Source organism: Electrona antarctica, assembly GCF_951216825.1.
Source record: "Electrona antarctica genome assembly, chromosome: 3".
Lineage (NCBI taxonomy): Eukaryota > Metazoa > Chordata > Actinopteri > Myctophiformes > Myctophidae > Electrona > Electrona antarctica.
Genome location: NC_136808.1, coordinates 5,257,597 through 5,326,709, shown reverse-complemented (window position 1 = coordinate 5,326,709; position 69,113 = coordinate 5,257,597). Strand labels below are relative to the sequence as shown.

At 43.3% G+C, this 69,113-nt stretch overlaps 4 protein-coding genes across 5 annotated transcripts; all 4 read left to right on the top strand.

Annotated features, from left to right (window-relative positions):
• Positions 1-9,062: 9,062 nt before the first annotated feature.
• On the top strand, positions 9,063-15,350 carry LOC306920630 (uncharacterized protein; the record flags this gene model as incomplete). Its single annotated transcript, XM_079497439.1, has 6 exons — positions 9,063-10,673; positions 10,794-11,039; positions 11,160-11,342; positions 13,852-14,097; positions 14,218-14,870; positions 14,927-15,350. 6 exons carry the CDS (start codon positions 9,063-9,065, stop codon positions 15,348-15,350), a joined length of 3,363 nt encoding a protein of 1,120 aa, XP_079353565.1.
• A 4,707-nt stretch (positions 15,351-20,057) lies between these two features.
• LOC306920499 (HAUS augmin-like complex subunit 8) lies at positions 20,058-25,339 on the top strand. 2 transcript variants are annotated; one of them, XM_079497292.1, is made up of 10 exons: positions 20,058-20,187; positions 20,370-20,425; positions 20,881-20,945; positions 21,738-21,933; positions 22,613-22,717; positions 22,892-22,995; positions 23,266-23,424; positions 23,933-24,074; positions 24,785-24,923; positions 25,154-25,339. In XM_079497292.1, the coding sequence occupies exons 1-10, from the start codon at positions 20,126-20,128 to the stop codon at positions 25,275-25,277; spliced, it is 1,152 nt and encodes a 383-aa protein (XP_079353418.1). In that variant the 5' UTR covers positions 20,058-20,125; the 3' UTR covers positions 25,278-25,339. The 2 variants fall into 2 exon arrangements, with proteins under 2 accessions (XP_079353418.1, XP_079353419.1); XM_079497293.1 differs by having other exon boundaries at positions 20,370-20,429; positions 20,885-20,945.
• A 15,648-nt stretch (positions 25,340-40,987) lies between these two features.
• Positions 40,988-43,882, top strand: LOC306920706 (E3 ubiquitin-protein ligase TRIM39-like). Its single transcript, XM_079497539.1, has 2 exons — positions 40,988-41,115; positions 42,176-43,882. The coding sequence occupies exon 2, from the start codon at positions 42,178-42,180 to the stop codon at positions 43,678-43,680; it is 1,503 nt and encodes a 500-aa protein (XP_079353665.1). The 5' UTR covers positions 40,988-41,115; positions 42,176-42,177; the 3' UTR covers positions 43,681-43,882.
• A 4,563-nt stretch (positions 43,883-48,445) lies between these two features.
• On the top strand, positions 48,446-56,979 carry LOC306920629 (E3 ubiquitin-protein ligase TRIM39-like). The gene is made up of 2 exons (XM_079497438.1): positions 48,446-48,999; positions 55,152-56,979. Exons 1-2 carry the CDS (start codon positions 48,468-48,470, stop codon positions 56,750-56,752), a joined length of 2,133 nt encoding a protein of 710 aa, XP_079353564.1. The 5' UTR covers positions 48,446-48,467; the 3' UTR covers positions 56,753-56,979.
• Positions 56,980-69,113: the final 12,134 nt, after the last annotated feature.

Below are 69,113 nucleotides of genomic sequence, written 5' to 3'. Positions count from 1 at the left end.
TTTTCCATCCACCGTCGAGGAAACGTACAACAGAAATCGTCTTGTATAATTGGCTAAGGCCAAAGCTGGTGCACCTAACAGTCGTAATTTTAGAGTCTCAAATGCTAAAAGTGTGTCATCTGTCCATGTAATGTTGGCCCGTATTTCTGACCCCCCTGCTTCCTTGATCAGGGCCCTGAGTGGACCTGTCAACTCAGTGTAATTCTCCACCCACGCTGCTGAATACTGGGTCAAACCTAAAAATTGCATCATGTGCTGAACGGTAATAGGTTTAGGTACACGGCGAATAGCCTCAATGTGGGCGTCAGAAATGCTATGGACACCATGAGATATCTTGTGACCAAGGTACACCACGGTCTCCCTGCAATACTGAAGCTTTTTCTCCGAGACCTTATGACCCCTAGCTGCTAACTCTTGTAACAAAAGTACAGAATGTTCGTGACATGAAATTTCAGATTTACTAAAGATCATTAAATCATCTACATAGTGGAGGACTGTACTGTCCACGAGTTGACCAATATCAGCCAAATCATCCTTCAATATTTTGTTAAAAATATGCGGACTGTGTCTATAGCCCATCGGTAAACGTGTGTACACATAATTCTCGTCTTCATAGGTAAATCCAAATAAACCCTGGCTATCTTCCTCTAAGAGACAGCTAAAGAAAGCCCCGGTGAGGTCTAACACCGTGAAATAGGTAGCCCATGGCGGAATTTCTGATAATAAAGTGTGGGGATCTGGTACATCAGCTGAATAATCGACCACTACCTCATTAATAGCCCGGAGGTCGTGAACAAGTCGGTAAGAGTCGTCTGGTTTCTTTATAGGAAGCAATGGCATATTACTGATAGGGTGCTTTGTCTTTCGCAGCACCCCAGCCTGCAACAGACCCTCAATCCGAGGCTTGATCCCTTTCACAGCCGCTGGCAAAAGCCTATACTGGGGCTTCCATGGGGGCCTGGCACCAGGCCTCAGTCGGACCGACACAGGTTGAGCGGACTTGACTAGCCCAATGTCAGTGCTACTTGTGGACCACAGAGTCTTGGGTACTCGGCGGAACATGTCATCTGCAAGGGTCATGTCTGGGCCTATGACACACATGGGATCAGCTCTCATAGACACAGTTTGGGGACAACACATACCTTGTGCGGAAATCATGATCTTAAGAAAGTGATTGTCTGTGCTCCGCCAGATAGCTGGGTTTTCTTTTGTCGTTACAAAGGTGGCTGCTTGTGATTCAGCCATCATTGTCCCAATATGCTTCTGCTGAAAATGTCCAGCCACTCTCAATGTCACATGTGGCACGCTGTCTGTCACTTTAAAGTTCTTCGATAGGTATTCTTGTGTGTCAATTTTCATAGCCGCACCCTGAGGACCCAATATAATGCAACTGGAGCTTGAGTTGTACCTCTTTGGGTTGTGTGGCCATCCATCCGACAGAATCCGCGTCATTGGCACATTTGAAGTACTGCATTGTGCAGTGTGGGGGGGCCGTAGGCGTCCTTGCACCGGGCATATTTGCATCAATGAACTTGCTCCATTGCTGGGCTGGCCTCATAAAATCGTCTTGTAAATCTCCAAGCCAGTAAATCACAGGCTGTTTTTGTCCCACAAACAGAGGGAGCTGGAAGCCTCCAGTCTCCGGTACCTGAATTAAACACCCATCTGGTGTACACTTAATGGTGCAGTTGAGTTTGCACAAAGCATCACGTCCCAGCAGGCCTATTGGTGTGTTAGCCGACACGAGCACAGGAAGCTCAGCTCGTTGGGCCTTGTACTGAATTGTCACTGGTTTGGAATAAGTTGTCCTTGTCCCTCAAATCCCACTGTCCTGACGAAATGTCCAGACATGGAAAGATGTTTTGCATCCGCAGGTCGGACACAAGTGAAGGCCGCTCCACTGTCAGCCATTAGATTCACATGTTTGCCGTCGATCCTCACCCAAATCGTGGGGTCTTCTCCCGGCCCACACGAGGTCGACAGCTCAACACATCTTTCCGTGGAATTCTCCGGGCACCTCTATAGTCCATGAGGCTGTGGACCCCTGAAAGAATTAGCAGGGCCACGTGCATCCTGCGACTGCCACTGGGGCGGCTGTGACATTCTTGAATCCTGTGACTGCTGTTGTTGTCGGTACTGTGTGTTCTGCTGCTGTTGAGGTGCGTTCCGCTGCTGCTGCTGAGGTGCGTTCTGCTGAGGTGCGTTCTGCTGCTGCTGCTGTTGGCGAGGGGAAGAACACTCCCTCGAAAAGTGGTCCATGCCACCACAGTTATAGCAGCCGGTATAGTTCGGCGGCCCTTGACCATACCAATCTCTCGGTCCGACTGACCTGGGCTGCGCAGACACATCTCGTGGCTTCTCCTGGGGCCTCCCTGACACAAGAGTCAACTGCTTGTCGGCCTTCATCATTGACTCTTGTATCGCATACGTCTGACGGGCCACCTGCCGCAGCACCTCCTCGTCCTTGTCTTGTTTGCCACCTTTCCTCTCCCGGTAAAGTTCCACAGCGTGAGCGACATGATCTGTGTAGGTTTCCAAAGGCAGGGTCAAAAGAGAGACCACTTCTTCCAATCTAGTCTGCACGGACCGAGGCAAACCCTTCATAACTTTTCCCCTAACAAGAGTCCTCTCGAAGCCTGGATTGGTGGCATCGTTCCCGGTCACATCCATCCACGTCTGGTGCACACGGGTCACATATGAGCGCGGATTCTCGTTTTCAGCCAAAGAGTCAATTAAAATCTTGTCAGGATTGAGGTCTGTGGGGTAAACCTCCCTTAGTGCTCGGTCCAGGAACGCCTTGTGAGCTGCGTATAAATCGGCGTCTCCCACAGAGGTGTTGACATAAGCCACCATCCCGGCACGCGTCAGGATTCCATTCAGCATCTGCATTCCGACGAGGTGTGCCAATAGTTTCTTCATGTCTCCTACGGCCAGCTGAGAACCCACCGTGAGCACGTCAAGTTTGGCCAACCATGGGTACGCCCCCTCCTGTAGTGGCGGCAATTTAGCAACTACATCTGTCATGTCGACCGCAGACCAAGGCCTGTAGTCAAGATTTTGTCCCCGGACAACCACAGGTAGGATCTTAACTGGCGTCATCAACTTCAACACGTCTTCCTCCTCCTCCTCCTCCTCCTCCTCTTCTTCTCCAGGCAGGGATGTCCGTGACGTGGTGCTGACATGGCTGCCAGAGCGCACCCTGAGTGGAGGTGAAGCCGCTCGCTGGGCTGTCTTGGATCTCGTCACAGCCCCAGGCACGTCGATGCGCTCCACCAGTCTTTCCTCGGGCCTGTCCAACCGAAGACGGTGGTCCTCCTTCCGCAACCTCCCCTTCTCCTGGATCACCTGCCAGCGCTCAGCGACACTCGGGGCGTCCTCCGCGTCCTGCCTTGAAGCCGACTCGGTCACCTTAGCCTCATAGACTCGTGTCCCTTCTCGAGCACGCTCCCGATCCATTTCCTCCCGTTGGCTCTCGCACTCGTGAATGCGCTTGCACAGTTTCTCCTCTTCTCGTGACATCACATCCAGACTGGCCATCATACTCCGAGACACGCCCTCATTGTCTCTGTACATCTTCAAGTCACTGCACAGACGCGTCTTGCGTGCCCTGAGTTCGTTCAAAGTCTTACGAGCATCCCCCAAAGCCAGGGCAAGTCCATGTTCGTCAGTGTCTGGGGCGCCAAAATCCGTGCTGCCAGAGACCGATGCACTTGAGTCATCTGAATCAGAGGTCTGCCGTGCCTGCCGTGTAGAAAGAGACAGCCGGTCTTGGTCCTTCTTCTCCCGACCTGCATCTCTCCCCTCCTGCTCCGCCCTTGCAAAAATGGCTCTGATGCGAGGATCATATCCTCCCCCCACATGGGGCACAGAGTCAGACTTAGCCTTCTGGACCAGCCGACTGGAAGCAGAGCGTCCCGTGACAGACATCGTCCTATCCCTGTCACGGCGCACATCAATGTCTTGTCTGGAAGGAGTATCCGGAGACAGGTGTATCCGCGTGTTAGCAGTCCCACTTTCTGTAATGTCGCCATAGTCTGAGAGAACTTGATATGTGCCATCAGACAGCATCACAGGCATGTGAGGATAAATTCGTGATGACGTGAGGTCGGGAGCGGGAGCCACCTGTGTGGACTGCACAGAATCTGATTCAATGGGGGGTGATGCGAGGATTGGTGACATAATGCTAGACAAGTGTGAAAAAGGGGCCTCACAGATTTCCTTAAATTTGTCATAAGTCAGAGAAGGGGCCACAGAAGTCTGTTTCACTTTAAGAGCCGTCGTCAGTGTCTGTCCTTCAGTCAGAAATAAACCCAACACCTTCCCCTCCCTCACGCGCTTTGCTGATCTATTTACACCTTGCTTGCCCATATGTTGATCTGTCCTGTAATGTTGCACCAGACCCTGTATAACCTTAATCATTGCTACATCAAAAGTTCCCTGCACCGGCCAAAGTTCCCCCGGCCACCTAATATTCCACTTTTTAGAAAGCTTTGCAATATTTTGACAAGACGGATTTTTCTGTTGTACAATTTCCACAGGCGTTTTAACAGCATTTACTCCAGCCATAGCTACGTATTCAGTGGTACCAGCAAAAATGACAAATGAAAGACTTGATGTGTGACTTTAAAATTAATCAATTGTACTCTTTGTCCAAATTACCTAACAGTGATGCGTGTAATCAATAAATTTGCGACTCCCTATGGAGCTTAAATGACTATACACTAGCAGGATTCATGTACAGATCCAGCCAATTGTCAGCCCTCCAAAGGACACTTTTATCAGTAACCCAAAGCCAAATATGCAGTGTAAACCCACCAGTATAGGTAGGGGAAAAATGTGTTTGGTTTGCAAATACAAATGTGTGACTGTAAGTAGCACTAAATGTATGTTTTACATGCACCCTCTAAGCGTGCACGTTAGAAAAATATACTATTCCAACACTATAGGGTATTGCAGATACAAACACGAACTTAAGTGGAGTCTAATAAAAATAATAATATATGCAAGGAAAATCAAACTTATTCAATACACGTAGATCCCAAAGAATCCACGACTTTACCAAGGTATCCTTACAAAATCACAATACTTCTACTTGAACCATACAACTATACTAAAGCATGAACCAAAAAGTCCCTATCTAACTCGTTTATCAAAGTATGGGGAAGAAAATGGTTAAACAAGACTTCAAGGGGGGAAAAAAAAGAAACTGGGATGAAAGTTAAACAGGGCAAAATAAATGATTACTTGGGAAGGAAACAGGCAAAAAGGGTTAAACAACCTAACAGGGAATATACAATCAAACAATACACATTTAAAGGAAGGAAAAATTCATACAATTCAACAATCAATCAATGACAAAACACAAGTGAAAAGGGAGAAAGCATCCAAACTGTAGAGCATTGCCATAGGAGAGAGAGAAAGAGAGAGAAAAGAGAGAGAGAGAGAGTACGTGGCCCACCAGAGAATCCCAGAAAATAAGAAATTCAGAATAGAAGCATTCTGTTCAGTGGCCAGCAGAGGGAGACAATCAGACTGAGAAACCTAACACCCACACCCACGTGCACGGCTATCTTTGTATTTATTTACTTATGTCCTCCTTACAAATTTAACTGGGCCCTAAATACAAGTCACATATACAGTAAGAAAGTCCTCAGTTTGAATCCCTTAAGAGACCCAAAACACAAGAGACTAAAAAAAGTAGTGACGGCTATCAAGCACATTAAATTTGGAACTTCTTATAGTTTCTCAGTCTGTGGTCCACACCCTCCGGCAAAGTTATAGAACAGATTAAATCAGAAGAAACACCGAACCTTTGTTGAGTATAGCCCTAAGCGATGAGACCAGGATCTCCTGACGCACCACCCCACCTTTTGAAAGAAACAAAAAGACAAAACCATCCTTGAAACATTGCAAAACCAACATTGTATCCCACGCACCCAAGTATAATTATATGAAAACTGCCAATGTGGAAATCACACAACTGAACGACATATAGCATACACTCAAATGTAATGTCACAAACAGTAGCAAATTTCAACCAAGGACTTTAAGAACCCCAGCTGCGAAATTAAAATAGTGACAGAAAGACTTGACTATATCTATACGTCGCTCACTTAAGAAAAATCCACGTCGACACATGACCGCCCAAAAACTACAGTACTACACCAAAGTACAATACATTGCAACAACAAAACATACATACCTGATACCTACCATACATCATGACAAAAAAATAAAAATAAAACAGCCACCTTGTCAACAGCTGATGTCTGCGTTGTGAATTTGCAATGCAACAAAAATGAGCCAAAAGTCCCCACCCCCACAGAAAACAAAACACGCAGCCCCCCCCGGAACCAGCCGGAAACAACCACGCATACCATTAGGTGTACATCCCAAGGCGTCATGTTTACATAGGAATAAGATCCCCCAGTCACCCAATCCCCCCACAAACGCACACACCAACCATTTGCTCACCACCCTACCAAAAAACAAACAAAAAAAAACATACCACTCACACACACTTTCATACTAGCTCCCAAGAACGAATCAAACAGACAACAAAACTTCACCAAATGGAGAACCATTCGGCATTCAATCACAGCTATCAATGACTTAAACTATGCAACAATTGCCGTGGCTTTTAACTTACTTTTGCAGACTATCTTTTCTTTTTTTTTCCTTGACTAAAAATGAAGGTTTTAACAATCCAAATCAACCTATCTAATTTTACGAAGGATACATGAAATGCCCTAAACATGAACCGTTACAACGAGAACTGTATTCTTATAAAAAAAATTTTTTAGCATCTACATTACTTTAAGACTAATTCAAAATAGGATACACAGGTACAAAGAAAATGAATGGAACTATGCTAATTAATGTATTTATAATTAAACCGAATTAAACTAAAACTTACCAAATGACAGGATTCAAATGATTAAGTAATGTATTTATAATTAAACTGAATCAAACTAAAACTTACTAAATGGTTTGTTAATAAATGCTACAGGGTCTTACTTAGAGGAATGTACGTTTAACAAGTTATCTTAGCCATATTTGCATTCTACCAATGATTATACTATACATTATTTGACTGCTAAATTGAGATGCAGGTTTAAGTTGGGACTGCTAATCTGGAGTCTGGGAGCCAACACCTTCAAAAATTCCCAGGGAAGTACCTGTGGGCAGGCTTTGTTCTAAGCTCTTTGAGGCTCGGGTGAGGTGTTGAAGACACTTAGCATTCTTTTGTCTCAAGAAACCTTTTGAGGGACAATTTGTTTACCATGTGTTACTAAGATCCAACTAAGACCCAGCCAAAGTTATTTTAGCTGTGTCCTGGGGGGGTTCTTTAAACAAAGGGTCAGCTTAATTTAGACTAGGTCAAAAAGATATTGGCCATTCTCAACTGTGCTGAGAAATTTACAGCTTACCACCCACTGTTCTGTACCCCATATAGTTATATGACTTTTGAGATTACACAAACCCCAACTTAAAACTGCCTGTTAGTTACAATTCCTTACTGTAAATCAAGAGAGCAAACAGAATCAATGAATAAACGCCAACATATCTTGCAAGTCAAACATAGCACATACACGCCCACTCACACTGTATCATGCACACACTATCGCCCAACTCAAACCACGCACACACAATACACCAATCCTTTTGAAAATGTAAAGTTTTAGAGAATATAAACCCTCGTATTGAGAATAAAATACAACACAAACCACCAACAATTTGCCAAACCCCCACCCCAACCTTTCACCATTTAACAACCACCCAGTCAACCTTCCCGCCCAAAATTTCCCAATCAAAGAGACAGCCAAAATGGCCGCACACAAAGAAGAAAAAGAAAATGGCGCCTGACAGACAAACAAAGGAACAAACTTATTTTTTTTTCTTTACCAACTACAAACTTAACCACCAAACCAAATCTTAACGTGAAAACATACCTCTAAAAATGCACTCAATGCACGAAAAACCCTCCCTCACAAAGGAAAAATATTAACAGTGTAACCAAATGGAGTCACACCGTACTCCCAGTATCACAGTTACTACGCCACTCCCAATTACAGGGTGGGAGACCCGAAAGGTAAGTGTTCAGTTGAGTGAACAATGGTGAATAATGATGGTCGGTTGCTCATGTACATAGAACTTTATTTAGAAAAGTACACAGTATTGGCCTTTAATCAAAACACATTTCCAAATGTCACCAATATAGATTGCAAAAGGCTTAATTAGTCAGATCATAACTTGGGTAAATAGCTGTACTGAGATGTCTTATTTGATTAGTTCCATACACACAGGTAACACTGCAAATGAGCAAATCGAAGCCACTCAGAGCCAAAGGTAATAGGCATTAAACGCTTTAAACACAGCAAAGATCACTGCAAAACAATATCAAAAGGCTAAAAGCCATAAACACAGCAAAAGGGGCAGTAATCAAGCGCCAGTCTGCAGCATAACCATTAACCAAGTATATGTCTGTCTTTGATGCCTATTAAAGCAAGTTTGGTAAAGACGACAATTAAGGACTCGTTTAAAGCCACATGGGCTATTTCAGGTACAGTATAAAAGAATAAAAATGTAGCAGCATAGAATTTAAAACCAAAATAAAAGGTAAAAAAGAACAGCGGTTCAACAGTACACGATCCCTGTTAACAGGTGTCAGGGCATCCCAGGTTGTTTGAACAGTGTTTGCTCGTTCAGCACACCATGATCTCTAGACTCATGTCACACACACTAGCAGCCTCTCGTTCCAGCTCGTGTGTGTACCACGCACACACACACACTCTAGCAGGGCTCTCGTTCACAGCGTCTTTGTTTCTAGCAGCCTGTATACCAACATGCATACAATGACAGCTGTCCGCTCTAAGTCGGAGCTCCACCAACGTCTCGACGCTGTAAGTGAACACAAACTTGACGCGACGCCAGAACGTTTGAACCGACGCCGGAAGTGGGCAACCTGGGCAATACACAGCTTCACCCTATGCCTGACTAGCTACGTAATATGCTGAGCTGAGGGGGTGGTGCTAACGAAACACAGGCAGTGTCAGTCCCCTATGCTCAGGGTGAAGATGTCCCGGAGGAGATCACAATCTCAAAAGGAGAACCGGGAGCGTGCCGTCAACAGCCGCAGGCAGCTTGACCAGGTCCCTGAGCTGGACTCTACACTGGAGGCCTCCATCATGGCAGTCAACATCTCCAATGTTAAGGAGACCGCGCCACGGGTTGGACAGTCTGCTAAAGACTTGGCTGTCGCACAACGACTGGAGATGCTTAAAAAATGGAAGGAGACTAAGAGCTTAATAAAGGAGAAGGAGACGAGGGAGAAGGAACGTAAGGGGGTCTTTAAGCTTATTTTTCACCCCACAGACTCATTCTCCCGACAGCTTCCAGTTGCCAAACCCTGTGAGGCAGCGGTGAAAGTGCCACAGACCCGTGGCACACGTTTAACAAAGCTGGACCAGCAGCCAAACAAGCCTGTAGTGGGAAGAATGACCAGGAGCCGCACAGCTCTTGTCCAGCCACAGCCAGCCCAAGCTACAACCAGCGCCAAAGTTGTCCAACCATCTGTACAATCTGCCAGAGCCAAAGTCCAACCAGCTGCTACCAGGGGCAATGCTGTCCCTAGAGCAGGGCCAGTGGCTGGTGCAGCAACCGTCTCAAACGTGGACAAGCCTGCTGGAGGTAGGACAACAAGAGGCAATGCTAAGCCTGTAGCAACCTCTACTGGCAGAGGCAAGAACAAAGTGGTTGATGAGACTGTGGTGGTTGACGAGACTGTGGTGGTTGACGAGACTGCAGCTGTGGTTGTCAAGACTGTGGTGGTTGACGAGACTGCAGCTGTGAAGCAGGGTGCAGAATCAACTCGCCGTGAGGAGGAAGCTGAGTTGGTGGCGGAATCTGACACCCTTGCTCCCAGGCCTGCCACTGAGGGTACCTCCTCCTTTGCCCCTAAAGGGTTTGTGTTTGAGACCCCTGCTGGCCTCTCCACATTCAAATTCGAGCCGCTTACTCCACGCTCTGTGGAGACCTTCCTCAGACCCAGCTCAATGTTGAACATCCCACCTGTTCCCCTCTTGGAGGCTGAGACGAGTGGACCGTCTCCTCCTAAATCCCCACACCGCTCCCCTCAGGCTCCAACCAGCCCCCAGGAGCCCCAACATGACGTGCCATACTTCAGGTCACAGGTCACCACTGAAACGGCCAAGTTGACCACCCTCAGTCAGCTCTGGGATGTGAAAGTGGACGATGACTCCATCCCTGAAGAGATGAGGGATCGTATGCGCACAACAGTGGGCCAGGCCAGGTTGCTCATGAAGGAGCGTTTTGGCCAATTTCTGGGGCTTGTCGATGACTGTGAGCTTGGACGAGGGGAGCAGCCCACCAGCTGCAATGACCTGCAGGGTTTCTGGGATTTCCAGGTTGAAGATGTATTTCGGAAGTTTGAGGAGGAGGAGTTTGAGGAGGCTGAAGCAAGATGCTGGGTGGAGGAAAATAAACCTGCACCGCGTCGGTGGAAGATTGCCAAGAAACCACCTCCCGCTGCTGCTGCTGCTCCGAAGGGCGTAGGCACGAATGCCGAGGCCAAGTCACGCCTGGCTGCTGTTAAGGCAGCAATGAAGGCCAAGCAGCAGGCTGCAGAGGTGGAGAAGGCCAGGCCAGGCCAGGCCAGGTTGCTCATGAAGTAGCATTTTGGCCAATTTCTGGGGCTTGTCGATGACTGTGAGCTTGGACGAGGGGAGCAGCCCACCAGCTGCAATGACCTGCAGGGTTTCTGGGATTTCCAGGTTGAAGATGTATTTCGGAAGTTTGAGGAGGAGGAGTTTGAGGAGGCTGAAGCAAGATGCTGGGTGGAGGAAAATAAACCTGCACCGCGTCGGTGGAAGATTGCCAAGAAACCACCTCCCGCTGCTGCTGCTGCTCCGAAGGGCGTAGGCACGAATGCCGAGGCCAAGTCACGCCTGGCTGCTGTTAAGGCAGCAATGAAGGCCAAGCAGCAGGCTGCAGAGGTGGAGAAGGCCAGGCCAGGCCAGGCCAGGTTGCTCATGAAGTAGCGTTTTGGCCAATTTCTGGGGCTTGTCGATGACTGTGAGCTTGGACGAGGGGAGCAGCCCACCAGCTGCAATGACCTGCAGGGTTTCTGGGATTTCCAGGTTGAAGATGTATTTCGGAAGTTTGAGGAGGAGGAGTTTGAGGAGGCTGAAGCAAGATGCTGGGTGGAGGAAAATAAACCTGCACCGCGTCGGTGGAAGATTGCCAAGAAACCACCTCCCGCTGCTGCTGCTGCTCCGAAGGGCGTAGGCACGAATGCCGAGGCCAAGTCACGCCTGGCTGCTGTTAACCCTTAGAAGATGAAAGACGCCAATTGGCGTCTTCATCAGAATTCCGTAAATGATCAATGACGCCAATTGGCGTCTTCACAGTTTTTGATGAATCTAAACATATTAATATGCTCCGAAGCGCTGTTTAAATTCCTGAGCTTATATTCCAACTACATTACCCAGAAAACCCGTGTCACGTGACACACGTGTACGTGTTGCCATTGGAAGCTGGTCCCACCCCCTGTAAACAGTGGGGGCAGAGGGAGTCTTCATAGTTATCATTGTTTTGCCTGTTTGCCGTCTCGCCCGAGCGATTTTCTAGCAGAAAAAGTTGAAAGCAGTACTATTTATTTGAGCGAGTTTTGTGGTAGTAGTATTGATCCATACGCGTCCCAGTCGCCTTCTCCAGGCGGAGTAGCCCTGGTCCAGTGCTTACAGCGAGACTCGCTGCTCCCTCCCTCCTTTTTTCATTGTCTCCCCATCGTCGTCCGATGAGCTATACCGGGAAACCATTGAAGAAGACGATCAACCCGGAATGTTTTGAGGTAATCTTATTGTAGAAAATGCCCTTCTATAGTGATCAGAAATCATAAGATGATCGCTACAAATAGATGCTTGGATAATTACTACTACTAGTCAGATCATGACGCCAGAATGACTCACCACGATGGCCCCCAGCCATTAGCCAGCACCCAAGGTGCTGGCTAATGGTGTTGGTCGGTGCATTGGTGCTGGCTAAGGGCTGGAGGGGGGGTTGGTGTCGATCGGTTGGTTTGTGCAGTACAAATGTATCGTAGCAGGCATGCACGCATGGCAGTACAAGTATTTTATATTGTAGCGTGCCTTATAGGCGATCTGATCTTTAGAGTAATGTTCGCTCCTTTTATTTACTGTCTACAAAGACGGAGAACAAACATGCATCGTTTACTGAAGCAACGCGTGGTTATGATGACGTTGCTACAAGGATCGGAGGGGGGACGGGGAGTGAAGCTAACAGTAGCGTATTATATAAGATCTGTATGACGTTTCATTGACGTCTGAGCTTGCATGATAATTGCATTCATTGTATATTGTATACAATCATGATTGTACATTGTTTAGTGTGTCTCCGTGTGATGATGATGATGACGATGATGTCAGATAGCCTACGTCCCCCCCCCCCCCCAACTGGCTATTGGCCGGGCTGACTACAGCTAAATGTTTATTTTTTATATATTTAGAACTGGCATCAGATGAGGAGGAGGATGATGATGATGATGATGATGATGAAGACGAAGAGTCAAGACTGCGATGGAGTTCTCCGACACTGAACCGGATGCATTCATTCATTTCAGTTGTTGTTTTTTTTAAATTTAGCCTACACACACACACACCGTCAAGAACAACTGGAATGCAGTGGTTTGGGGACACTGGGGAGTTTGGGGACAACTGTTTTGTATGTAGGCCTATTTATTTTCTGTAATATTTATTATAATTGTATTATGTTAGTCATAAAAAATAAAAGACAAGCTTTTACAATGAGTTAGACCTGTCATGGCTATTTTGTTCACTAGTCTGAGGTTTATGGTTTGACTAAGCGAGTTTCAACTGTGATTTACTCTGTAACGGTAGATGGTAAGAACCCAATTTTTTTGTTATAATACAGTATACATTCAAGTCTATATTTTGATACATATCATGGGCACAAAGTCATATCAAAACAATGTCCTTGGATGAGTTTTTTATCAAAACTGTTTCTTCACAACAGGTTTTTGAGATACATGCATGAATAGACACGGTACTGGTAAGACTATGTAAACATGGTATATATCAAAATGTGCGTTAGAATGTCTAATTTTACCCCAAAAAAGAATTGAGTTTATATGATGTTCCATTTCAGAGCTAGGGGGACTTTTAGCTGGATAGGTCAGATTGATCATGACTGACCATGCTATTTATAGATGGCAAAATATCTACAGTGGTACATGTGAGAAACTTTTTATTTTATTTTAATTGAACTAGACAACTCACCCTTTAAAATGAGATATTGCATGGCTATGTACGCCCAGCAGAAAAAAAGTTATTTAGAAAATAAAACTTCAACCGGTCATAACTTTTTTTGTTGTCCTAGAAACACTACCCAGTGTAAATGCAGGCTCTTTTAAATGGCTTCCAACACCACAACTAAACATTTTATCAACTCAGTTCATTTTTTTCCTGGAAGCAGACAAGCCAAGCTTTCTCTGAAGGTCTTTCGTTGTCACACATTCACAGCAGAGAATTTTCAATAAATCATTCAAAAACGCCATTCTGCCATAGAGAAGTCTAAAAACTATATAGAAATCCATGAAACTCTCAAAGAGTTAAGGCAGCAATGAAGGCCAAGCAGCAGGCTGCAGAGGTGGAGAAGGCCAGGCCAGGCCAGGCCAGGTTGCTCATGAAGTAGCATTTTGGCCAATTTCTGGGGCTTGTCGATGACTGTGAGCTTGGACGAGGGGAGCAGCCCACCAGCTGCAATGACCTGCAGGGTTTCTGGGATTTCCAGGTTGAAGATGTATTTCGGAAGTTTGAGGAGGAGGAGTTTGAGGAGGCTGAAGCAAGATGCTGGGTGGAGGAAAATAAACCTGCACCGCGTCGGTGGAAGATTGCCAAGAAACCACCTCCCGCTGCTGCTGCTGCTCCGAAGGGCGTAGGCACGAATGCCGAGGCCAAGTCACGCCTGGCTGCTGTTAAGGCAGCAATGAAGGCCAAGCAGCAGGCTGCAGAGGTGGAGAAGGCCAGGCCAGGCCAGGCCAGGTTGCTCATGAAGTAGCGTTTTGGCCAATTTCTGGGGCTTGTCGATGACTGTGAGCTTGGACGAGGGGAGCAGCCCACCAGCTGCAATGACCTGCAGGGTTTCTGGGATTTCCAGGTTGAAGATGTATTTCGGAAGTTTGAGGAGGAGGAGTTTGAGGAGGCTGAAGCAAGATGCTGGGTGGAGGAAAATAAACCTGCACCGCGTCGGTGGAAGATTGCCAAGAAACCACCTCCCGCTGCTGCTGCTGCTGCTCCGAAGGGCGTAGGCACGAATGCCGAGGCCAAGTCACGCCTGGCTGCTGTTAAGGCAGCAATGAAGGCCAAGCAGCAGGCTGCAGAGGTGGAGAAGGCTGCCCAGGCTGCTGTCACAGAAGACACCCCCAGCATCAATGTGTCTGAAGCCCCAACAGTTACCCAGGCCACAGACACTGTAGTCTTTAATGGCGGTTTCTTTAAGGTGGAAAGCCCAGCCAAGACAGGATCGCTGAGTTGCCTGAGTACTGCCAAGACGCCTCTGGCTTCTTCTCCCTGTGGTAGAGTGACCCGCCAATCCATTGCCATGTCCAACCTCTCCCCTCTCAACTACTCCTCCCCTGATCACCGTAGTCGCACTCCTGCCCGCCACGCTCTCGCCCTGCCTCAGACCCCCTGCACTCTGTCTGAACAATCTCCAGTTACTGAAGCTGCCAGCAGTTTGGAATCTGCTTCTCGTCCCGTGCAAGATGGAGAAGAGGAGCCAGAGATCGGCAGCCAGCCACTCTCACCAAGGCTTTCCCCTGCTCCATGCATGCCCACTTCTCCCTCCAGCCAGTCTCCTGAAGCAGACCTGAGCTTCACTGTGTCTCCCTGCCCTGTTGTGCCATCTACACCCCGGCCCATGAAAATTACACTCCAGACAGCTCAGTTGTTGAGGATGGTCCTGGCTTGGATATGGCGAGATACTTGCAACCATCAGATGATGATCGATACAGCCTGTCGGCGAGGAACTTTGATGCCATGGAAACGTCTCTACCTGTGGATGTAGAAATGGAGAGTCCTATCGCTCTGCGTGGGGATGAGCGAACGCAGGAGGATGCCGCTATGCCTCCCACAGATTTGGACCAGGTATTGCCACCCCAGTTACCACTGGCTGCCATTGAGGCCCAAAATGCTGAATCAGACCTCCTCCTGTTCACCCCCAACCTGAAGGACCGGATCAGGCAAAGTGTCTGCCCAAGTGACCTGATGGCCTTTACACCGCCTAACTAATGGAGATTCTTATTTTTTTAACCTGCTTATGTGTATGTGGTTTTTGTTAATAAATAAATCTTTGTAATATAAACACATTATGAGAACTCACATTTTACACATTATAAAAAGACTTAATGCTGTCGCAATACAGACGCTAAGCCTACCTCTAGACTCATGTCACACACACTAGCAGCCTCTCGTTCCAGCTCGTGTGTGTACCACGCACACACACACACTCTAGCAGGGCTCTCGTTCACAGCGTCTACCAACGAGATAAGCATTGACATAAATAACTGGGGCACCATTTCTTAGATTCAACGGGTTGTTTGTGCTATCGCCGTACGAGGCAAGCCTACCTTTGTTTCTAGCAGCCTGTATACCAACATGCATACAATGACAGCTGTCCGCTCTAAGTCGGAGCTCCACCAACGTCTAACAAGAGAAGAGGTAAACGTAAGTAAGAGGTTGTTTACATAAGTCAACCTAGAAACTAGACAGCACTATATTAATTAAAACTACGGCTTACCTCGACGCTGTAAGTGAACACAAACTTGACGCGACGCCAGAACGTTTGAACCGACGCCGGAAGTGGGCAACCTGGGCAATACACAGCTTCACCCTATGCCTGACTAGCTACGTAATATGCTGAGCTGAGGGGGTGGTGCTAACGAAACACAGGCAGTGTCAGTCACACTGATTACAACAGTAACCATCTCACACCCTTATCCCCGCCTCTCTGTAAAATCAGAGAAATAGTCGCTCCTGAACCAAACCATAACATTTCTCAGCTACAGAAACGCCATTTTGACAGACTTTGCACCAGGACAAATCCAAACAGAATTTCATAGAATTAAAATGCAGATATCAAACGTCCCTTTAGCGCGCCGTCGACAGGTGAATCTACAACAAAGGCTGACAAACCAATCAGCCGAGTCTGCAACAAAACCCGTCGCTCACAGGCGCATCTGCCCAAACCAACCAACCCGCAAACCCAGGTTTCCCACCCTGAGACCCCCTTTTTAGACGAAAAAAAAAAAAAACTTCAGTAAAAATGTTTCACCCAGTACTTTACGTGCAAACACCCATATAAATAATCATGACCCACCGTTTTAACAGCACATCTCCGGCCGCCACCACCAGGGTAATCACAAACCAAATTCGCGGCTTTTTAACAAGGTAAAAGACACTACTCACCGTAATTAGACCGTGCGTAGAAAATAGCAAAAATAACAAAAACAAACAGTTGTCCCGCTCAGTTAAAAACGACCCCTTCTTGTGTCAAACAAAGCATCGAATCTATGAAGGCGAACAATCAATGATTAATTAACCCTACCATTAAATTCCTCGCCGCAGAAAACAAAAACAAAATGAAACGCCTCATCCCATTTCATTCCCATCCATAACTCACGACGCTTTACGGTAGCCGGCATACGCGCTTACGGCAAGCAAGCCACCGTAAAGAGAAAACACGCACACAAAGAAGAAAATGTGCGAGCAAAGACCTGAAATGTGAACAAAGAAAACTACCAAATACCGGACTTCCTGAACAGTCCCACGGAAAAACAATACTACTGCACGAGCAGGGATAAAAGACATCCCACTCGGATCGTTTATAACGGCCTGAAGCAAAAAACCCCGCAAACGCCAGCCCATTGTTCCCAGAATGCACGCATAGTACGGAAACAGATCCCCAGTTCTTTTCGATAAAAAAGCACATCGCCATTGGTAATCAAAAAATAACTTACCCAGGGCTGCCAAGTTTCAGAAAATGCCAAGAGTGAGACCTTAGTGTCTTAATGCGTTCGACGGCGGAAAACAATTGGCCTTTTTTAATGTCGATTTGGCCTCCCACCCTAGAGTGGTGCAACTCCGTGTGGGGGCCCCCGGGGGGGGGGGGGGGGGGGGGGGGGTTCAGACCCACAGGATAGAGCCCAGGGTGCCGGGCCGGTTCCTGTCGTCCCTGCCGTCCCGTGTCCGAAACGGTAGAGAAATGACAGAGTTACCATGTGGGGGGCCCACTACTGTACTGTACTGTACTGTACTGGCACACCCGAAATCATCATATATACAGTTAATATGTGCATGTGTGTTTGGTTGCGCACAGGTGGTGAAAAACAACCACGCTGTTTTCGTGCTCAGACCCAGCCAGCCAGCCAGCCAGCAAGCCACACACATAGTGCTCAGACCCAGCCAGCCAGCCAGCAAGCCACACACATAGTGCTCAGACCCAGCCAGCCAGCAATCCACACACATAGTGCTCAGACCCAGCCAGCCACACACATAGCTCCGTAAGGGAGTGGTTGCACCACTCAAAAAATCTTCAAAAAACTGAAGAGGCTACTGGGGATTGGAGAACCTGATTTGGACATGATCTGATGCAGGACAATGTCACTATGACAGAAAGAGAAGATGGGTCTGGCCACATTCATTCACCCCATAATCTCAGTGGAAATTGGGGAATATGTTGTGAAATAAAAAGTCAGAAAACTGGAATTTGGGAAAATGCCTTATTTTTAATTTCCCCATGCCCACACATCTGTGGTCTCTCTCTCTCTCTCTCTCTCTCTCTCTCTCTCCCTCTCTGAACAGAACTATAACGACAAGTTGCGATGCGGCCCCTCCCCCTTCACACACACACACACACACACACAACTTTGTCCCTATAATGTGCGTAGGCTACTGGCACCGTTCCTCATATCACGCAAGAGACGCCACACACCAGTATAGAAGAGAGATAGTCACTTGTGACTTACTCACTTAATGTTGTAACTTGTGGAGGCTATATTGTCTTCCATGAAAAATATTTCGAAGCGATGTTAAACTCTGCATGGCTCATTTCCATGCGTCACAGTCAGGGACCCTGCTGACGATTTGGTGGTCCACTGCCTGGTTACCCTTCTACTGCATATAACAGTGCTGCATGATCTCCTGCAGATCGGCTATTTTTGCCGTTTGTGAGGACGCACACATGGGTGCGCGTTATTACGCGGCGGAGCCGCGGAGAAAATTGTTATTATGTGAGCCGGCTTGGCTTTTTTGGCACATTTTATGCCCCCCCTCGGCATGCGTATTGTGCGTGCGTGAGAAATGAGAGGTGTGGCGTGGTGCGTGGTAAAAGGTCAAATTGCGTGACTCTCACTCTCAAAGCGTGAGACTTGGCAGCCCTGGTCTTATTATTGGCAATGTAAACTATGTATTCTCATGCCAATAATAAAGCACCTCCAGCTCACAGATGGTGGAAGTGAACGGAACACTGTCCCCCCCCCCCCTCCCAGTGAGCTGTGGCGTTCCACAAGGAAGCATATACTAGGGCCTCTACTGTTCCTAATATATGTAAACGACATGACTTCAGCTTGTGACTGCAACTTGTTCCTGTTCGCAGATGACTCAGCACTGCTGGTCTCGGACAGGGACAAACTGCAGGTTGAAAATGCCCTCAGCTCTGAACTCGGTAGAATCTGCACCTGGCTCGCTGATAACAAACTATCTTTACACCTGGGAAAAACTGAATCCATTCTCTTTGGCTCTATTAGTAATCTCAGCAAGGCAAATGGCTTCTTGGTTAGAGTGGGTGACAATGTTATCACACGTAAAGATGAAATTACCTACCTAGGTTCCATCCTGGAGGCTAATCTTTCCGGTGATAAAATGGCCACCAACGTAATCAAAAAAGTCAACCATAGAACAAGATTCCTCTACAGGATCTCCTCACAAACAACAAAAACACCTTGAAGACCTTAACAGGAGCCCTTGTACAGGGTTTCTTTGACTATGCATGCACCTCCTGGTACCACAGCACCTCAAAGGCCCTTAAAACCAGGCTCCAGACTTCCCAAAACAAACTGGTCAGGCTCCTACTTGATCTAGCCCCCCCGAACCCACCTCACCCCTGCCCACTTCGACAGGCTGGAATGGCTTAGGGTCGACGACAGAGTACAGCATCTTGCAATGGGTCTGGTCCACAAGATTCGATACACCACCAAGATACCCATGTACCTGTCTAGATACTTCCTTAATGTTAACGAAGTCCACACCCACAACACCAGAGGGAGTGCAACGAACCATGTACAACCCAGATTCGGCACAAACAAGGGACTAAATTCTTTTCGCTCCTATGCCACCAAAATGTGGAACGCCCTACCAACTGTCATTAAGACATGCGAATCCCTTGACTCCTTCAAAACCGCTCTCAAAGGGCACCTACGGATGGCTGCAATTCGAAACTGGCCCCCGTAAAATCTGAATCCCCCCCCGCCCCCCCCTTTTTTCCCCTCACTGTATATATTTCTTTTCCCTTTTTACCTCCTTTATGATGAATTCCTGTTCTGTCTATAGAAGTGTCTATTTGTACGTCTCTAAATGTTTCGATGATTTGAACATGGTGGACCCTATTGGAAACAAGTGTAATGCTTAATTGGGTCGTCCACTCACAGTTAACAGCCTTTGTATTGAGTTTGTGCTTGAAATGTACTGTAATTCTGCAAACTGTTAATAAATTCTTCAATCAATCAATCAAAACTAGGTGGCGGCATCCCTAAATAATCACGTTGGTCGCTCAACGCTGATTGGTCAGTGGGGTGGACCCGCACAGCTGCAGTTAGATTTAAAAGCTGATTCTCATTTTCTAAACAACACATTGTCAACATAACGGCGGACGATACAGCAGAGAAGCAAGTATACTAGCGTATTTTAACAGCAACAGTTGGCAGCATCGGTTGCATGATGAATCATAGACTGTAGAAAGTTTCCACCGGTGCTTTATTCGGTGACGCACAGGCGGCTATCTTCGAATCATGGCGTCCAGGAGAACAACTATGGGTCCGAGTACGCTTAAAACGTCCACAGAAAATAAAAGGTAACATCTGATCGTTTTCTGGCCGGGAATGTAAAATGCATTATCGGTCAGCTGTTTTGGGTAATGTTTAGGAGCGCGCGGCCGCGCGCGTCCAAATATAGGGCATACTGGCTTAGCATAAGTTAGTTTTAGCGTTCCGGTTGTTGATGAACTAACTGGCCACGAATTGCTTTTAATTTCAGTTCCAAAAGTGCGAGCTCCAAAGATGACGGTGCTGTTGCAAAGAAGAAAAACAAAGGCCAGTAAAACGAGTAAAATGAGCCCACACGCCACACTGTTAACGAAAAGTAAAATGCAGAAGTTGATACATGATTCTTTGGCTAAATATGAAATTAGCATTTTCCATATCGACTTACCTACTTACATCAAACTTTCTGTTTCAGCAGTATCCCTTCATTCACTTTCACGAAGCTATAAATATGGGGAACACAATAGCCTAACATTTAGACTCTACGAGAGTCTAAATCTTAGGCTAGGAAGTAGGAACACAATACTATGCTATCTTTTTAGTCTAGGATTTGGATGGCATTTATTTCGTCATTGTATATCGGCACCTAGCCCCACATGTGCCCTCTCCCTACGCTGGGCACATATGGGGCTAATCGGCACCCAGAGTTCTTGTAGTGGATTATAATTTGGAAATGTGGACTGTTTTGGGCATATCTCTAATAATGTAACTTTCTATCTCTTCAGCCAGTGGAACAATTGTGAAGTCTCGGTATTTACAACCTGTTGAGAAGACGGGAAGTCTGTCAAAGGTAATACATGAAACTTTATTATGAATTAAAGAAAATGTAAAAAGAACCACCCTACTGATAAACAATTAAACAAGCATTAAACAATGAACATGTAAAATAGGTTTCAAGTAGCTGCAATTTGCAACAATATTTTTTTTTGAATCTAGAGTTGCAATACTCTCCATTGACAGCCCATTGATCAAATTGAAATTTCCGATCTGCTTGTATTAAACAACTCGCCAACATTGCAGCTCTAGGGCAATCTTGAATGATCCTCTTTCATTCTGCAAAGCGTTTGTTTCATAAAAATTCCACCATAGTGATGTTATGAGCTACTGTACTTTCTGTCAAGAAATTCCATGCAGGTGATATGTTTGTGTTGGCGTTTGGAAGCGCTCGTTTTCATTAAAATGACGTCTTCTGCCTCCTGCATTATGTGTAAATACGGGTGAATTGCAGGGCCATTCAGTGACTTTGATGAGCACTTCCAAACTCCAACACTTAGAAAATTAATCGTTTGCACGGAATTTGTTGACAGAAAGTAGCTCATAACATGTCTACGGTGGATTTTTATGTGAAACAAATGCTTTACAGATTGAAAGAAGATAATTCAAGCTTGCCCTACAGCTCCAATGTTGGTGAGTTTAACGTCTAATACAAGCAGATCAGAAATTTCAATTTGATCAATGGGCTGTCAATGGAGGGTATTGCAATTCTAGATTCAACCCATTATAAAACAAGAGTTGCAAATTGCGGCTAGGTTTCAAGACCTCTATAAAAAATGTTGATTGTGAGTCCTTTAACTGTTTACAGAGTAACTCGGCCAATGAGTCTGTTGTTGTACCACCAAGACCCTCCTCACCTAAACCTGTCTTTGCCAAACCAAGACCTTCCTCACCTAAACCTGGCTTTGCCAAACCAAGACCCTCCTCGCCTAAACCTGGGTGTTCCAACCCGAAGGTGGGTACACCGCCAAGACGGTCCATGGCCCCCCAGGCTTTTCCAACCCGTAAGTATTTCCTGTGCTGGAAATGTAGAGCTTTCCAGAATATTCTGGGGTGGAACATGCACACAAACATTTATGAAAAAGTTCTAATCATATTTCTTTGTAGACATGTATAATTTTATATTGTATACATGGTTATGACATTTTTACCTTATGGCTTTAATGCATTTTCACATGTTTTGCAGTGATGTATTAAATGTAAAAATCCATTTATTACACTGTCATCTGGCTGACGTATTGTATCTATATTGTATTTCTTCTTTACTCTGGCAGTCTATTGTCTAAAAAGCTGTGGCTACTTTTATGTGGTAAAGAGGGTTAAAGAGACATTTACATGTTTACCTTCATCTTCAGTATTTCTCCTACAGTAGAATGCTGTAATGATAAAAAAGGGAATTTTCCTGTTTGCTTACCTCACAGCAAAGGTGATTGTAACTATAATTAGGACTGGCATTTTGGCCTTTTTATCCCCCTAAACCTTTGCCAAACAATCATTTTCCTTCATTTTCAATGGAAACACAGCTCCTAAAATGACTGCATGAGCACTCTCAGAGGGACTCCCTGGAGCGTCCATTTGATTCGAAAAAAGTTGATTTCTTGCATCCCCCTAATCTACACATTGTTTTGCAAGACATGTAGTTTGAGTTGAGCTATAATTGACCACTGTACTGTTTGCCCTCAGCGATGTCAAATCGAGAATCTTATTTTGTGAGTGCAAGTATGCTGCAGTCCACATTCACTGAAGGAGGACACCACCGCCCTGATTACGACTTGTCTGTGATTAATGGTAACTCATTCAAAGTGATCAAAACATCAATGTGTATTGTCTACAAACTATGTGCCTGTGTTCTCTAGTCTAGTTGCTACTTATCCTGTCCTTTGTCTGTAATTATGCATGCGTTAAAAAAAAATTGTACTAGTAATAATTGCATGTAAAATACTTGGTGTGTGTGCGCTTCAGAGAACACTGTAATACAGAATGTTCTGGAAGCTGAGAAAAACCCAGAGAACGATAAGGACGACATCGAGCAGAACACGTTCCTGTTGGCTTACCTCACAGCAAAGGTGATATACCGTAACTATAATTAGTACTGGTGACTCATAATAAAATGCTACTGACACATTTTGAATGCATGTTGGTTGTTAAACTAGACCTTGTAGTAATGTACATTTTTAAGTGATACCAAAAAGTCATTTGAATGTGTTTTGTTGTTGTTTTTTTTCATTGGCTGTCACAGTTGGAGTTAATTGCTTTGTCAATGGATTGAAGTCAATGAACATTACCTGGCATTACCTTCATGGTTAATGTCTATTTCTGTGCTCTTTGGGCTCCAGATGGGGCACAATAATGCAAAGCTGAGGGCAGAGATGGATGCACGGCTCCGGGAGGAGATGGAAGAAGATGACCGTCTACGTCAGGAGGTCCAGGAGATGAAGAGGCAGTACCTCCAGATGGAGAAGGAGAGAATGCTGAATGAGCTGCTGGATATCCAGGTTACTCTAATCAAATAAAGGTTTAGAATGCTCTGCATTCATATAGGATAGAAAAAGTCCACACACTGCTGGGGTCATGCTCCCATAAAGCTCCGAACTCCAATACTCAAAAGTTCCATCATCCTTTACTTGTGTCGTTGCCTTGCATGTTAGTCTCTGTATAAAGCATTCTTTATAGATGGTACATTGGCACTCATGTACAACAAACTACAGGATTGTGTAAATAAATAATGAATTTATTCCAATGTTTGTATTCCACTCTCCTCTGACGTCCTGGTGCATTGCCCTAGTGAACTGTGTTCACACTTGCAGTAATGGATCAATCCATTAAAAATAATTATGGGTGTATGATCTAGTGTACAGACTCTATTTTAATGTGTTCTTCTGTCCAGCACCTTGGTTTTAGCTTTTGTGTGTGGGTGCTTTCTTGTAAACTGTTTAGTCAGGTTAACTACTCCTTTAACCAAAATTGTAACCTGTTAAACTTTTCATTCCACTAATATTCCAGATTGCAGCATTGGAGCCAGTGGTTGATGCTGCCAAGCTTTTCATAGAAGATTACAAGTCTTTCGCCTCTGCCATTGACACCACCCGACATGAGCTTCCTATAAAGAACATCCACATCGAAGGGGACAGAATGGAATTTTTGGGTTGGTTTGATGAGTATAATCAAAGTTTTTAAGTCTTCTTAAAAATGTAATTTTGATGGATTTTCATTTGACTATGATGATCATGGTTTGGGGAGGGGGGGGGGGGGGGGGGATCCATCAATCAATCAATCATGTTTTATTATATTGATCCCCAGGAGGATATGCATGTCTCAAAGTGGGGACTGCCCATAAGTCTGACCTACGTGGCCGGTTAAGACTGAGGTTAGGGTTGGCGAACTACGTGGCCGGTTATGTCTGAGGTTAGAGTTTGGGATAGTATTAGTAATCTGTCGGACTAACGGGAGGTCAGAACAATGACATGTTACCGTAAAGCAGTGTTATTGGGCAGAAACCTTGTAGCTCCATATATATCTTTTTCATAACCTAATGCCCTATTGCCTATTTTAGACTTGTTGCATTCCAGTTTTGCAAAATGTACTGAAACTAGCTGATCTATAAGCTCACAATGTGAGCTTGTAGATTTGCTATTTTAGAAAATCTTTTCAAATATGACCTGCACAAAATGATGCCAAGTGTGACTAAATTACCACATTGGAACATAGGCAAAATTACCACATTGAATCCATTGGAACATAGGCAATGTTTTGAATTTCCTGAAAAGTTATAGTTTTGCACATGCAGTACAAGGTTTCCACTGACCTGACCTGTGTTGGAACACTGTGGTAAGCTGTGGATCTCCTCACCACCAGATAAAGCAGAAGCTTGCCTGAAGGACGGTGAGAGGATCCTGATAGACTGCACGCATGGAGATCAAGACAACACCAATTGTGTGACATGCCTGAAAGAAATGAAAAAGGCTTCAAAAGATATCAGTCACGAGCTGTCTAAGTAAGCATGCCCATGTTGTCAAATAATACTGTGTAAAATCCTCAGTGTTACAGGCCCATTTGGTTATATTTATAGTATACACTATATAAACGTATACATAAATTACCACTGACAATTTCACTGTTAGTCCAGCAACTGGGAGAAGCCATAACATAGAATCGAATACCAGTTGAAAATGATTAAAATGTGACTATTTCTGATCACAATGTATTGTGCATCTTTTTGTTCAGAGGCTTTTCAGGGCTGCTGGAGTTGTCGAGTTTGGTCAGTCGTCATGCCATCCACAGCCAGCAGGCCTTGGAGGAAGAACACCTGGGCCCAGACAGGATCCAGGAGCTGCACGGCTCCAAGTGAAGGACCCATGTCACCCACTGTTAGAGACCTGCGGATGAGGGTTTTTTTGGTCACCTGAAACCGCGTGTAGGTCTCTATTGTATATATTTGTGTATTAAACTTCACTTTTATTGTAATTTTGTAATAAAGTCGGTTGTCCAGTAAAATTCCTGTTGTGGGTTCATGTCCTAGCAGTCTCTTGAACCAACTCTGAACTCTGTCTTAAGTTTTTTTAGATGGATGAGCATCTGAATTAACTTCATGATTAGCCCAATAGCTGATGCACATGAACAGATTTATTTGTAATGGCAATTATGGTATACATGTCTCAAATGTCAGCGTATAGCCGCCTGCTGCAGCTGGAGAGATCCTAAATGTCGCCAGCGTTAAAAAATCCCGTGTTGTACAAATTGGTACATTGGTACATTTTTACACTCTTTTTTTTTTTTTAATTCAAATTTGCTGCACATGGTTTTGGGTGATGGTTGAAGTCCAACACCCTTGGGTGTTTGGAGTTGGCGTCTAGGGCCGTTTGCACCAAGAAAGATTAAGCCTTAATCTGGTTTAAATCAAGGTTTATCTAAGGTTTATCAAGTGGTGCAACACAACTCGAATTAAAATGAATCCTTGATCAACAAATCCTTGATTAACCCTAAGCTTTATTTAATCGTTCTTGGTGCAAACGGCCCCTATGACTGACAACTGTTGCCAGTCAATTATATCAAATTGAACTTTTATTGAAAACGTTGCACAGTATAGTCTAGTAGCCAAAAAGTGAACCCGGACATGTTGAGTACACCAACGTTTTATGTTAGAAATGTTGAGTATGGGTCCCCAGCATGTAGAAACTGCCGGATGCTAACTTGCATATGTTGCATTTGGGGGGAGTTTCAGACCCACAGGATAGAGCCCAGGGTGCCGGGCCGGTTCCTGCGAGCCGTCCCGCGTCCGAAACGGTAGAGAAATGACAGAGTTACCATGTGGGGGGCCCACTACTGTACTGTACTGTACTGTACTGGCACACCCGAAATCATCATATATACAGTTAATATGTGCATGTGTGTTTGTGTTTGGTTGCGCACAGGTGGTGAAAAACAACCACGCTGTTTTCGTGCTCAGACCCAGCCAGCCAGCCAGCCAGCAAGCCACACACATAGTGCTCAGACCCCAGCCAGCCAGCAAGCCACACACATAGTGCTCAGACCCAGCCAGCCAGCAATCCACACACATAGTGCTCAGACCCAGCCAGCCACACACATAGCTCCGTAAGGGAGTGGTTGCACCACTCAAAAAATCTTCAAAAAACTGAAGAGGCTACTGGGGATTGGAGAACCTGATTTGGACATGATCTGATGCAGGACAATGTCACTATGACAGAAAGAGAAGATGGGTCTGGCCACATTCATTCACCCCATAATCTCTGGAAATATGTTGTGAAATAAAGTCAGAAAACTGGAATTTGGGAAAATGCCTTATTTTTAATTTCCCCATGCCCACACATCTGTGGTCTCTCTCTCTCTCTCTCTCTCCCTCTCTGAACAGAACTATAACGACAAGTTGCGATGCGGCCCCTTCACACACAAACACAAACACGCACACACACACACACACACACACACACACACACACACACACACACACACACAACTTTGTCCCTATAATGTGCGTAGGCTACTGGCACCGTTCCTCATATCACGCAAGAGACGCCACACACCAGTATAGAAGAGAGATAGTCACTTGTGACTTACTCACTTAATGTTGTAACTTGTGGAGGCTATATTGTCTTCCATGAAAAATATTTCGAAGCGATGTTAAACTCTGCATGGCTCATTTCCATGCGTCACAGTCAGGGACCCTGCTGACGATTTGGTGGTCCACTGCCTGGTTACCCTTCTACTGCATATAACAGTGCTGCATGATCTCCTGCAGATCGGCTATTTTTGCCGTTTGTGAGGACGCACACATGGGTGCGCGTTATTACGCGGCGGAGCCGCGGAGAAAATTGTTATTATGTGAGCCGGCTTGGCTTTTTTGGCACATTTTATGCCCCCCTCGGCGTGCGTATTGTGCGTGCGTGAGAAATGAGAGGTGTGGCGTGGTGCGTGGTAAAAGGTCAAATTGCGTGACTCACTCTCAAAGCGTGAGACTTGGCAGCCCTGACTTACCAAGCGCGATGGCCTCTTTACGCGGATTCCGTGCACCAATTGTCGTTTCCGGTCTGGATCAGCAATGCATTCAAGAGGACAAAAAGGGATGGACGCTTGATGGTTTTGTAGCTTCAAAAAAGGTCAACTCCGTCTTTATTTTCGCCAAGTACAAAGTCGAACAGCCGTTATAACACTGCACAAGAAAGGTCTTATGCCTGAGTCTGAGAATTTCAACACACAGCGTTTCCGTGGTTCCAATATCAACGCCGGATCAGAGACTCCCGATGTGAGGAGTGTTTAGGCTTATGACTCACAAACCAACGCATGGTCCCGCCTACTCTGTCAGCGGCCTCGTCCAATAGGAAAGCCGCTAAACAGGGTATCCGGTTCTTGCGAGGGCGGGACCTATGCCAAACTACATGTTCTTACAACAAACTATTTTTACAACTTGAGATGACAACTGGCTAGTAATGAATTTAAGAATACAATATGATATATGAAATTATAAACATGACAGAACTATATAAAACTAAACAGAAATATATGAAACTTAAAGGGTAAGACCACTTTTGTAGAGGTTTGGGTTGTGTAGTTACCTTGCCATGATGTAACTCCAAATGTGGACAAGAAATCAAAAATAATTTCTCCAGTGATTAGAAATTGATAATTCAAAATATGCTCCTCATTGACTTACATTGTACGCTGAAACAGCTCTCAAAGTCACTCTTTTAGTACGTAAACAAACACAAACAAAGTTGTTTCAGACAATATAGAGCAACACCAAAACTCATGTGGTTTTATTTCTTCATAAAAATGTTAACTTCCTGTTGATTTGTCCATTTTTATTCAGAAGAAAACCCGGACTGGATCCATGGATCCGGATCCAGATCTTCATATAGTAAAATCAACAGGAAGTTACCATTTTTATGAAGAAATAAAACCACATGAGTTTTGGTGTTGCTCTATATTGTCTGAAACAACTTTGTTTGTGTTTGTTTACATACTAAAAGAGTGACTTTGAGAGCTGTTTCAGCGTACAATGTAAGTCAATGAGGAGCATATTTTGAATTATCAATTTCTAATCACTGGAGAAATTATTTTTGATTTCTTGTCCACATTTGGAGTTACATCATGGCAAGGTAACTACACAACCCAAACCTCTACAAAAGTGGTCTTACCCTTTAACTGAAACATGACAGAACAGTATGAAACTAAACAAAATTACATTAAACTGAACTGACTCTATTTAAGAAATAAATGAGCTGTTTTAACATGGTACCTGAAATTATAATCTTTAAAATAACCCTATGTTTAAGAGTACATTCTAGATTAGTCACTGAATGCTAATAATTTAGTAACCTAGTCTATGTATTAGTTTCCTAGCGTTTATCTATAGTAACAGAAGAGTGTTTTTAAGATACTTTAAGAGGAATATATAAAGTTAGAGTCCATGTATTTAACTCAAGCCAAATCAGATCCTACCAGCTGCTTCACACCTTCTGTATTTAGAACAAAAGGATTTTCTTTCTGTCCTTATAAGGTGCTGTTTGCTCAGACGTTTAACAATAGCCCCTTTCAGTGGGAACAGTCTAAATTGACTTCAAACCCAGCTGCTTAACCGTACAGACTATAGTTGAAAATAGACTTAAATTTTGGTTCATTCATTAGAAAATACACGACACATCTAACCTCGCTCTTTCCTGGTCAGCCTGCATGATCATCAACTCTTTTTGTTGTTCAAAAGTTAAACCTGTCCCTGACATCATTACTGTAGGCACCGCCGATGCAGCGTTCAACGGAGGAGACACCTTCTCTGGCTCTGCAAACTCCTTCTCTTCAAACAAATGGTGCCTCAACACCCCTTGTACGGATTCCTTTGTCTTGTCATTTGAATCAAGTTTAATTTTATAATGGTCTGCTATTTTCATTAGTTGGTCTTTGGTGCATTGCATTAACAGCTCTTCAGAAGGACAAGCCACAAATGCCTCTAGCGTAACCATCCTGGCTATGTGCGCTCAGACAGTCCCCCAGCTGGTTAAAACACAAAACAAATTACAAGTGCCCCTCTAGACTATTTAATCCCCAAGCTAACTCCACCCGTCTTCATGCCGGTTTGCGGAAGGTATTTATGCACTGAAGGCCACCGCAAAGGCCTAGCTGATACCGAGAGGCAGGGAGGGCAACCAGAAACTGGCGACCCGCATGCACCTCTCAGCTGTGCCCCCGAGACGACCGTGCGTACGCACAGCCGCTACAGCCGCACCTTGCACCTAAACCACCCCCCGGTCTAGACCCAGCGAGCTATTTTCTATCCCCAGAAGCTAAACGCACCTAACAGGGACACTCATAACCATACAAAAGACAAAACCAGCCCGGCAAACTTCTCCCCACTAGCACAAAACTTAATCAAATTCTAATTGCAAAATAACCAAATGTCTTTAACAAATTCAAATAATCAAACAAATCAACTGCATCTCCCAAAGTCCGAGCACACAAGCGTGTACGCTGAAGTAAACATCGCTTTGTACTCACCGGACTGTAGTGTTGACCACATGGACAAGGAAACCCCCGGAATGGTTCCCAAATGATTTCACTCAATTCACAAAACCACGGTGCAGACGAGCCATTAATCAAGGCTAATTTGCCAATTGACTACCGCAGCGCATTACAAAAGAGGCAGAAGGGCGAGTCACTTGACTCTCCAAACTTACTGCACAACTATTCAAAATTCAAGCGGACAGAGCCCCCATTTTGTTATGTACCTGGCCTAGGGGGTGCCAAGATACACAACAAAAAACCAGGGAGACGCAGTTTACCAAAGAAAATAGAATTTATTAATTAAACCAGTAATCAAAGTAATAGGTAATCAAACGATAAATCAGGAATAAACAGATGAAGTGTGGAGGTCAGTATTCAGTGGTGTAGTGCGTGTATGCATGAGTGAAATGTATGTGGGTGCGTGTTGTATGTATTAACAGAAATGTTGAAAAGTGTGCATGGTGGAGAAGGTGCAGGAGGCAAATGAAAGAACAGAACTCTGGAAGGACTGGGGAAGCAGGCATTTATAGGGCGTCGACACCCGGGCCCAGGTGCGAGCCACTTAGGCTGATCATCATGAGTGCTCAGCCTCTGCTCCCCAATCCTATTGGATAAAAAGAACAGAGGTTACTATAGGGTAAACCCAACATATACCAAAACCAGACAACCTAAGAGTAATATATATACACACATCATAATATAGGGAACCGTCACACAACAAAGGCAAGCCTTCGTTTCATTGGCTGTCCGGCTGTGCCAACTATCCACGACCGGCCTTCATCTGTAGCCCTTGACTCTCAGCACTGAAGAGTAATGCATTGCGGTCCACATGTCTTCAATACAAACGATAGGAAGCCACTGGGTCGCAAAATGTGTGCGATCAATGTTATTCACACCACAAACCACTTGGGGGCAGCATAAACATCACAACACAGTTTGACATATAGTTTAACACACAGTTTTTGATTGATTGATTGAAAAATGTATTAACAGTTTGCAGAATTACAGTACATTTCTAGCACAAACTCAATACAAAGGCTGTTAACTGTGAGTGGACGACCCAATTAAGCATTACACTTGTTTCCAATAGGGTCCACCATGTTCAAATCATCAAAAACATTTAGAGACGTACAAATAGACACTTCTATATAGACAAAGGACAGAACAGTCACCATAGACGCTAGAAAAACATGAATGATGAGCCACATGGAGCCAGGTAAAGATAATAATTCATTTTCATAATGGAACAACAAGAAAACTGTAGCCTCAATCTACATGAAATTAGCCATGTTTGGCAATGCCATGTTTATTTTTAATTTTTAAAAGCCTTCCATTGAATGTGATGATACCTATAGTGCATGTTTTCTTGATATTTTTATAGCGCCCTCTCTAGGACAAAAGTCACCAGCCGCCACTTCTAGTTATTATTGTCTCCACCAGGCCGAAGGCATGGGGAGAGAGTATGTTTTTGTAGAGTATGTTTTGCACTCCGTCCGTCCGTCCGTCCGTCCGTCCGTGTGTCCGTCCGTCCGTGTGTCCAGAACGGCCTGTTAGAGCGCCACCAGGAGGCCGCTTTGTGCAAAACAAGTTTTTGGACAGTACACCTACAGATTTTGTCCAAACATCACGCAAATTGGTACACAGTCTCTCTAGAGCCATTCAACGAAACGGGTCTTTCAGATTTCTCAGACTCCATCCTGATTGGCTAAGATTGGCTTCCAAAGCAAGCAGGAGTGCAAATCATGAACACATCGTGTGATTTCCGTGAAATTGTGCACACACATTCCCACTAGGCCGAGGAAGAAATGCCACATGAACATTTTCAACTCAGCCTCATGGTGGCGCTATAACTGGCAAAAAAGTGTTTTTACCTCTAACTGCATGGATCTGTGGATTACTTTGTATGCCAACTCCCTAGAGGCCAAGGAAAAACCTTTGCCTGGAATTTTTCACATCTGCTCTTTATAGCGCCACCAGGAGGCCGACATATGTAAAACACATTTTCTAATATTACTCCTTCCGATTTTATCCAAATTTCACGCAAATCGGTACACATGCTCTCCATAGTCATGTGATCAAGACGGGTTTGTTTGATTTCTCATAATCCACCCTCATTGGCTACGATTGGCTTCTAAACTTAGTAGTAGCCCGCTTTGTACCCATTTTGTACAAATCGCCGATTGTCCGATTGTGGTGAAACTGCATGCATATTCCCACTAGGCTTTGGAAGAAATGCCACTTGACAGTTTTCAAATCAGCCTCATGGTGGCGCTACAACAGGCCAAGCCACGTCACACGCACGCATGTACGCACGCGCACACACACGTTTATATTGCTCCTAAACATTTTGCCAAACATCACACTCACACTCCTATCCTCCTGGTGGAGACCTGTGCCCAGAAGGGCACTTTTCCTAGTTATTATTATTTTGTGCAAAAGACTTGTAGAATGCCATAATTCCTTGTGCTTATGTCACTAAAGGGCCAGTTCATTATTGTTATGGAGGGGAGAATGACTTGTGTAACGGCATGCGACTGGAGGACAGAGCTCTATAATGCTATTTTAATGATTAATCATGTATTTATTTAAAAAAATAAACATGACCAGCAATAAAGCACAGATAGATTTATATGTGATGGCACAATGTATGGATTTTTGTACATTTTTAATAGTCATATCTTGTTTATGTCCCAAGTTTACAAAATGGGGGGTGTCTAATAGAAAGCAAAATAAGTTCTGATATGAAGATAAAATGCGTGATTTTAACACTATTAAAGGGAACATTTAAATTGATGATAAAAAACGTTTAAAAATATATTTTGGTGACTCAATCGATGAAATACACCTGAAAAGGTCAGAGGGACCACACATATCGTACGGGTTCCGTGGAATGACTCATAAATTATTTTTATAAATCACCATAGTAAAGGTATTTTATGCTTGGCCACATGCCCAAACATATACATGTTGCATATAGGCTGACTGGGGAAAAGACAGATGGTGAAATTGGCCTGTCAGCCTGGCTGTACTAGTGTGTAATACTGTGTATGAAGAGGTTTATTGGAGTCCTGTATTGGACTGGAAACAAAAGTGGATTTGATCTAAAGACCAAATCTGTCCAAAACTGGCACAGTAGCACAAATAATTCACTTCTCAAAATGCTCCTCACCACACTTCACACTGCACTACACAACATGTCTCCCCCTACCTCTGACCTCCTACCAGCCACTTATCCTCATCCCGCCGTTACCTCAGGTCCATGCAGTGATGCCGGCCTACTCGGGGTCCCCAAGACCATGCGCTGAACCTGGGGTGACAGGGCCTTCTCTGTGGCTGCCCCCTCCCTCTGGAATGCACTCCCCAAATGCATCAGAGATGCTCACCCCCTCCCTGCCTTCAAAACTGCCCTGATCAAGGACAAATAAAGTTAAGCTCTCTTTTACTTTGGGTAAAAAAAATGCTATATAAATCCCAGGTATTATTATTATTATTATTATTAAGCCCTCCCAGTGGCCTTAATTGACTCTCATCAGGGGCCCTTTAGTTGGGAACTGGACAGAGAGACCATGCATCAATCGACAATTTACTAAAAATGAAATGTTGAATCAATGCATACCGGTATATGTGGGCCCCTCCTCTGTATTTAGGCTACAGCAGTGGTTATACAAATATGCACAAATACATACTTTAGGTTACAGACTGTAAATCCCCCAAAAGTGCTTGACCCACACACATACAACCCAGACTACACACTCTTTCTTTCTTTCTTTCTTTCTTTGCTTGTATGTGTTTATTTATTTAACATCATCCACACGCATGGACGCACGCACGCACGCACGCAAGCACACACACACTGGCTTGGACCGCACCTGTGACCAATGCGCTGATTAGTGATGAAAGCACTAAGCAGCTGCAGCTGTGCGATTTGTACGTTGGTTTGTCTCTGTCCTACTCCTGCTGCCTCCCGCTTCGAAATCATTGAGGTAAGGAATTAAAATCAAACGATTTAATACCCGAAACTTTTATCAAAGTTACCGTAGTCGTTTATGAGGATTATTCTGCGCTGCCCTCCTCCTGCCCTCTTAGCATTGGGGCTATGGACCATAGCTAGGGCTACCCATTCCTCATCTGTTTTTCCGATCATTCTTGATGCTAATTTCGACCGTTTGAAAAATAATTGCATCTCATAGTTTATAGGCAAATGAATGTGAATTAATATGGCGTGTTAACGTAGCCTACTGTATAAGTATTAGTAATAGATTATTATTAGTATAATTTGTATTATTAGGTAAAAGGTTCTGACAGACACACGCATGCAAGAATACACGCACACACACACACACACACACACACACACGCACAGAAACACACACACGCACAGAAACAAACAAACAAGCGTGCGCATGCACACATACACACACTTTTGTCTTGGCCAGGAGAGTGGATTCGAAGCCCGAGTAGGCTACTATATGAAATATACAGATTAATAATGCAATGTGTTACTGTCTTTACACCTTATCAACGAATGGAAAGCCAGTAAACACAAAATAATGGAATTCAACAGTAAACTGGGAAGTGCTTTCCTTGTCTATAATTCTTATAAAATACTTTAAGAATTCAACAACACTCACTTTCCAACTATAATTGTGAGTTCAGCACATCTTATTTTCTACCTTTACAGTATATGGCAGCCATGCAGCTTGTGTTCGGAGTGCTTTACAGTCAATCTTTTTTGTTCACTTAAGACAAGGACTTTACAGTCAATCTTAAAACGTTTAGGTATGACAGGAGTTCTGACTTAAGAGCAGTCCCCTGACATCTCTGGTTTAATAAAATATCCCCTCTATCCTCTTCTTCCTCCTTATAATATAATGATAATAATAATAATAACTTACTTTAATCGTGAGTTCAGCACATCTTATGTTCTACATTTACAGTATATGGCAGCCATTTAGTTTGTGTTCAGAGTGCTTTACAGTCACTATTACAAAATGTATGTTTTTCACTATGATATATTTGGGTTAATAAAACATCTCCTCTCCTCTCCTCCTACAGCTATGGCCTCTGCCAGCACCAGTGCAATGTCAGAGGACAATTTTCTCTGCTCCATCTGTCTGGATCTCTTCAGTCAGCCTGTAACTACTCCGTGTGGACACAGCTTCTGCAAAGCCTGCATCACAAAGTACTGGGACAGCAATTACTTTTGACCCGAGACCAGATCTTGGTGTCAACAAGATAATCTCTGAGATGGCCGCTTATTTCAAGAAGTCTAAACTAGATGCCTCTTATTGTGAGACGCATATGATCTGGAGCCTCATCATAAAGTTGCATCATTGAAGACGCACAAGCGTGTAAAGCTGTGTAAAGTACACGGCAGGCTCTGCAAACTCCTTCTCTTCAAACAAATGGTGCCTCAACACCCCTTGTACGGATTCCTTTGTCTTGTCATTTGAATCAAGTTTAATTTTATAATGGTCTGCTATTTTCATTAGTTGGTCTTTGGTGCATTGCATTAACAGCTCTTCAGAAGGACAAGCCACAAATGCCTCTAGCGTAACCATCCTGGCTATGTGCGCTCAGACAGTCCCCCAGCTGGTTAAAACACAAAACAAATTACAAGTGCCCCTCTAGACTATTTAATCCCCAAGCTAACTCCACCCGTCTTCATGCCGGTTTGCGGAAGGTATTTATGCACTGAAGGCCACCGCAAAGGCCTAGCTGATACCGAGAGGCAGGGAGGGCAACCAGAAACTGGCGACCCGCATGCACCTCTCAGCTGTGCCCCCGAGACGACCGTGCGTACGCACAGCCGCTACAGCCGCACCTTGCACCTAAACCACCCCCCGGTCTAGACCCAGCGAGCTATTTTCTATCCCCAGAAGCTAAACGCACCTAACAGGGACACTCATAACCATACAAAAGACAAAACCAGCCCGGCAAACTTCTCCCCACTAGCACAAAACTTAATCAAATTCTAATTGCAAAATAACCAAATGTCTTTAACAAATTCAAATAATCAAACAAATCAACTGCATCTCCCAAAGTCCGAGCACACAAGCGTGTACGCTGAAGTAAACATCGCTTTGTACTCACCGGACTGTAGTGTTGACCACATGGACAAGGAAACCCCCGGAATGGTTCCCAAATGATTTCACTCAATTCACAAAACCACGGTGCAGACGAGCCATTAATCAAGGCTAATTTGCCAATTGACTACCGCAGCGCATTACAAAAGAGGCAGAAGGGCGAGTCACTTGACTCTCCAAACTTACTGCACAACTATTCAAAATTCAAGCGGACAGAGCCCCCATTTTGTTATGTACCTGGCCTAGGGGGTGCCAAGATACACAACAAAAAAACCGGGGAGACGCAGTTTACCAAAGAAAATAGAATTTATTAATTAAACCAGTAATCAAAGTAATAGGTAATCAAACGATAAATCAGGAATAAACAGATGAAGTGTGGAGGTCAGTATTCAGTGGTGTAGTGCGTGTATGCATGAGTGAAATGTATGTGGGTGCGTGTTGTATGTATTAACAGAAATGTTGAAAAGTGTGCATGGTGGAGAAGGTGCAGGAGGCAAATGAAAGAACAGAACTCTGGAAGGACTGGGGAAGCAGGCATTTATAGGGCGTCGACACCCGGGCCCAGGTGCGAGCCACTTAGGCTGATCATCATGAGTGCTCAGCCTCTGCTCCCCAATCCTATTGGATAAAAAGAACAGAGGTTACTATAGGGTAAACCCAACATATACCAAAACCAGACAACCTAAGAGTAATATATATACACACATCATAATATAGGGAACCGTCACACAACAAAGGCAAGCCTTCGTTTCATTGGCTGTCCGGCTGTGCCAACTATCCACGACCGGCCTTCATCTGTAGCCCTTGACTCTCAGCACTGAAGAGTAATGCATTGCGGTCCACATGTCTTCAATACAAACGATAGGAGGTTCAAGGTTCAAGGTGTTTATTGTCACACAGATGTACAGGTACAGCATTGTGAAAAACTTACGTTGGGTGATGCTCCACAATACACATAAGTAAAAAAGTAGTAAATAATTAAATAACGATACTAAGTATAAAAGTTTTAAAAAGTTTAAAGAACTCAGATCAGTATACAAGGCCGTAATACCATGGCATGTTCAGTGTTCATTCATTTAGGCTTGTTAAGCAGCCTTACAGCCTGGGGGAGGAAACTGTTCTTTAGTCTGCTTGTGTTGGCTTTGATACTTTGGTACCTCTTCCCCGAGGGCAGCAGCCTGAAAAAAACTGTATGGGGGTGTGTGGGGTCCTTAATGATCCTCAGGGACTTCCTGAGGCATCGCTGAGTGTACAGCTCCTCCATGCTGGGCAGCCGACACCCAGTGATGCGCTCGGCTGAGCGCACCACCCTTCTGAGGGCCTTGTGGTCCCCGTCTGTGCAGCTCCCATACCAGCTGGTGAAGCTGCTTGTCAGAAGGCTCTCAATCGCCCCTCGGTAGAAGTTCCTAATGATTGTAGGACTCAGGCCGAACTTTTTTAGGCGTCTGAGACCATATAAGCGTTGTTGCGCTTTTGCAACCACCACAGTTGTGTGTGCCTCCCATTTAAGTTTTTCGTGGATGTTCACCCCCAAGTACTTGAAGGTTTCCACCCTCTCCACCACAGCGCCGTTGATCGTGACAGGAGGATGTGGGTCCCTCCCCCGCCTGTAGTCCACGATGACCTCCTTGGTCTTGGAGACATTCATCAGGAGATGATTCTCCTCACACCACCGCTCTAGGTTGGTCACTTCCTCCCTGTACGCTGCCTCGTCGTCTCCGGTGATCAGCCCCACCACCACCGTGTCGTCAGCAAACTTCACGATGGTGTTTGTAGGGTGTGAGGCCACACAGTCATGTGTGTAGAGGGAGTACAGGAGTACAGGAAGCCACTGGGTCGCAAAATGTGTGCGATCAATGTTATTCACACCACAAACCACTTGGGGGCAGCATAAACATCACAACACAGTTTGACATATAGTTTAACACACAGTTTTTGATTGATTGATTGAAAAATGTATTAACAGTTTGCAGAATTACAGTACATTTCTAGCACAAACTCAATACAAAGGCTGTTAACTGTGAGTGGACGACCCAATTAAGCATTACACTTGTTTCCAATAGGGTCCACCATGTTCAAATCATCAAAAACATTTAGAGACGTACAAATAGACACTTCTATATAGACAAAGGACAGAACAGTCACCATAGACGCTAGAAAAACATGAATGATGAGCCACATGGAGCCAGGTAAAGATAATAATTCATTTTCATAATGGAACAACAAGAAAACTGTAGCCTCAATCTACATGAAATTAGCCATGTTTGGCAATGCCATGTTTATTTTTAATTTTTAAAAGCCTTCCATTGAATGTGATGATACCTATAGTGCATGTTTTCTTGATATTTTTATAGCGCCCTCTCTAGGACAAAAGTCACCAGCCGCCACTTCTAGTTATTATTGTCTCCACCAGGCCGAAGGCATGGGGAGAGAGTATGTTTTTGTAGAGTATGTTTTGCACTCCGTCCGTCCGTCCGTCCGTGTGTCCGTCCGTGTGTCCGTCCGTCCGTGTGTCCGTCCGTCCGTGTGTCCATCTGTGATCAGCTAATCTCCGGCACCGTTAACCCGGTCGATGCCAAATTTTGCACACACACTCCCTGGATGCCAACGATGAACCTCTGCCCAAAAATTTCCAGAACGGCCTGTTAGAGCACCACCAGGAGGCCGCTTTGTGCAAAACAAGTTTTTGGACAGTACACCTACAGATTTTGTCCAAACATCACGCAAATTGGTACACAGTCTCTCTAGAGCCATTCAACGAAACGGGTCTTTCAGATTTCTCAGACTCCATCCTGATTGGCTAAGATTGGCTTCCAAAGCAAGCAGGAGTGCAAATCATGAACACATCGTGTGATTTCCGTGAAATTGTGCACACACATTCCCACTAGGCCGAGGAAGAAATGCCACATGAACATTTTCAACTCAGCCTCATGGTGGCGCTATAACTGGCAAAAAAGTGTTTTTACCTCTAACTGCACGGATCTGTGGATTACTTTGTATGCCAACTCCCTAGAGGCCAAGGAAAAACCTTTGCCTGGAATTTTTCACATCTGCTCTTTATAGCGCCACCAGGAGGCCGACATATGTAAAACACATTTTCTAATATTACTCCTTCCGATTTTATCCAAATTTCACGCAAATCGGTACACATGCTCTCCATAGTCATGTGATCAAGACGGGTTTGTTTGATTTCTCATAATCCACCCTCATTGGCTACGATTGGCTTCTAAACTTAGTAGTAGCCCGCTTTGTACCCATTTTGTACAAATCGCCGATTGTCCGATTGTGGTGAAACTGCATGCATATTCCCACTAGGCTTTGGAAGAAATGCCACTTGACAGTTTTCAAATCAGCCTCATGGTGGCGCTACAACAGGCCAAGCCACGTCACACGCACGCATGTACGCACGCGCACACACACGTTTATATTGCTCCTAAACATTTTGCCAAACATCACACTCACACTCCTATCCTCCTGGTGGAGACCTGTGCCCAGAAGGGCACTTTTCCTAGTTATTATTATTTTGTGCAAAAGACTTGTAGAATGCCATAATTCCTTGTGCTTATGTCACTAAAGGGCCAGTTCATTATTGTTATGGAGGGGAGAATGACTTGTGTAACGGCATGCGACTGGAGGACAGAGCTCTATAATGCTATTTTAATGATTAATCATGTATTTATTTAAAAAAATAAACATGACCAGCAATAAAGCACAGATAGATTTATATGTGATGGCACAATGTATGGATTTTTGTACATAGTTTTAATAGTCATATCTTGTTTATGTCCCAAGTTTACAAAATGGGGGGTGTCTAATAGAAAGCAAAATAAGTTCTGATATGAAGATAAAATGCGTGATTTTAACACTATTAAAGGGAACATTTAAATTGATGATAAAAAACGTTTAAAAATATATTTTGGTGACTCAATCGATGAAATACACCTGAAAAGGTCAGAGGGACCACACATATCGTACGGGTTCCGTGGAATGACTCATAAATTATTTTTATAAATCACCATAGTAAAGGTATTTTATGCTTGGCCACATGCCCAAACATATACATGTTGCATATAGGCTGACTGGGGAAAAGACAGATGGTGAAATTGGCCTGTCAGCCTGGCTGTACTAGTGTGTAATACTGTGTATGAAGAGGTTTATTGGAGTCCTGTATTGGACTGGAAACAAAAGTGGATTTGATCTAAAGACCAAATCTGTCCAAAACTGGCACAGTAGCACAAATAATTCACTTCTCAAAATGCTCCTCACCACACTTCACACTGCACTACACAACATGTCTCCCCCTACCTCTGACCTCCTACCAGCCACTTATCCTCATCCCGCCGTTACCTCAGGTCCATGCAGTGATGCCGGCCTACTCGGGGTCCCCAAGACCATGCGCTGAACCTGGGGTGACAGGGCCTTCTCTGTGGCTGCCCTAGCTCCCTCTGGAATGCACTCCCCAAATGCATCAGAGATGCTCACCCCCTCCCTGCCTTCAAAACTGCCCTGATCAAGGACAAATAAAGTTAAGCTCTCTTTTACTTTGGGTAAAAAAAATGCTATATAAATCCCAGGTATTATTATTATTATTATTATTAAGCCCTCCCAGTGGCCTTAATTGACTCTCATCAGGGGCCCTTTAGTTGGGAACTGGACAGAGAGACCATGCATCAATCGACAATTTACTAAAAATGAAATGTTGAATCAATGCATACCGGTATATGTGGGCCCCTCCTCTGTATTTAGGCTACAGCAGTGGTTATACAAATATGCACAAATACATACTTTAGGTTACAGACTGTAAATCCCCAAAAAGTGCTTGACCCACACACATACAACCCAGACTACACACTCTTTCTTTCTTTCTTTCTTTCTTTGCTTGTATGTGTTTATTTATTTAACATCATCCACACGCATGGACGCACGCACGCACGCACGCACGCACGCACACACACACACTGGCTTGGACCGCACCTGTGACCAATGCGCTGATTAGTGATGAAAGCACTAAGCAGCTGCAGCTGTGCGATTTGTACATTGGTTTGTCTCTGTCCTACTCCTGCTGCCTCCCGCTTCGAAATCATTGAGGTAAGGAATTAAAATCAAACGATTTAATACCCGAAACTTTTATCAAAGTTACCGTAGTCGTTTATGAGGATTATTCTGCGCTGCCCTCCTCCTGCCCTCTTAGCATTGGGGCTATGGACCATAGCTAGGGCTACCCATTCCTCATCTGTTTTTCCGATCATTCTTGATGCTAATTTCGACCGTTTGAAAAATAATTGCATCTCATAGTTTATAGGCAAATGAATGTGAATTAATATGGCGTGTTAACGTAGCCTACTGTATAAGTATTAGTAATAGATTATTATTAGTATAATTTGTATTATTAGGTAAAAGGTTCTGACAGACACACGCATGCAAGAATACACGCACACACACACACACACACACACGCACAGAAACACACACACGCACAGAAACAAACAAACAAGCGTGCGCATGCACACATACACACACTTTTGTCTTGGCCAGGAGAGTGGATTCGAAGCCCGAGTAGGCTACTATATGAAATATACAGATTAATAATGCAATGTGTTACTGTCTTTACACCTTATCAACGAATGGAAAGCCAGTAAACACAAAATAATGGAATTCAACAGTAAACTGGGAAGTGCTTTCCTTGTCTATAATTCTTATAAAATACTTTAAGAATTCAACAACACTCACTTTCCAACTATAATTGTGAGTTCAGCACATCTTATTTTCTACCTTTACAGTATATGGCAGCCATGCAGCTTGTGTTCGGAGTGCTTTACAGTCAATCTTTTTTGTTCACTTAAGACAAGGACTTTACAGTCAATCTTAAAACGTTTAGGTATGACAGGAGTTCTGACTTAAGAGCAGTCCCCTGACATCTCTGGTTTAATAAAATATCCCCTCTATCCTCTTCTTCCTCCTTATAATATAATGATAATAATAACTTACTTTAATCGTGAGTTCAGCACATCTTATGTTCTACATTTACAGTATATGGCAGCCATTTAGTTTGTGTTCAGAGTGCTTTACAGTCACTATTACAAAATGTATGTTTTTCACTATGATATATTTGGGTTAATAAAACATCTCCTCTCCTCTCCTCCTACAGCTATGGCCTCTGCCAGCACCAGTGCAATGTCAGAGAACAATTTTCTATGCTCCATCTGTCTGGATCTCTTCAGTCAGCCTGTAACTACTCCGTGTGGACACAGCTTCTGCAAAGCCTGCATCACAAAGTACTGGGACAGCAATTACGTCTGCAACTGTCCCATGTGTAAAAAAACTTTTGACCCGAGACCAGATCTTGGTGTCAACAAGATAATCTCTGAGATGGCCGCTTATTTCAAGAAGTCTAAACTAGATGCCTCTTATTGTGAGACGCATCTGGAGCCTCATCATAAAGTTGCATCATTGAAGACGCACAAGCGTGTAAAGCTGTGTAAAGTACACGGCAGGATGCTGGAGATCTTCTGTAGAAGAGACAAAAAGTGCATTTGCGTCACATGTTTGAAGACAGATCATAAAGATCACGACACGGTCCCGATAGAGGTAGAGTATGAACAGAAGCGACCGCAGTGTGACGAGAAAAAGGCTGAGCTAGAGAAGATGATCCGGGAGCGACAGGAAAAGATTCAGCAGTTCAGAGTCACAGTAGAGAAGAACAATATAATGGCAGAGAATGAAAAAGCGGACACCGTTCAGGTCTGCGCCGCTCTGGTGTCTTCCATTAAGAGAACAGAGGCCGAGCTCATCGAGGTGATAGAGTTGAAGTCCCGATCGGCAACGCGCGAGGCCGAGGGCCTCATCAGAAAGCTGGAGGAAGAGGTCACTGAGCTCCAGAGGAAAAGCACTGAGCTGGAGCAGCTCTCGCACACTGAGGACCACCTCCACCTTCTGCAGAGCTTCCCGTCTCGCTACAGAGTAGCACACCTGAGCACGTTGAGTCAGGTTAAGCTGTCCTGTGAGGTGAGTGTGAAGAATATACGCACAGCTATCGCTCAGCTGCAGGAGACACTGGATGGAGAAATGGAGAAGCTCCCCGAAGTCATGCTGAAGAAGATCCAGCAGCAGTATGCAGTAGATGTGACTCTGGACCCTGACACAGCTCACCCCAACCTCATCCTGTCTTTGGACGGGAAGCAAGTGAAATATGGAAACGTGAAGAAGATTCTTCCTGACAAGACAGAGAGATTTGAAACAGTTCTCTGTGTGCTGGGAAAAGAGGGCTTTTCTTCGGGGAAAGTTTATTATGAGGTTCAGCTTAAAGGGCAGACTGCGTGGACCATCGGGGTGGTTCCAGCCCGAAAAAATAGTCGTCTGTCTGAGTTTTCAATGGCCGGGTTGTTGCAGGTGGTTAATGGAGGAAACTACTCAGCGAAGAATACTTCGATTTTGACACCCCACTCTGTCAAAATCGATGTCCAGAAGATTGGTGTGTTTTTGGATTGTGAGGAACAGCAGGTCTCCTTTTATGATGTTGCAACCAGGGCTCTTCTCTACTGCAAAGATTTGATATATGATAAGAGAATCTTTTTCCCATTTTTCTCACCGCTCATTCCTGATGGTGATGAGAAAGCTTCTCCTCTGATCATCTCTCCTGTTAAGCAAAAATGAAAACACTTTTTGTATCACTGTCATGCTTTTGAGTGTCCTAGAAGGGAGTGGATTATTGTGAAAAGACATATTATGATATTATATATAATATTCAATAGAGTTAACTAAATATTACTCAGACAACTGTGGTTGAAGCACTGTAATAGATTGATGCAATATTTATTTTTAATGTGATTAATAAAGACTCATTTTGTTAAAATGACTTCTTTGTGGTGTGAAGTGTTATTCACGTTCAGTTTTGTGAATTTTGAGGTGCTGTACTGGTTGAACAGTGAAAATAGACGCTCTACAAGCTCCAGGTGAGACGTGAGCTTGTAGATTGTATTTTCGCTATTTTACAATCTTCAGGAACTGTGTTGGACATGGAAGGTTTACACCCGACAGCAACATTTGGAAGTTACTTTATAAATAACTTTGATTTTAAACACTCGAATGTCCAAACATTATGCAAAACGGTCCATATTGGGCCCTATCTTTTATCAGCCAGTATTGTGCCCAACATTCACATACAGTATACATGCTTCAAACTAATTTAGCATTCTGAAACACAGCTTTTAATTTAACAGCGTTTTTCTTTCAGTGAATTGATGGAAGTCCTAATCAGTCCTCCTTAACACGTAGATTCCAACCAATGTTATTGTCAAATTTGCTTGGCTTCATTTCCACACACGTGTATACTCTTTCCAGTGTGATACGTTAAACTGAAAACACGGAACGCATTTTGATCTTTCACTGTTCCCATTTGGTTTATTTCAACTGAACACACCAGTTGAGTATACAGTAAATGTTTATATATGTGTATATGAGGGATTATCAAATCCTTCAAGTTATCTGATTTTGACAGAATAGAAGGGCTTCTCTAACTGTAGTTGCGGTAATGAGGAAATTATGAATGAGACAAATGTGTTCACAATGAACAATTAGTCTGTCAATGTCTTGACGATGTTCAGGCTTGACACCAGTCCTGCTACCTCTACAGGTACTCATGGTTATCTTTCTTCAGCTCCTCTAGGGCAGTAAATCTCAAACTTGGGTCCCTTGGGCCCCCCTAAACCACCTGACCATGAGATGAAACGAGGATTGTATGTGTCACTCATGCTGTGTTCAAAGCAACAAGCAGTAAGTGACGTGTCAACATTACGTCCCCTTATCTCTAAACTTATTTGCCATTTTTTACTATTTTAAAACATTTTAAAATAGTACAAATAGCCGATCTGCAAGCTAACAACGTGTCAATGTAGATTGGCTAGTTGAACTATTTTGAAATGTTTTAAAATAGTAAAAAATACGTTTAGGGATGAGTAAGGGGTGGCGCAAGATGGAGCCCAGTATGCCTATTTGCTCAGACACTGACATGAAATTATCCATTCATTGTCAATGGGAATTTAATGTTTGTGTATGACGAAAATCTACACTAATAGCTGAATATATAGGAGCCCTCAACACAAGGACATGGAAGATTATGTCACAGGGGTTTGGCCCTCTGATGCCGGGAACTAGGCCATCCTCAAAGCAGCCCAACAGGCACAGTCTTTATATACAGTAAAAGTAAAGCAGTTTTTTCTTTTTGTATTTTACATTTTTACAGTGGATTACCCTTACATATTTCAGTAAATGTAGGTCTCAGTTTGATTTCTTACAGGTTGAGAAGTGTCCAGTTCAGAAGAGGGGACAGAGAACTCTGTTTGGGGGCCTGCAGAGATGTGTTTGTGGGTTCCACTCTGCAAAGGTAATCTTAATCACATGAACCCTATTAGCATCCTTATCGGGCATAATTATCATAATATTGGCAAACATTTGCTGAAAATAGCAGATCTAGATCAGATCAAGAGGGAGGCAGTATCTTGCGTTGGTCCTACAGGGTATTAAACCCATTATGACCTGAGATCAGATTCAAAAAATGTCTTCTACATCCTGACAGTTTTCTGAAAAAGCTATGTTTCTATGTCAGTGGTTCTTCGATTTTTCAAAAATAGCAGATCTACAAGCTCTTAGCGCGCCACTTGGTGGCGCGCTATGAGCTTGTAGATCTGCTATTTTTCAATAGCTAAAGCATAACATAATGCTAACACCAAAAGGGGTTCCCGCCCAAAATGGATTAGCCTGCTATGCCTGTGGCTGCTGGTCTCCCCATTCTTCCTCCTATCATCAGCATCATCATCATCACCATCACCAGTTTGCGTTCTTTTTCAGTCTACAGTAGGCCTACACCAAGTCTTTTCATAAAAAAATAGCAGATCTACAAGCTCATAGCGCGTTGAGCTTGTAGATCTGATATTTGTGGTGAATGTTCCCCCCCAGAATATAATGCTGGGGTTTATGTGGTTAAACGCCTGTCCTTTAATGCAAACATTCTCTCCAGTTTTCCTTGTATTACTTGTACTTTGGGGGGAAAGGTTAACATATTTACGTACAGTTAATGACAAAAACGTTATTTACGGAAATTACGGGGGTGACCAGTGTGAGAATCACTGGCCTACCGTATATACATTATTTGTTGTCACAATGTTGAATACCCTGTGGTGTTTGAAATGTATTGATTAGAAAGTATTTACTTTTCATGCAGTTGAACACCTAGTTTTTACTTAATGAAAGATGATATACTTAGATTACTTAAATGTAACATACCATGCATTCCTCTTATTCCTCTATTTCCCTGCTCGACTATAGTACATTACTGTTCAATGAGTTATTTGCTGTAAATTATCGGGACATTGTTCTGAGAAGATCTTGTTTGTTCTCCGTTGGAGGGGAGATAAGTTCAGGTTTGATCATTTTCAAGATGTTTATTCCATCTCATACAGAGATTAAATAAAAAAATAACAAGTAATATAAAGTGTGTAGATGTATCATAATGGCAGCATTTGTTAGAATGAAAATGTGTTCCAAACCAAGATGAAACCATGTGAAAAGGGTACCATTTGTTCTTACACCATCATGGCAATAGAGGGTATGCGCATGCATAAAGTGAATGGCAGATCGAGTGGCAAATCGAGTGGCAAAGTTAATTTAATGTTGTTTAAAGTAATGTAATGCAATCAAATAGGACTTTTCTGTGTGGATGTATGGGCTGACAAGGCCAGAAAGTCGTTTTTTGTCACTCAGTAGGCGTTCCCGCATAACTTCCGGGTATGATGATGTCACGCGCATACCCTCTATTGGATGATTTGAGGCATTTTGTTCCAAAAATGTGTTTTGCAAAAATCCACCTGTTGGTGGCGCTATAACAGGCCAATGTGAAAATGGTGGGATAGCCTAGTAGGAAAGTCTGTGAAAGATTTCACGTAAATTGCACGCTGCGTTCATGATTTGAGGCTTTTTGTTTCAAAAGGGCCAATCCTGCAAAACTTTGAATGTTATAGCCAATTAGGATGGAATAATGGAATATGAAATATCGGACAGATCCATCTTGAACACATGACTATAGAGATAGTGTGTAACGATTTTCAGGATTTTTGGACAGAATCTGGAGGAGTAAAATCAAAATGTGTTTTTGAAAAGTGGGCCTCCTGGTGGCGCTATAACAGGCCATTCATCGTTGGCATCCAGGGAGTATGTGCATGTGGCATCGACTGGATTAACGGTGCCAGAGATTAGCTGTTCACAGACGGGCGGGCGGACGGACAGACGGAGTGCAAAACATACTCTCTCCCCATGCCTTCAGCCTGGTGGAGAAAATAATATACAGTGAAATACTGATCTGCAACACTTACAGACTGACACAGAGCGGCCTTTTATACACCCCACCCTCAGGTGCTACCATCCACACAGGGTTGCTCTGTGGATGGTACAGAACCCCCTCAATACAGAACCCAACAACAATGAATGGTAAATGGTGCATTTATATAGCGCCTTTATCCAAGGCGCTTTACATAGATTGTGCATTACATTCACCCATTCACACGCACATTCATACACCGATGGCGGCGGAAACCATGCAAGGCACCAACCAGCACATCAGGAGCAATTAGGGGTTCAGAGTCTTGCTCAGGGACACTTTGACACTAACTCTGGGGGAGCCCGGGTTTGGACTGGCAGCCTTGCGGTTACCATCCAGCCACTCTACCTCTGATCCACCGCCGCCCCGGTGGATCAGAGGTATACAATGTTTTACTGTGTATCCCCTGACATAATTGCACGCACTGTATACTGTATCTGCTTCCAAAGTCCTATAACATGATATATGGAGATTAACAGGACCCTCTGTTAAGTTCTAAGTCTATTCATAATAATAATGTCTGAGTGGGAATTCAACAGTAAACTGGGAAGTGCTTTCCTTGTCTATAATTCTTATAAAATACTTTAAGAATTCAACAACACTCACTTTCCAACTATAATTGTGAGTTCAGCACATCTTATTTTCTACATTTACAGTATATGGCAGCCATGCAGCTTGTGTTCGGAGTGCTTTACAGTCAATCTTTTTTTTTCACTTATTTTTTAGTGATGAAAAGACAAGGACTTTACAGTCAATCTTAAAACGTTTAGGTATGACAGGAGTTCTGACTTAAGAGCAGTCCCCTGACATCTCTGGTTTAATAAAATATCCCCTCTATCCTCTTCTTCCTCCTTATAATATAATGATAATAATAATAACTTACTTTAATCGTGAGTTCAGCACATCTTATGTTCTACATTTACAGTATATGGCAGCCATTTAGTTTGTGTTCAGAGTGCTTTACAGTCACTATTACAAAATGTATGTTTTTCACTATGATATATTTGGGTTAATAAAACATCTCCTCTCCTCTCCTCCTACAGCTATGGCCTCTGCCAGCACCAGTGCAATGTCAGAGGACAATTTTCTCTGCTCCATCTGTCTGGATCTCTTCAGTCAGCCTGTAACTACTCCGTGTGGACACAGCTTCTGCAAAGCCTGCATCACAAAGTACTGGGACAGCAATTACGTCTGCAACTGTCCCATGTGTAAAAAAACTTTTGACCCGAGACCAGATCTTGGTGTCAACAAGATAATCTCTGAGATGGCCGCTTATTTCAAGAAGTCTAAACTAGATGTTCCCATTCCCATCCCAGAGGAGGTGTCCTGTGATTTCTGCTCTGACACCAAGATTAAAGCCGTGAAGAGCTGCCTGTCATGTGTGGCCTCTTATTGTGAGACGCATCTGGAGCCTCATCATAAAGTTGCATCATTGAAGACGCACAAGCGTGTAAAGCTGTGTAAAGTACACGGCAGGATGCTGGAGATCTTCTGTAGAAGAGACAAAAAGTGCATTTGCGTCACATGTTTGAAGACAGATCATAAAGATCACGACACGGTCCCGATAGAGGTAGAGTATGAACAGAAGCGACCGCACAATAGCCCCTTTCAGTGGGAACAGTCTAAATTGACTTCAAACCCAGCTGCTTAACCGTACAGACTATAGTTGAAAATAGACTTAAATTTTGGTTCATTCATTAGAAAATACACGACACATCTAACCTCGCTCTTTCCTGGTCAGCCTGCATGATCATCAACTCTTTTTGTTGTTCAAAAGTTAAACCTGTCCCTGACATCATTACTGTAGGCACCGCCGATGCAGCGTTCAACGGAGGAGACACCTTCTCTGGCTCTGCAAACTCCTTCTCTTCAAACAAATGGTGCCTCAACACCCCTTGTACGGATTCCTTTGTCTTGTCATTTGAATCAAGTTTAATTTTATAATGGTCTGCTATTTTCATTAGTTGGTCTTTGGTGCATTGCATTAACAGCTCTTCAGAAGGACAAGCCACAAATGCCTCTAGCGTAACCATCCTGGCTATGTGCGCTCAGACAGTCCCCCAGCTGGTTAAAACACAAAACAAATTACAAGTGCCCCTCTAGACTATTTAATCCCCAAGCTAACTCCACCCGTCTTCATGCCGGTTTGCGGAAGGTATTTATGCACTGAAGGCCACCGCAAAGGCCTAGCTGATACCGAGAGGCAGGGAGGGCAACCAGAAACTGGCGACCCGCATGCACCTCTCAGCTGTGCCCCCGAGACGACCGTGCGTACGCACAGCCGCTACAGCCGCACCTTGCACCTAAACCACCCCCCGGTCTAGACCCAGCGAGCTATTTTCTATCCCCAGAAGCTAAACGCACCTAACAGGGACACTCATAACCATACAAAAGACAAAACCAGCCCGGCAAACTTCTCCCCACTAGCACAAAACTTAATCAAATTCTAATTGCAAAATAACCAAATGTCTTTAACAAATTCAAATAATCAAACAAATCAACTGCATCTCCCAAAGTCCGAGCACACAAGCGTGTACGCTGAAGTAAACATCGCTTTGTACTCACCGGACTGTAGTGTTGACCACATGGACAAGGAAACCCCCGGAATGGTTCCCAAATGATTTCACTCAATTCACAAAACCACGGTGCAGACGAGCCATTAATCAAGGCTAATTTGCCAATTGACTACCGCAGCGCATTACAAAAGAGGCAGAAGGGCGAGTCACTTGACTCTCCAAACTTACTGCACAACTATTCAAAATTCAAGCGGACAGAGCCCCCATTTTGTTATGTACCTGGCCTAGGGGGTGCCAAGATACACAACAAAAAACCGGGGAGACGCAGTTTACCAAAGAAAATAGAATTTATTAATTAAACCAGTAATCAAAGTAATAGGTAATCAAACGATAAATCAGGAATAAACAGATGAAGTGTGGAGGTCAGTATTCAGTGGTGTAGTGCGTGTATGCATGAGTGAAATGTATGTGGGTGCGTGTTGTATGTATTAACAGAAATGTTGAAAAGTGTGCATGGTGGAGAAGGTGCAGGAGGCAAATGAAAGAACAGAACTCTGGAAGGACTGGGGAAGCAGGCATTTATAGGGCGTCGACACCCGGGCCCAGGTGCGAGCCACTTAGGCTGATCATCATGAGTGCTCAGCCTCTGCTCCCCAATCCTATTGGATAAAAAGAACAGAGGTTACTATAGGGTAAACCCAACATATACCAAAACCAGACAACCTAAGAGTAATATATATACACACATCATAATATAGGGAACCGTCACACAACAAAGGCAAGCCTTCGTTTCATTGGCTGTCCGGCTGTGCCAACTATCCACGACCGGCCTTCATCTGTAGCCCTTGACTCTCAGCACTGAAGAGTAATGCATTGCGGTCCACATGTCTTCAATACAAACGATAGGAAGCCACTGGGTCGCAAAATGTGTGCGATCAATGTTATTCACACCACAAACCACTTGGGGGCAGCATAAACATCACAACACAGTTTGACATATAGTTTAACACACAGTTTTTGATTGATTGATTGAAAAATGTATTAACAGTTTGCAGAATTACAGTACATTTCTAGCACAAACTCAATACAAAGGCTGTTAACTGTGAGTGGACGACCCAATTAAGCATTACACTTGTTTCCAATAGGGTCCACCATGTTCAAATCATCAAAAACATTTAGAGACGTACAAATAGACACTTCTATATAGACAAAGGACAGAACAGTCACCATAGACGCTAGAAAAACATGAATGATGAGCCACATGGAGCCAGGTAAAGATAATAATTCATTTTCATAATGGAACAACAAGAAAACTGTAGCCTCAATCTACATGAAATTAGCCATGTTTGGCAATGCCATGTTTATTTTTAATTTTTAAAAGCCTTCCATTGAATGTGATGATACCTATAGTGCATGTTTTCTTGATATTTTTATAGCGCCCTCTCTAGGACAAAAGTCACCAGCCGCCACTTCTAGTTATTATTGTCTCCACCAGGCCGAAGGCATGGGGAGAGAGTATGTTTTTGTAGAGTATGTTTTGCACTCCGTCCGTCCGTCCGTCCGTTTGTCCGTCCGTGTGTCCGTCCGTCCGTGTGTCCGTCTGTGATCAGCTAATCTCCGGCACCGTTAACCCGGTCGATGCCAAATTTTGCACACACACTCCCTGGATGCCAACGATGAACCTCTGCCCAAAAATTTCCAGAACGGCCTGTTAGAGCGCCACCAGGAGGCCGCTTTGTGCAAAACAAGTTTTTGGACAGTACACCTACAGATTTTGTCCAAACATCACGCAAATTGGTACACAGTCTCTCTAGAGCCATTCAACGAAACGGGTCTTTCAGATTTCTCAGACTCCATCCTGATTGGCTAAGATTGGCTTCCAAAGCAAGCAGGAGTGCAAATCATGAACACATCGTGTGATTTCCGTGAAATTGTGCACACACATTCCCACTAGGCCGAGGAAGAAATGCCACATGAACATTTTCAACTCAGCCTCATGGTGGCGCTATAACTGGCAAAAAAGTGTTTTTACCTCTAACTGCACGGATCTGTGGATTACTTTGTATGCCAACTCCCTAGAGGCCAAGGAAAAACCTTTGCCTGGAATTTTTCACATCTGCTCTTTATAGCGCCACCAGGAGGCCGACATATGTAAAACACATTTTCTAATATTACTCCTTCCGATTTTATCCAAATTTCACGCAAATCGGTACACATGCTCTCCATAGTCATGTGATCAAGACGGGTTTGTTTGATTTCTCATAATCCACCCTCATTGGCTACGATTGGCTTCTAAACTTAGTAGTAGCCCGCTTTGTACCCATTTTGTACAAATCGCCGATTGTCCGATTGTGGTGAAACTGCATGCATATTCCCACTAGGCTTTGGAAGAAATGCCACTTGACAGTTTTCAAATCAGCCTCATGGTGGCGCTACAACAGGCCAAGCCACGTCACACGCACGCATGTACGCACGCGCACACACACGTTTATATTGCTCCTAAACATTTTGCCAAACATCACACTCACACTCCTATCCTCCTGGTGGAGACCTGTGCCCAGAAGGGCACTTTTCCTAGTTATTATTATTTTGTGCAAAAGACTTGTAGAATGCCATAATTCCTTGTGCTTATGTCACTAAAGGGCCAGTTCATTATTGTTATGGAGGGGAGAATGACTTGTGTAACGGCATGCGACTGGAGGACAGAGCTCTATAATGCTATTTTAATGATTAATCATGTATTTATTTAAAAAAATAAACATGACCAGCAATAAAGCACAGATAGATTTATATGTGATGGCACAATGTATGGATTTTTGTACATTTTTAATAGTCATATCTTGTTTATGTCCCAAGTTTACAAAATGGGGGGTGTCTAATAGAAAGCAAAATAAGTTCTGATATGAAGATAAAATGCGTGATTTTAACACTATTAAAGGGAACATTTAAATTGATGATAAAAAACGTTTAAAAATATATTTTGGTGACTCAATCGATGAAATACACCTGAAAAGGTCAGAGGGACCACACATATCGTACGGGTTCCGTGGAATGACTCATAAATTATTTTTATAAATCACCATAGTAAAGGTATTTTATGCTTGGCCACATGCCCAAACATATACATGTTGCATATAGGCTGACTGGGGAAAAGACAGATGGTGAAATTGGCCTGTCAGCCTGGCTGTACTAGTGTGTAATACTGTGTATGAAGAGGTTTATTGGAGTCCTGTATTGGACTGGAAACAAAAGTGGATTTGATCTAAAGACCAAATCTGTCCAAAACTGGCACAGTAGCACAAATAATTCACTTCTCAAAATGCTCCTCACCACACTTCACACTGCACTACACAACATGTCTCCCCCTACCTCTGACCTCCTACCAGCCACTTATCCTCATCCCGCCGTTACCTCAGGTCCATGCAGTGATGCCGGCCTACTCGGGGTCCCCAAGACCATGCGCTGAACCTGGGGTGACAGGGCCTTCTCTGTGGCTGCCCCCTCCCTCTGGAATGCACTCCCCAAATGCATCAGAGATGCTCACCCCCTCCCTGCCTTCAAAACTGCCCTGATCAAGGACAAATAAAGTTAAGCTCTCTTTTACTTTGGGTAAAAAAAATGCTATATAAATCCCAGGTATTATTATTATTATTATTAAGCCCTCCCAGTGGCCTTAATTGACTCTCATCAGGGGCCCTTTAGTTGGGAACTGGACAGAGAGACCATGCATCAATCGACAATTTACTAAAAATGAAATGTTGAATCAATGCATACCGGTATATGTGGGCCCCTCCTCTGTATTTAGGCTACAGCAGTGGTTATACAAATATGCACAAATACATACTTTAGGTTACAGACTGTAAATCCCCCAAAAGTGCTTGACCCACACACATACAACCCAGACTACACACTCTTTCTTTCTTTCTTTCTTTCTTTGCTTGTATGTGTTTATTTATTTAACATCATCCACACGCATGGACGCACGCACGCACGCACGCACGCACGCACACACACACTGGCTTGGACCGCACCTGTGACCAATGCGCTGATTAGTGATGAAAGCACTAAGCAGCTGCAGCTGTGCGATTTGTACGTTGGTTTGTCTCTGTCCTACTCCTGCTGCCTCCCGCTTCGAAATCATTGAGGTAAGGAATTAAAATCAAACGATTTAATACCCGAAACTTTTATCAAAGTTACCGTAGTCGTTTATGAGGATTATTCTGCGCTGCCCTCCTCCTGCCCTCTTAGCATTGGGGCTATGGACCATAGCTAGGGCTACCCATTCCTCATCTGTTTTTCCGATCATTCTTGATGCTAATTTCGACCGTTTGAAAAATAATTGCATCTCATAGTTTATAGGCAAATGAATGTGAATTAATATGGCGTGTTAACGTAGCCTACTGTATAAGTATTAGTAATAGATTATTATTAGTATAATTTGTATTATTAGGTAAAAGGTTCTGACAGACACACGCATGCAAGAATACACGCACACACACACACACACACACACACACACACACACACACACACACACACGCACAGAAACACACACACGCACAGAAACAAACAAACAAGCGTGCGCATGCACACATACACACACTTTTGTCTTGGCCAGGAGAGTGGATTCGAAGCCCGAGTAGGCTACTATATGAAATATACAGATTAATAATGCAATGTGTTACTGTCTTTACACCTTATCAACGAATGGAAAGCCAGTAAACACAAAATAATGGAATTCAACAGTAAACTGGGAAGTGCTTTCCTTGTCTATAATTCTTATAAAATACTTTAAGAATTCAACAACACTCACTTTCCAACTATAATTGTGAGTTCAGCACATCTTATTTTCTACCTTTACAGTATATGGCAGCCATGCAGCTTGTGTTCGGAGTGCTTTACAGTCAATCTTTTTTTTTCACTTAAGACAAGGACTTTACAGTCAATCTTAAAACGTTTAGGTATGACAGGAGTTCTGACTTAAGAGCAGTCCCCTGACATCTCTGGTTTAATAAAATATCCCCTCTATCCTCTTCTTCCTCCTTATAATATAATGATAATAATAATAATAACTTACTTTAATCGTGAGTTCAGCACATCTTATGTTCTACATTTACAGTATATGGCAGCCATTTAGTTTGTGTTCAGAGTGCTTTACAGTCACTATTACAAAATGTATGTTTTTCACTATGATATATTTGGGTTAATAAAACATCTCCTCTCCTCTCCTCCTACAGCTATGGCCTCTGCCAGCACCAGTGCAATGTCAGAGGACAATTTTCTCTGCTCCATCTGTCTGGATCTCTTCAGTCAGCCTCTAACTACTCCGTGTGGACACAGCTTCTGCAAAGCCTGCATCACAAAGTACTGGGACAGCAATTACGTCTGCAACTGTCCCATGTGTAAAAAAACTTTTGACCCGAGACCAGATCTTGGTGTCAACAAGATAATCTCTGAGATGGCCGCTTATTTCAAGAAGTCTAAACTAGATGTTCCCATTCCCATCCCAGAGGAGGTGTCCTGTGATTTCTGCTCTGACACCAAGATTAAAGCCGTGAAGAGCTGCCTGTCATGTGTGGCCTCTTATTGTGAGACGCATCTGGAGCCTCATCATAAAGTTGCATCATTGAAGACGCACAAGCGTGTAAAGCTGTGTAAAGTACACGGCAGGATGCTGGAGATCTTCTGTAGAAGAGACAAAAAGTGCATTTGCGTCACATGTTTGAAGACAGATCATAAAGATCACGACACGGTCCCGATAGAGGTAGAGTATGAACAGAAGCGACCGCAGTGTGACGAGAAAAAGGCTGAGCTAGAGAAGATGATCCGGGAGCGACAGGAAAAGATTCAGCAGTTCAGAGTCACAGTAGAGAAGAACAATATAATGGCAGAGAATGAAAAAGCGGACACCGTTCAGGTCTGCGCCGCTCTGGTGTCTTCCATTAAGAGAACAGAGGCCGAGCTCATCGAGGTGATAGAGTTGAAGTCCCGATCGGCAACGCGCGAGGCCGAGGGCCTCATCAGAAAGCTGGAGGAAGAGGTCACTGAGCTCCAGAGGAAAAGCACTGAGCTGGAGCAGCTCTCGCACACTGAGGACCACCTCCACCTTCTGCAGAGCTTCCCGTCTCGCTACAGAGTAGCACACCTGAGCACGTTGAGTCAGGTTAAGCTGTCCTGTGAGGTGAGTGTGAAGAATATACGCACAGCTATCGCTCAGCTGCAGGAGACACTGGATGGAGAAATGGAGAAGCTCCCCGAAGTCATGCTGAAGAAGATCCAGCAGCAGTATGCAGTAGATGTGACTCTGGACCCTGACACAGCTCACCCCAACCTCATCCTGTCTTTGGACGGGAAGCAAGTGAAATATGGAAACGTGAAGAAGATTCTTCCTGACAAGACAGAGAGATTTGAAACAGTTCTCTGTGTGCTGGGAAAAGAGGGCTTTTCTTCGGGGAAAGTTTATTATGAGGTTCAGCTTAAAGGGCAGACTGCGTGGACCATCGGGGTGGTTCCTCAGGACATCAGCCGAAAAAATAGTCGTCTGTCTGCGTTTTCAATGGCCAGGTTGTTGCAGGTGGTTAATGGAGGAAACTACTCAGCGAAGAATACTTCGATTTTGACACCCCACTCTGTCAAAATCGATGTCCAGAAGATTGGTGTGTTTTTGGATTATGAGGAACAGCAGGTCTCCTTTTATGATGTTGCAACCAGGGCTCTTCTCTACTGCAAAGATTTGATATATGATAAGAGAATCTTTTTCCCATTTTTCTCACCGCTCATTCCTGATGGTGATGAGAAAGCTTCTCCTCTGATCATCTCTCCTGTTAAGCAAAAATGAAAACACTTTTTGTATCACTGTCATGCTTTTGAGTGTCCTAGAAGGGAGTGGATTATTGTGAGCTTCTTTTGTGTTGATTTTTACACAAAGACATATTATGATATTATATATAATATTCAATAGAGTTAACTAAATATTACTCAGACAACTGTGGTTGAAGCACTGTAATAGATTGATGCAATATTTATTTTTAATGTGATTAATAAAGACTCATTTTGTTAAAATGACTTCTTTGTGGTGTGAAGTGTTATTCACGTTCAGTTTTGTGAATTTTGAGGTGCTGTACTGGTTGAACAGTGAAAATAGACGCTCTACAAGCTCCAGGTGAGACGTGAGCTTGTAGATTGTATTTTCGCTATTTTACAATCTTCAGGAACTGTGTTGGACATGGAAGGTTTACACCCGACAGCAACATTTGGAAGTTACTTTATAAATAACTTTGATTTTAAACACTCGAATGTCCAAACATTATGCAAAACGGTCCATATTGGGCCCTATCTTTTATCAGCCAGTATTGTACCCAACATTCACATACAGTATACATGCTTCAAACTAATTTAGCATTCTGAAACACAGCTTTTAATTTAACAGCGTTTTTCTTTCAGTGAATTGATGGAAGTCCTAATCAGTCCTCCTTAACACGTAGATTCCAACCAATGTTATTGTCAAATTTGCTTGGCTTCATTTCCACACACGTGTATACTCTTTCCAGTGTGATACGTTAAACTGAAAACACGGAACGCATTTTGATCTTTCACTGTTCCCATTTGGTTTATTTCAACTGAACACACCAGTTGAGTATACAGTAAATGTTTATATATGTGTATATGAGGGATTATCAAATCCTTCAAGTTATCTGATTTTGACAGAATAGAAGGGCTTCTCTAACTGTAGTTGCGGTAATGAGGAAATTATGAATGAGACAAATGTGTTCACAATGAACAATTAGTCTGTCAATGTCTTGACGATGTTCAGGCTTGACACCAGTCCTGCTACCTCTACAGGTACTCATGGTTATCTTTCTTCAGCTCCTCTAGGGCAGTAAATCTCAAACTTGGGTCCCTTGGGCCCCCCTAAACCACCTGACCATGAGATGAAACGAGGGATTGTATGTGTCACTCATGCTGTGTTCAAAGCAACAAGCAGTAAGTGACGTGTCAACATTACGTCCCCTTATCTCTAAACTTATTTGCCATTTTTTACTATTTTAAAACATTTTAAAATAGTACAAATAGCCGATCTACAAGCTAACAACGTGTCAATGTAGATTGGCTAGTTGAACTATTTTGAAATGTTTTAAAATAGTAAAAAATACGTTTAGGGATGAGTAAGGGGTGGCGCAAGATGGAGCCCAGTATGCCTATTTGCTCAGACACTATGACATGAAATTATCCATTCATTGTCAATGGGAATTTAATGTTTGTGTATGACGAAAATCTACACTAATAGCTGAATATATAGGAGCCCTCAACACAAGGACATGGAAGATTATGTCACAGGGGTTTGGCCCTCTGATGCCGGGAACTAGGCCATCCTCAAAGCAGCCCAACAGGCACAGTCTTTATATACAGTAAAAGTAAAGCAGTTTTTTCTTTTTGTATTTTACATTTTTACAGTGGATTACCCTTACATATTTCAGTAAATGTAGGTCTCAGTTTGATTTCTTACAGGTTGAGAAGTGTCCAGTTCAGAAGAGGGGACAGAGAACTCTGTTTGGGGGCCTGCAGAGATGTGTTTGTGGGTTCCACTCTGCAAAGGTAATCTTAATCACATGAACCCTATTAGCATCCTTATCGGGCATAATTATCATAATATTGGCAAACATTTGCTGAAAATAGCAGATCTAGATCAGATCAAGAGGGAGGCAGTATCTTGCGTTGGTCCTACAGGGTATTAAACCCATTATGACCTGAGATCAGATTCAAAAAATGTCTTCTACATCCTGACAGTTTTCTGAAAAAGCTATGTTTCTATGTCAGTGGTTCTTCGATTTTTCAAAAATAGCAGATCTACAAGCTCTTAGCGCGCCACTTGGTGGCACGCTATGAGCTTGTAGATCTGCTATTTTTCAATAGCTAAAGCATAACATAATGCTAACACCAAAAGGGGTTCCCGCCCAAAATGGATTAGCCTGCTATGCCTGTGGCTGCTGGTCTCCCCATTCTTCCTCCTATCATCAGCATCATCATCATCACCATCACCAGTTTGCGTTCTTTTTCAGTCTACAGTAGGCCTACACCAAGTCTTTTCATAAAAAAATAGCAGATCTACAAGCTCATAGCGCGTTGAGCTTGTAGATCTGATATTTGTGGTGAATGTTCCCCCCCAGAATATAATGCTGGGGTTTATGTGGTTAAACGCCTGTCCTTTAATGCAAACATTCTCTCCAGTTTTCCTTGTATTACTTGTACTTTGGGGGGAAAGGTTAACATATTTACGTACAGTTAATGACAAAAACGTTATTTACGGAAATTACGGGGGTGACCAGTGTGAGAATCACTGGCCTACCGTATATACATTATTTGTTGTCACAATGTTGAATACCCTGTGGTGTTTGAAATGTATTGATTAGAAAGTATTTACTTTTCATGCAGTTGAACACCTAGTTTTTACTTAATGAAAGATGATATACTTAGATTACTTAAATGTAACATACCATGCATTCCTCTTATTCCTCTATTTCCCTGCTCGACTATAGTACATTACTGTTCAATGAGTTATTTGCTGTAAATTATCGGGACATTGTTCTGAGAATATCTTGTTTGTTCTCCGTTGGAGGGGAGATAAGTTCAGGTTTGATCATTTTCAAGATGTTTATTCCATCTCATACAGAGATTAAATAAAAAAATAACAAGTAATATAAAGTGTGTAGATGTATCATAATGGCAGCATTTGTTAGAATGAAAATGTGTTCCAAACCAAGATGAAACCATGTGAAAAGGGTACCATTTGTTCTTACACCATCATGGCAATAGAGGGTATGCGCATGCATAAAGTGAATGGCAGATCGAGTGGCAAATCGAGTGGCAAAGTTAATTTAATGTTGTTTAAAGTAATGTAATGCAATCAAATAGGACTTTTCTGTGTGGATGTATGGGCTGACAAGGCCAGAAAGTAGTTTTTTGTCACTCAGTAGGCGTTCCCGCATAACTTCTGGTTTATGATGATGTCACGCGCATACCCTCTATTGGATGATTTGAGGCATTTTGTTCCAAAAATGTGTTTTGCAAAAATCCACCTGTTGGTGGCGCTATAACAGGCCAATGTGAAAAGGGTGGGATAGCCTAGTAGGAAAGTCTGTGAAAGATTTCACGTAAATTGCACGCTGCGTTCATGATTTGAGGCTTTTTGTTTCAAAAGGGCCAATCCTGCAAAACTTTGAATGTTATAGCCAATTAGGATGGAATAATGGAATATGAAATATCGGACAGATCCATCTTGAACACATGACTATAGAGATAGTGTGTAACGATTTGCAGGATTTTTGGACAGAATCTGGAGGAGTAAAATCAAAATGTGTTTTTGAAAAGTGGGCCTCCTGGTGGCGCTATAACAGGCCATTCATCGTTGGCATCCAGGGAGTATGTGCATGTGGCATCGACTGGATTAACGGTGCCAGAGATTAGCTGTTCACAGACGGGCGGGCGGACGGACAGACGGAGTGCAAAACATACTCTCTCCCCATGCCTTCAGCCTGGTGGAGAAAATAATATACAGTGAAATACTGATCTGCAACACTTACAGACTGACACAGAGCGGCCTTTTATACACCCCACCCTCAGGTGCTACCATCCACACAGGGTTGCTCTGTGGATGGTACAGAACCCCCTCAATACAGAACCCAACAACAATGAATGGTAAATGGTGCATTTATATAGCGCCTTTATCCAAGGCGCTTTACATAGATTGTGCATTACATTCACCCATTCACACGCACATTCATACACCGATGGCGGCGGAAACCATGCAAGGCACCAACCAGCACATCAGGAGCAATTAGGGGTTCAGAGTCTTGCTCAGGGACACTTTGACACTAACTCTGGGGGAGCCCGGGTTTGGACTGGCAGCCTTGTGGTTACCATCCTGCCACTCTACCTCTGATCCACCGCCGCCCCGGTGGGGCAATATACAATGTTTTACTGTGTATCCCCTGACATAATTGCACGCACTGTATACTGTATCTGCTTCCAAAGTCCTATAACATGATATATGGAGATTAACAGGACCCTCTGTTAAGTTCTAAGTCTATTCACAGAAAATGGCTCATATAGCTCACAAAATGTTTCACTGCGATAAGTTGTGAGCTTGTAGATCTGCTATTTTCAGCAGATGTTTGCTGATATTATAATATGCCCGATAAGGATGCTAGGGTTCATGTGATTAAGATTACTAAGATTACCTTTGCAGAGAGGAACCCACGAACACATCTCTGTAGGCCCCCAAACAGAGTTCTCTGTCCCCTCTTCTGAACTGGACACTTCTCAACATGTAAGAAATCAAACTGAGACCTACATTTACTGAAATATGTAAGCATATAATCCACTGTAAATCTTTAAAATACAAAAAAACTGCTTTACTTTTATATAAAGACTGCGCCATTTGGGCTGGTTTGAGGATAGCCAATAGTTCCCGGCATCAGAGGGCCAAACCCCTGTGACATAAGCTTCCATGCCCTTGTGTTGAGGGCTCCTATATTCAGCTATTAGTGTAGATTTTCACAAACATTCAATTCCCATTGACAGTGAATGGATAATCTTATGTCATAGTGTCTGTGTAGTGTTTTACGTCATGATGATATACAATGATAAGAGCACCCCTCACTTCACAAGTGACGGGTGTGATTTTTATTATTATTTTTAGAAGGCATCTGCAACATAATGACAACAGATTGTTATATGCTGGCATAGCCAGTATATACTGTACCTAATTACTGTCTAAATGTGACTATACTACCTGTGTGCATTAACATACACATTTGCAACACCATTTTTTTAAATGTTAAATATACAGTTGCAACACCAACCATTCAACCTGATTGTACCAGACGCCCTGAGGGCGAGGTTGAGTGCACGCATCCGCCTGGGTGACGGCAGGCTGCTGGGCGAGCACTGGCGCTTTGGCATGGGGGGGTCAGATCAACATAATGGAATGAATTCTGTAAAGGCCATATATGGAGCGTGTCTTGAGTGTATAGGGTTTGATGAGGTCAGATGGAATGGAATATGGAATGTCAGAACAAGCAGAACAGGTCAACTCCATATATGGAGATCGAAAGGTGGCAGCAGGGGCAGTGTCTTGAGTGTACAGGGTTTGATGATTAATTCATTTTAGTTACACTGTTTTTTAAATAAACATTTTCATGGAAAAAAAAGAGAATCGTGTGAGTATCGTGATCTCAATTATTGTGTAGGAAATGGAGATTCACATTTTGAGAATCATGCAGCACTATCACATTATACCTCGATTTAAACATACTCTTTGCTTACATCATCTCACCGAATAACTTGATCGATCTCAACCACCAACTAATATGGTTGCTGACTCCGTCCCAGTCAGCAGTTAAAAACTGCTGTTAAAAACAATGATCAGCTATCATCAGCCACATGAAAGACAAGGCGGTGTTGACAGATATGGGTGTAACAATACCGATACCCCAAGTCAAGTGACAACCCCAGCACCCTACACAGACTCCCTCACTGTCATAAGAGTGTCACTCGGGCCTGGGCTGGTAGGTGCCAGTGTGTTGCAGGTTTGAGTCCCGATCGCGACGAACTTTGCCGTCTTCCTCTCCCATCTCTCCCCGTTTCCTGTCTACCTACTGTACTTCCATCAATAAAGGCAAAAAAGCCCCAAAAATCTTTAAAAAAAAAGAATAAGTAAAATAAGAGTGTCACTTGGCAATCTCAAGCATTGTTGTATACTACCAAGTAAGATCTTCACTCCTTGCATGTAACAAGTAGCGTTGCTGATGACCTACCTCATTTCTCTATTTTTCAACTCATCTCACCGTTATGTGCATTAAAGAAAAGCATGAACCGCTAAATTGAGGATGTTTATAACATAAGCCTTTACTACATCCTGCGGCACCTGACTTTACCAACAACTACTGTATGCCAGGAATCGATCCCCTTTATGGACTTTACTAACATGTATGCCTGGATCCTCTTTTGGGACTTTAGTTCTGCCTTCATCAACATTGTTGCAGTGTTCCACAACAGTCCCAATTAGCCATTCACATCCCCCAATCCCAGTTGTGTTGGAGAATGTTTTGCAATGCTCCACTTAAAGTTTAAGTGGTTTAAGTCTTAAACGTTGTTGGTTGACTAAAGTTCACCTTCTCAAACCATGCACTTTTTTTTCTATGTCAAGGACCCCTAACAATATATGTAATTGGCCGCCGACCCCCATCTGAAAATAATGTTGTTGGGGGCTCCCCCAGAAGCAAAGATTTGAGTTAAAAATGTTCGCTCTGAAATAATAAAGACATTGTGTTAATAATTAGTGACTGAAACGGTTCCAAATGTGATGGAGACCAGATCCCAACCCTATGGGAAACTATAGTTTTCAAAGAGTCTTTTGCATCGTTTTAAAGTGATCTGGGGGGTGGGGGGGAGGAATTCTCTTCAGATGTGTTAATAAAGACACTAATTTTGAAGATTTGCACCACATTTTCATGATATGAGCTTGTAGGTCTGCTATTTTTCAATCGCTCAGTTCTATATTATTTGGGACATGTTCCATGTCCTATTATGTTATGTTTGGTGGTTGCTGTATAATGAAATGTATCCAGAGTTGTTTGCTCACTTTGCTGTCCATTTTGATGGATGTTTAAAGAGCAGATGTTTCAAGTTATTCAGGCTGTTAGCATATTCATTTCAAATAATCTGTTTCACAGGTAAAAATAAATGCAAAAATGTAAATTTCACACACTAATTTATTTACAATAACTCTACAAATGTATAAACAGTATAATATCAGGCAACAGCTAAATAGATGCAAACAATGTAAATTTCACACAATAAAAACAATATAAAAGTATTTACAAAGATATTTACACATATTTACAAGTCTCCAGGGCATCAAGGCGTCACTCTAAAGCCCAAACCACACCAAAGGGTCGGGTCGGGACAAAACCAAGGTCAACCACTGCAATGAGTTGCATTAATGTGGTTGACCTTAACGCATTTTGGGCGGGAACCCCTTTTGGTGTTTTAAACATTGTTATAATTTAGCTATTGAAAAATAGCAGATCTACAAGCTCATAGCGCGCCACTCGGTGGCGCGCTACGAGCTTGTAGGTCTGCTATTTTTGAAAAATCGTGAAAATATTTATTTCAGAAAACTGGAGGATTTAGAAGATTTTTTTTTAATTTTTGAGGTCAGGCCTAAATGGGTTAAAAACCGTCCCGACTCGACTCTTTGGTGTGGTTTGGGCTTTAGTGGTAACTACCCTTCCGCCGGGCGAGTTCTGCGACGTCTTGTCCATTGAACCATTGTCCATTGTCTTTTAGGGAGGATGAATCCACCCTAAACATACACCTCTCTCAAAACGTCGTCCCACTTGAAGTTCACCACAGTCTGCCTCGGCTTCCTCCTCGCCACCCTAGCCCTAGGAGGAACGGGTGACTCGAGAGAATCAGACTCAGAATCAGGTATGATTATTATGAGTCTGATTCTCTCGTGGGTCTCCCGTTCGAACTCCTGCACCTGTGTAGAAAAGAAAAAAGAAAATGGGTTAGTTTATATTGTTGTTAAGAAGCTGTTGTGATTTTATGTGTTTACATATACTTATATATCGTTGCTGTCAGGAGGAAACCACCTAACTCCATTTTTGATTTGATTTGATTTTTTTTGTATTATATATAAATCAGTGCTATTGAACTAGCATATTGAAATCTAGCTATTGACGCTAGAATTACGTCTGTGTCGTTTTGAAAATATTGAACCAATGGAAAGTAGTAAAAAACCCACTTTGGACAAAACCTCTCGACTCCATTGGACCCTCAAACTGTATGCTAAAGCAACTAACTCCACCACCTCTCCCCCTCTCATGCAAGTAATCACATGCCAATGTAACTAACGTATTATTAATGAAACACTCGTACCTGAACTTGAGGGTTAAATGTGACTCTCTTCACAGGCTTCTTGGAGCTGCTGCGACCACGGACTGTCTCCAGAGTGCCGTATCCCTCGTCGTTTACTGCAACCTGGCAGAAGAGAATAGTGTTAACCATTTTAATACTTATTTCAGATTAACTACAATATTTCATTTAAAGTAGAGCTGGTAGTAAAACAAAAAGATATGGTTACAAAAAATACATTTTTTATCAAAGAGCTTGAGAGACGGGGAAACCCCAGTTACTGAACAAACACTCTAATTAGAGTATAGGTAAATAGGTAGTAGGCCTATAGGCTTCTTGTATTTGATGATGTAGAGTAGACTAGAGCTACACAATAGTGTTCTGGTCCTGTGCATATGTTGCACATCATTCACACCAAGTAAGCCTATCACATTTCTATTGCATCTCTACTTTTTGTGGCAAAAATGAAGGCCTGCATGAGAGGTGACCAACAAATACATAACAATCTTATATTTTGACCGTTAAGTGAATGGTCATTATAAAGTTAAGCTCATAAATGTCATTCCATCCTGAGACGATTTAAACAGTTGTTAACTGTAGTAGACCTACTGCATGTATAAAATATGATACTAGAGCATCAGGCCCCATAGAGCCACACTGGCACTGCTATTATTGTATAGGTGCAATGCTCACTGGACACCCTTTTGGATATAAAGAGGTTTACGCATTGATTAGGCCATTAAGGGTGCTGTTAGGTAAATAGTAAATAGTGCATTTATATAGCGCCTTTATCCAAGGCGCTTTACATAGATTGTGCGTTACATTCACCCATTCACACAACGATGGCGGAGGAGACCATGCAAGGCACCAACCTGCTCATCAGGTGTGATTAGGGGTTCAAATGCTCAAGGACACTTCTAAAGTTAACACAAAGTTAACACTTTTTGAAGATTATTAAAAAACAGCTGTCTGCTTGTATATCTGCCATTTTTGAATAGCCAACATAAAATTGACACAAATGCTTTCCCGGTGGTACATTTCGACCTTTAAAGGTTCTCGCAAACATGAAGAAAGAGGTGACAATAATGAATTTAATTTATGATCCATAGGAGTCTACCAGCACCAACCACCTGGAGGAGTCTGACATTGACCTGCTGACTGAGGAAGGACATGGCAATTCTACACAGATAGTGGTAGGTGAATATTGTAGTACAGTGCAGTACCCTATTTATGAGCAGTTAGAGCAGAACTTACACCCAAGTCTAGAGTCTAGACCAGTGAATCTCAACCTGTGGGGTTGACACTGGTGGGCTGTGACGATACTGCAAGTGGGGCGTTATATGGAATCCCACCGCAGCTCCAAGTGGGGCGTTATATGGAATCCCACCGCAGCTCCAAGTGGGGCGTTATATGGAATCCCACCTCTGCTCCCGGAAAACCCTGCTGTGATTGGCCCGTTAGTCGCTGTGATTGACTGGGAGCCAATCAGACACATTGTAAGGCGGGTCCTGGAGCTTTGGTGGGATTCCAAATTGCGCGCAAGTGGGCCCCCGAATATTTGGATCTTTTTCTTTTTTAAATTACCATTCAAATAAACATGCTCTGAGAATGCACCCATCTACATTTATGGACCAATGGACTTCTATAAGTTACTGTCCACCACTGGCTTCAACAACAGAGTTTTCGTTTGACAGGAGACAGGACACTGATCACATCTACTATACATCTGAAATATACGGCTCAGGAGACCCTGCCAGCAGAGAGCTGTGGGTGGACATCGATGTGATGGAAGAGGGCAGCTGGAAGGTCCATATAGCTTCCTGTCCACCACCCGCAGACAAGGTAAGGTAAGGTAAGGTACATTTTATTTATAAAGCGCCTTTCAAAACAAATGTCACAAGGTGCTGTACAATAAATAAAATGAAATAAAACAAGAGCATCACATAGATCAACAATAAAACGACAATGCAATACAGTAGAGTAGTGATAAAAAATATAAACGTGCAGTACAGTACATAGATATAGACAGTATTACAAACCAAAGTGTTTACGAAACAAATGGGTTTTTAGCAGCTTTTTGAAGGTATCGACAGATTCTGCCCTCCTTAGGGAAATGGGTAATTCATTCCATAAGGTAGGGGCTACAACCGCAAAAGCTCTATCGCCTTTAGTTTTTAATTTTGTTTCAGGAACTTTAAGAAGGTCTTTACCTGAAGACCTGAGTGTTCTGACATTTGCAAGCAGCGGTATGGACTCTGTTCATGAGATTCGTTTGAATAGTCTTTATTTCTGTGTATAAAGTGGCCAATGGAGGAATACATGAGAAAAGTGAAAATGTATAGAAGGCAAGATTGGAAGCGTCGCAATCTTAATTCAGGGAATCTATTTTACTTCCCAACTGAATAGAACAAAGACACACTGGGACTGAACTCAATACTTGTGTGTATTTTCCTTATACTGTATCTGCACATTGTGAGAATTATAAATCATTAAAATGTGTTGAGGGATAAGGTACAGTGTAATAATTTGTTTAAGTCCAGAATATCAGATGGAACCAATAACCATACAATTCCACGGTCATGAAATGGTTTATATCCATTGTGTTTTCACGCCCTACAAAATAACTTAGGGTGACATGTGTGCATGTGTGTGTGCATGTGTGTGCTTTCCTTGACAGGTTTCATTTACACAGGCGACATCATCCATATGATGCTAACAGCCACTCAGTATATTGCACCTCTGATGGCGAACTTTGACCCCAGCCTATCCCAAAACTCCACTGTGCTTTACTGTGACAACGTTAAGATTAATTTAATACATACGGTACGTTAATGGGAAGACCAACGTTGAAAGCAACCCACAGAAGACATACATTTGTACTGTACAGGGAGATGCTGTAGTGTACACAGTCAAAACAAAGTGAAAATTCTTCCATTCTCAGCGTTGAATGAACACCTCATATAATTTGTTGTTTGCAGTGTTGCACTCTGGAAACAGCAGATATACAAGCTCACAGCGCGTTGTGCTGTGGAGTGCTGTAGACTAGTAGATTGGCTTGTAGTACAGTAGGTTGTGTATTGTCAGTGTGCGACACCGAAAGCAAATTCCAGCTTGAGGGTTGTGATGTGTATAGGTACACAAGCTTGCATTTCATAGCATGTTGCATGCTGTCACTGTTGGGCAGAAACCTTGTATCTCCAAACTGCAACTTTATTTTTTTGTCATTTAATGCCCTACTTCATCATACAAGATAATTGTCAAGCAAAAGTAGTGGAAATAGCCGATCTACAGTACAAGCTCGCAATGGGTTGCATAATTAGATCGGCCATTATTCACAATTTCGGAACATTTCCAATTCCATTCAATTTCCTGAAAAAGGTTTTGACATAGTTTCACGTTCCACCTGGCAGCGACGACGTGTACTGATATTGTGGACAAGTTCACTGTACAGTAGGTGTGCTTTAATTCAATTCATGCCTTTTCAAAGGATATATTCACAACTTCACAAGGGCCTTGGACAGTATCAGATGACCATTAATGAAGAAAAATAAGCATTAATAATGAAAAAGCAGCATCAAATTTATTTAACCCTTGAACACTGATTTTTGGTTTTTGGTGTGTGTGTGTGTGTGTGTGTGTGTGTGTGTGTGTGTGTGTGTGTGTGTGTGTGTGTGTGTGTGTGTGTGTGTGTGCGTGCGTGCGTGAATGTGTGCGTGCGTGCGTGCAGGCAGGCGTGCGTGCGGCGTGAGAGAGAGAGATACTGTTAACAGCTGGAAATAAAGGATGCAAGTGATATGGGTGAGATGCTACCTCTACCCAGTAAGTCATCTTTACTAACAGTTCAGATTGTGGGTCTTCAACATGTGGTCCGGGACACTCTGATCGAGTTTCTACAGGGGGGCAACCAAATCTTTTTTTCCCCTTTTTTTTCCTTTACATTCACTTGAACCATCCACGTCTATTGAACCAGACGTCCACAAACACAACACCAGAGGCAGCTCCACAAATCATGTTCAACACAGATTTGGCTCAAACAAGGGGTTAAATTTGTTCTACTGCTATGCCACCAAAATGTGGAATGCCCTACCAACAGTCATAAAAAAGTCATTGTATATTATTATTATCTGTCAAATGTTTCTATGAATTGAATACTCAGGACCCCAATGGAAACAAGCCATTTCTCTGGCGAGGACCCATATTTACAAATGAGATGAGGATCAAATGTATTTGCTATGCTCTTATATCATTTTATTGGTTCGGTTATGTTAATTATTTGTGTG

Coding starts and splice junctions, on each gene's coding strand:
- LOC306920499 (XM_079497292.1), top strand. CDS start 20,126: ATGGCGTCCAGGAGAACAACTATGGGTCCGAGTACGCTTAAAACGTCC. Junction 20,188..20,369: donor ACGTCCACAGAAAATAAAAG/GTAACATCTGAT, acceptor TTTTAATTTCAG/TTCCAAAAGTGCGAGCTCCA. Junction 24,924..25,153: donor ATCAGTCACGAGCTGTCTAA/GTAAGCATGCCC, acceptor CTTTTTGTTCAG/AGGCTTTTCAGGGCTGCTGG.
- LOC306920706 (XM_079497539.1), top strand. CDS start 42,178: ATGGCCTCTGCCAGCACCAGTGCAATGTCAGAGAACAATTTTCTATGC.
- LOC306920629 (XM_079497438.1), top strand. CDS start 48,468: ATGTCAGAGGACAATTTTCTCTGCTCCATCTGTCTGGATCTCTTCAGT. Junction 49,000..55,151: donor ACAGAAGCGACCGCACAATA/GCCCCTTTCAGT, acceptor CTCCTCCTACAG/CTATGGCCTCTGCCAGCACC.